The 72,089-nt window shown below is 42.1% G+C and overlaps 1 protein-coding gene and 1 long non-coding RNA gene across 6 annotated transcripts; both read left to right on the top strand.

Annotated features, from left to right (window-relative positions):
* Window positions 1–15,714: 15,714 nt before the first annotated feature.
* LOC309540720 lies at window positions 15,715–27,042 on the top strand. The gene is made up of 3 exons (XR_014223427.1): window positions 15,715–15,936; window positions 25,832–26,044; window positions 26,949–27,042. It is a non-coding gene; the product is annotated as an uncharacterized lncRNA (long non-coding RNA).
* Window positions 27,043–28,620: 1,578 nt separating this feature from the next.
* MAP9 (microtubule associated protein 9) lies at window positions 28,621–49,993 on the top strand. 5 transcript variants are annotated; one of them, XM_082237638.1, is made up of 16 exons: window positions 28,621–28,779; window positions 31,337–31,468; window positions 32,342–32,426; window positions 33,650–33,865; window positions 33,968–34,207; window positions 37,411–37,640; window positions 38,508–38,619; window positions 39,301–39,581; window positions 40,240–40,295; window positions 41,375–41,540; window positions 42,257–42,346; window positions 43,115–43,279; window positions 45,466–45,611; window positions 46,179–46,311; window positions 46,929–47,006; window positions 49,769–49,993. In XM_082237638.1, the coding sequence occupies exons 2-16, from the start codon at window positions 31,397–31,399 to the stop codon at window positions 49,889–49,891; spliced, it is 2,193 nt and encodes a 730-aa protein (XP_082093764.1). In that variant the 5' UTR covers window positions 28,621–28,779; window positions 31,337–31,396; the 3' UTR covers window positions 49,892–49,993. The 5 variants fall into 5 exon arrangements, with proteins under 5 accessions (XP_082093764.1, XP_082093763.1, XP_082093761.1 ...); XM_082237637.1 differs by having other exon boundaries at window positions 33,965–34,207; XM_082237635.1 differs by having other exon boundaries at window positions 33,650–34,207; window positions 43,115–43,276.
* Window positions 49,994–72,089: the final 22,096 nt, after the last annotated feature.

Below are 72,089 nucleotides of genomic sequence, written 5' to 3'. Positions count from 1 at the left end.
AAGAAATCAGACTCAAGTATCCTTCTAGCATGTTTCCTATACATTCTGATTCTCCTTTCAAGTTGAGAACATATATATTTTAATAATTTGCATAGAGCTCTGATGCTGTGCATTATGGAATCAAAACATTTCCTGATAGCATTGTAGGTTGAAGTCAAAGATTTTTAGCATGACAATATGCACAACTACATGAAAAGGAATTGTTTTTGTTATTTAAATTTCTCCTACCTTTGGCTTTCGCTGCAGAGTGCTGCTATGTTAAAAGGCATTGTGCATGCTTTAATTACGTGTGTGGTTTGAAAGGAATAGAAATAATGATCTTTGAGTGCAGGCTTTGTAAGACCTACCTTACCTACCAACTGGTTTTGCTTTGTACAAAGATGTCTTTTTGCATCAGCTCCAGAGGGGGGGGGAGGGACAGAAAGGAAGATAGCATTAAGCTCCACGAAGTATAAAGCCAATAGATAGGACCAGTGCACACTGCTATAGCTGATTCTGTCCTAGATTAAGACATTACCACGTCTGCAGAAGTAAACTCGGTCATTGCTTGACAAATAAATCAAGACTTTAGAGAGCAAAATCTGAGACTATGTCAATGTTGAGATTTGGACAGTGGTAGACCTATGGGTCTCAAATTTCAGTGGCACACTGTGAGATGCCAAAATTCGGCATCCTCCCGCCTCTCGCTCCATTTCTTCCACAGATAATTGGTGCAGTCTGAATCAGGACCCAAGCAAGTGGGTACAGTCATACCTCATGTTGCGTTTGCTTCATGATACGTTTTTTTCAGGTTGCGTTCCATGGCAACCCAGAAGTACCAGAAAGGGTTACTTCCAGGTTTCACCACTCACACATGCACAGACACGCAAAATGATGTCATGCGCATGCGCAGATGCAGGGAATAGCAACACGCGCATGCGCAGATGCACAGACGCGGGTTGCGTTCTTTTCAGGTTGCAAACGGACCTCCGGAACGGATCCCGTTCGCAACCAGAGGTATCGCTATATATGGGCTTTCAGTCTTTGCTGCCACCCCCATGCCTGCATTCCCAAACTGGACTGTAATCCTGCTGTTTACGTTGGAGGGGGGGGCTCCCACTGAAATTATTGATGAGAGCTTCCCCCCTCCCATACAAATAACAAGACTGAAGTGAGAGGCAAAGTGAGAGGCTCACCTACTGCCCATGGCAGGGTGCAGATACGAGGTCCTGCACCAGCTGCCTGTGAAAGAGAAAATATTCCATGACACAATTGTTCACCCCTCGCGTTGACAAATCGGCAGTATTTTTAAATCACCTGCACATTAACAGGATAGCAACAGACCAAAGAAACAAACAGGTCAATAAATGCCCAAACCTTAGTATTTGGGACCATGAAAAGGAACATACCTAAAAATATCCAAAGTAAATCAAAATTCCTTAGATTTCATAGCTCATGTCCTTCATTCACACTGACAGGGAAAGTCTTTCTATATAAATATACTCTATATATGGTATTGTAACATTTCACCTAAAAAGCTAATGATGCCCTCTGTATCTACTAATCTCATTGCAAAAAAGAAAAGAGAAATACGCCTGGCAATTTCCATTGGAGCCTTTTTCATTTTAGTTAAATTATGATGACACTCTCTTTACTAGTAGTAAATCAAATAAAGAGAAGTTCCCTGGCTGTGAATAATATAATTCATAATATTTTCTGCCACCACAGCCTCACCGGACACTTCTCATAATAATTCAGCCCCTGTAGTACACTTTCGGAAGCTCAAATAATTTGCGTTATAAAACATTCTCTGCTCGCTTCTTTGTTGACATTTCCAATGACTTCTGTAGGCAAGGGATTAAGAACACAGAAAGCGTAGTTATTTATGCAGTTTGATAGGATTATTTCTGTCAAATTACAGTTTTCCCATTCTGTTTCAGGACGGTGAATGCTGACTCCCTGCAGAGCTATTCCACAGAGCTAATGCTACTGGCCTCAATGAAATGTTCCTTACCTCCACCTGATTATGTGATCGCAGTAGGTATAAAGCCTATTATATAAAAAAGACAACTATAGCTATGGAGTCCAGATATGTTTTACCTGTTATATCAAGCACTTGTCCTGATTTGTTTCCACAAAGTTTGCAGGTAGGTAATAATACAATATTCACTGTCCATTAGAATTCATTCTTGTTTGTTTACAGGGAGGTTATACAATGTTGAATCAAACATTGTTTCCTAACTTTCCAATGCGTTTCTCCATCATTTCTCCTTGCCAGAAAAAGTAAATTTGAGGGAGAAAGTGCTGCACAAGCGGGGAAAATCCACTTTAATTGCACAACCTGAATTTGCTGCTATGTGCTTGAATCCCACCGCCCAAAATAATGACAGTCTGGAAGCGGCTTCTTGCCTAGACCTACACAGGCATGATTTATTATTTTAATTGTTCCTTTTGGGTTGAACGTTTAAATATGTCAATACTGAAAATGAATTCTGTTTTATTGAAGAAGAAGAAGAAGAAGAAGAAGAAGAAGAAGAAGAAGAAGAAGAAGAAGCTCCTTAAATCATTTCAAAGAAATAATAACCTTCCACCAACCAAACAATGAGGCATTTTAATAAGCAAGAAAATGCATTTAATTCTTTCCGAGCTCATTGTCAAACCATCAAGTCAGGCAAAAGATGGGGGAGAGTTATTTGCATTCACATCAAGCTAAAGGCCTGTCTGAGAAAAGTCAGTCTATATTTTTCTCAAATGTGCAGCTATCAAAGCTTTTCTCTTTTCTTTCTTTCTTTAAAAAAAAATAAGGTCATAATCAGCAAATCATTTTTAATGTATTATTTGGGAAGAAGAAAATTAGATCTATTCTAGAATAACCGTATTTTAAAAATTCAAATGAAAGTAAATGGGAATTGTGCTACAGTTAGCCTGAAGCAGTACTTCAATGTTCTAATCAGGTACGGTGATAAAAGAAATTTTATTTTCGAAATGGCATAGATAGGTCTTCCTCATCACATTATTTTGAAGGGTTTTTCTAATTGTATCATTACAATGAAATAGCCTTGCTAAAAAGTCAGCCGCTTCAGAGATAGTGCTGTGTGCAACATGTGTCTAGAAATGCATGGAGGTGGAAGAGCTGTCATGTTAGCCCCAGTTGATACATGAAGATATGCATTTGTATTCATATCAAGAGAAGGAGGTGGACATCTGCTGTCAGGATCACACTCAGCAGAGAGGAATTGGCTGCAGCTGAGTCACCAAGAAGTAGGAGGCGGAGCAAGCGATTAGAGCAGAGGCGGGGGAGGACGTGGCGTATATCTGGCCTTGGGAGGGGTCAGAAGCCAGTCGAGTCAACTGACTCCGATGGCGAAGGATGGGTTGTGGAAGCTTGGACTGCTGTAAGCCTGTTATTGAGAAATAAACCTCAGCTACTTCAACTGCCAACATTCCATGTCTTGTGTGGGAGAAGCACTAAACCTGACATCTGCAATCACACACTGCCAAAGGGGTGGGAACCATAGCTGGATTTCATGTGCATGCCTAGAACACCACAGATGTGTGCATTGACATTGGCATGTACCAGTCAGTTTACTTATGCACAGGTAAAAGACCCCTGGACGGTTAAGTCCAGTCAAAGGAGACTATGGGGTTGTGGCGCTCATCTTTCTTTCAGGCCGAGGGAGCCAGCGTTTGTCCACAGACAGTTTTCTGGGTTATGTGGCCAACATGACTAAACTGCTTCTGGCACAACAGAACACTGTGACTTAAGCCAGAGAGCATGGAAATGGCGTTTACCTTCCCACCACAGCAGTACCTATTTATCTACTTGCACTGGTATGCTTTCAAACTGCTAGGTTGGCAGAAGCTGGAACAGAGCAACGGGAGCTCACCCCATCTCAGGGATTTGAACTGCTGACCTTCTGATCGGCAAGCACAAGAGACTCAATGCCACCTGCTCCTTCACCTTCACCTTTTTTTCTTTTCTTTTTTTACTTATGCACAGTAGTAGCTAGTGCACTTGGGGATGATGGATGTCTGGCCTACCATAATACCTAGGAATGGAACAGGCTCCTTTCTGAGATGTCAAAGAGAAAAATAACTATCAAACTTTTAGAAGAATCTGAAGGCAGCCCTGTTTAGGGAAGCTTTTAATGTTCAGTAGGTTATTGTATTTTAGTGTTTTGTTGGAAGCCGCCCAGAATGGCTGGGGAAACCCAGCCAGATGGGCAGGGTATAAATAAATCATCATCATCATCATCATGAAAGGTAAGAAAAGCACTGCGCTTTTACCACTTTTCCTTTTGGCCCATGTTGATCTCTGTAGGTTTTCTTGTAAATAAGCCATAGAGACAGAGGTTTGACTAGCACTATGGAAGACTCCAGTGCTAGGGTATTTGTAATTCTTCTAATTATGCTAGAAACCTGATGAGGAAGCAGGATCTGCGGGATTCTTAATGCCATGGGTCCTTCTGTCTTATGTTTATATGTGTGTGCAAATCAGATGTGGGGAACCTTTGCCCCTCCAGATGTTGCTGAACTACAACTCCCAGCACCTCTCACCTCCGGCCATGTTTGCTGAGGCTGATGGGAGCTGAAGTTCAGCAAAACCTGGAAGGCCAAAGGTTTCTTGCAACCTGGTATAAAATAGACCTTATATAAAAGAGAATAACAAAAGTCTTCTGTGAACTTTATTCCAAACACATCAAACCCAAGGTATAAGCTGGGACCCCTTCATCATTCAGAGTTTGGGGCTCAACCATGCTAATTTATCTTTACTCTAGGTTACCCATGTACTTAGCTCCAACCATGCAGCTGGAGAGGTGTGGGATATGAGAAATGGAACACATCAGAGTGAAGGGAGAAAGTTCCACATTTTTGTAAGATCCTCTGAAAGTGGCAGCGGTGGCAGGCAAAAGGGTGAAGGGGAGAGAGTGAGCAGGTAGTCAGGTAAACAGCGGGAGGGGGGCTGTGATCAGGCAAACAGCAACAGCATGGTGGCAGGAGTGGGGGGCTTGGTGCATCCCAACACCTTTTTTCCTAGAAATAAATTGCTGCGTATACCTAAATAAAAGCAATGGGGTTTTTTATTTTTAAAAATCCATCTTAATAATATAAATGATGGAAGTGCCACACAAAGATCTATGCTGCCACAGTGAAACCTGCAGACATACCCATCAGGTATAGGCAGTAGAGGATACAAAGGAGAGATGGGAAGATTAGAGGTTATAGTGACAGCATAATTAGAGTAATGCAGAATAATTGCAAATGCCCACAAAACTGTATAAATTTACAGCTCTAGCCTGATTAAAAGAAGCTCTTCAGAGAAAGATTGTGTCTAAATACAATGCTCTTGTATGAATTATTTGATACAGCTAACATTGTGGAATGTTTGCTTTGATGAAAAGTTTAGCACTGCCCCAAACTTTTTCTATGATACTATAATCAGAGGTCAGAAATTTCTCATCCTCTATTTTAGCAATATTTTGCTAGAACTATACAGATGCCAATGGCTGGAGTTTTTTTAAAGGAAGACTCGTGTTATATTAAATTACAGGCACATCAAGGCTCATAAGAATCCACATATTTTTCTTGGCATGATTATTCTACAATGTATTAAAAAGCACTCTCTTCCTTCATTGCATTTCTTCGATTTAAATAATTACCTGAATAAAGAATCTGAATCATAGCTCTCAGGTCTCCCAGTTTAATCATGCTAATTTATCTTCTAGCAAAGGATTTCAAACTCAATTATTGGTTTGTTTTTCCCCCATGTGCAGCATTAATGGAGCCCATTGGGTTGGATCCAGGCTTCAATATCAGCAGTGGAAGGGAGGAGACAACTTTTTCTGATTTTCCCTTTCCCCTCAGCCCCCAGCATCAGCTTCCATGCTGTTCCAGATGGTTGGGGAATCCTCTAGAACAGTGTAGGTGGTGGCATGGATGAGGTTTTTTGGGGTGGAGAATTGGAATAAAGCATTCCCTTCCACTAGCAGGATTCTTCCACCATGGACCGAAAGATCCTTTTCTGTTTGCACAAGACAAATGCCCCATTCATTTAAAGCACTATGATACCATTGTAAACTGCCATGGCTTTCCCCAAAGAATTATGGGAGCTGTAGGTTTTTTAAAGAGTGCTGAGAGGTCTTATTCTGTGTGGCAGGCCTGGCTCAGCCATGAGGTGGCATGAAGCAGCCACCCACCCTAGCAGGTGCCTCCACCACTGGCAGAGAATTGGTGCTCCAGCGAAATCTTGTGAGATATTGTGGAGCATGGAAGATCTCATGAGATTTGGGCAAGATCTTGTGAGATTGGCACCACTGCTGCGGCTTCTCCATCTGTAACAGAGGAAGGGCAGCAGGTAGCACGGAGGTGTCAGGGCAGGATGGCATTTTCCATTTTGCCATAAGGGACAAAATGGAATGCGATGCCCCTGCTGTGTGCTGTTGATGGGTCACTTAGAACTTCTGTTACAGTAGGAGGCACCTGTGGCCACTTTGAGTTGTCTTCAATCCCATGATTATTAACTATGATGTTCTGGGCTAGTCTTCAGTTTCATGAGTTTGCTGAATGAATCTGCCTGTCCACTATCCCCTCCCCTCCTGACCCAGTTTGTCAGAGCAGCCTGGAGAGGAACAGTGTGCAGCCAGATTCTGAGGGAGAAGCAAGGACTGTGAATGAGGGACTGGCAGCGTTTCACTTGGCAGCAGGCCTCCCAAGTCTTCCTTCCCCCAAGAACTGCACAGAGAAATGAGACCATAATCACCTGCTTCAGGGGGCCATCAGTGTCTTTGTGACATCAGCAGGCGGTATCCACTCCCCACCCTCAACTCAGGTTTACTTGCAGATCTAGTAACAATAGCAAACTGCTCTCACTCTTATCTAGACCACTTTTTGTATTTAGCCCCACCATCTGGTAGGCTTCTCACTACAGATGGAGAGGGGAAGAAGGGAAGGAGGCAGGCATTTGAGATAAAAATTCAGATGAGGCAGTAGAGTCCCTGTTATGTACTGAAGTTCTCACCCTGGGCCAGCAGGGGGATACTGTAGATAGTTTTCACTCAGGTCCGCATATGCAAATAAGGAATTGAAAGTAACGTTCAGTGATTGGATAGTTACAGAAAGTTGTTACTGTTGCTTTGTAGTTGAACGCTGTATAAGCAGGTTGGCTGAACCCTTCAGCCCAGTTCTGTTCTGGCCTGTGAATAAACAACAGCTGTTTGAAGAATCGCTGTGTTGTCTGATATGTTCACCCACAACTTAACAGTCCCCTCCTTCTTACCACTGTCAGCACAATTCATTCATTCATTCATTCATTCATTCATTCATTCAAACAAACAAACAAACAAACAAACAAACCCCATCTCCTTCCAGGCCCCATCTGTTGGTCCGGAGGAGAGGTCAAGGCATCTGGAGCCTTCTGCTCCTCTCCCATGCTTTGACAAGCTTCACATATTTGGAGGGAGCAGGTGAACATGCCAAGGCATCAGACCAAAGGGCTGGCAGTGGGCGTCCTGCTGATGTGTGGACCTTGGCAGGTGCCCATCAAAGCCAAATCCTGATGATGGTCCTGCTGTGGCATAGCTTTAGTGAGCTTCATGTCGCAGAGGGGATTTGAACCTGGGTCTCTCCAGTTCTAGTATAATACTTGAACTGCTACACTATGCTGACTTTCACTTGTTTAGCTTTGCTAACATCCCATAGCTCAGTGGGAGAGCATCTGCTCTGCATGCAGATCCAATCCCCAGCTTCTCTAGGTTGGGCTCTGAAATCCTAGAGAGCCACTTTTATAGTGTAAACAATACTAAGTTAAATGGACAGTATGGACCCAGTGTGGTGTAGTGGTTAAGAGCGGTAGACTCATAATCTGGTGAACCGGGTTCGCGTCTCGGCTCCTCCACATGCAGCTGCTGGGTGACCTTGGGCTAGTCACACTTCTTTGAAGTCTCTCAGCCTCACTCGCCTCACAGAGTGTTTGTTGTGGGGGAGGAAGGGAAAGGAGAATGTGAGCCGCTTTGAGACTCCTTCGGGTAGTGATAAAGCGGGATATCAAATCCAAACACTTCTTCTTCTTCTTCTGTTCATTCATTTCTTTTGTCAAGTCAAGGCATCACATAAGAACATTCAAAATACATTCAGAATAGATAGGCCAGTGCGATCTCGTCACCACCCCAATGGCACAGCATTTCTTTTGTGCTCTTCATCCATGCCCACCACTGCCCCCAACCCTTCCAGAATCAAAATGTGCACCCCTATCTTACACGTGTTTGCTCAGAAGTAAACTGAATTCAATGGAACTTGCTTCCTAATAAGAATGCTTAGAGTATTCAGCCTTGGCTATGCCTCAATCTCCTTCCTGCCAACCGCCCGCAAATGTATCAAGTTCAGATGAATTAAGTGAGCATGAGTATTTGTTGACATCACAGAATGTATTCCAAGCACAAAATCCATCTTCCTTTTGGCAAGATTCTGACTTGCTGGTGCAGACCACTCATATATCCCTAGATAGAGCCTTTTAATAAAAAAACCCGAGACCTATTTATCTTCTGAGTCAATACGTTCCTTTCAGTGGGAAAGTGGACAGCCCTCCTTTTCCACGAAACTTCCAAAAATAGTTTGGCCTGAGATATTTTTTCCTAACGATTTTTGACATAGCCAACGGACATTTCTGTCGACGTGCCAAGTGAGATGGGTTGCTGATTAAAGCAGCTTGATTCCACTCTTCACAGGCAGGAGCCCTCCCAGGGTGCTGTCTCTTTCCCCCCAAACAGATCTGCCTTTGTTTTTGCCTTGCCAGCACCCTCCATTAATAAAAATGAAGCAATGTGTCTGGTATGCGCTTTTATCATTAAGATAACTGCTGCGTTCTTTTACAAAAGTTTGCTTTAAAATATGCTCCTTGCATTATATGATATAAGCTCTTGAAGCCAGGAAGATAATACAATGTATTTAAAATGCAGGATTTTTGTTTGTTTACATCTGCACAGTTGGGCCTGAGTCAAATGTACTTCATTAAACCATTTCCTTCCTTTTGGCACAGTGGTAAAAAAATGTGATTCAGTCACTAAAGTTAAGGTCATGTCTTTGCTCCGTGCAAAACAATGGATGGTTAGTTCTCATTTCCGACCCACACCTGGAATATTCATTGCAACAGCCGTTTGATCTGCACCATCCTGTTCAATCTGAGTTTTAGCATGACACAAAAGCAAACACTGTACTAAAGCAGCAGTGAATTTAGGCTACAGTACAGAACATTGACATCATGCTGTAGTATTCGAAGACAGTTCAGGAACTGTCCCCAATGCAAAATGTGGCTTCCAGATAGTGATTTGGAACCTGCAGATAATGATTGCCAGTTGGTTTTTCAACCCAGTTTGAAGAACTACTTTTGACCATTGCAGCAGTAAATAGCCTGAGGCCAAGATATCTTGAGCCCCAGCTTCTCCCACACTAAGATCAACAGCAGGTGCCCTTTTCCATGTCCCAGTACCACCAGCAGCAAGTTCAGCAGATGTGTGCATGAGACAGAACCTCTTCAGTTGTAATGTCAGCATTGTGGAGTGCCTTCTTGGAAGCGGTCTGCTAGATCTTAAACCAGGGGTAGTCAATGTGGTACCATGTTGTTGGACTCCAGTCCCCATCAGTCCCAGCCAGCACGGCCGATGGGCAAGGGTGCTAGGAGTTGTAGTCCAACATCTGGAGGCCATCCCTGCCTTAAACAATGGCTATTCTGAACATTTGGGGTTTATGTCTCCTAATTTGAAAATGCTATTTTGACGTGTGTTTTGAACTATGCCTTTGATGTTCTTGTATGTTTTTATTCCTGCTGTAGTTTCTGTCATGTTTCATGGTTGGCATCTCCTGGTATGCCCCGCAGAGGACCTTAAGGTCCATGAATAACCATAGTTTAAAGGTCCCAGGCCCTAAGGAAGTCAGACTATCCTCCACCAGGGCCTTTCAGTGATGGCTCTGACCTGGTGGAATGCTCTGTCCCATGAGACTACGGCCCTTCAGGATTGAACCTCCTTCTGTCAGGCCTGTAAGACAGAGCTATTCCGCCTGGCCTTTCATTTGAATTCAGCCTGATCTTTTATTTCCCTTCTCTTCTCTTCCCTCCCCCTGCCCTTTTATGAAGATCACCTGCTCTGAGACCCCAAAGCTAATTCTCGCCTGGCCTCCTCGCTGGCCCAAGTAGGACCAATTCAGCCAGCTAGCCCTGGGGTTATCTAATTAATTTTTGATTTTTGAATTTTATTGTTGTTCATGTTCTTATACCGTATTTTATGCTGCTTTTATAATGAAGTGTTTTAAAGTGTTTTAAATTTGTTTTTAGCCACCCTGAGCCTGGTTTTTGAACTGGGAAGGGCGGCGTATAAATAAAATATTGTTATTGTTATTGTTATTGTTATTGTTATTGTTATTGTTATTGTTATTGTTATTGTTATTGTTATTATCTGTCTGTCTGTCTGGAGAGATAATGGAAGAACTGGAGTTACAACACCTGCTGTGGCTTCAGAGACTGATATGGGAAATACAAGGGGGTTTTTGTAGATGGGGCAGATGAAGGCATCCCGTTTCACTGTTACAGTTACACCATGGCGTTTCTTCTCTCTGTGCTTCATTTCTCCTCTGGTCACTGCAGTGGATATACAACCTGAATGTCTCCAGGCACTGTAGTCATCTGCAAGGGATTCCCACACAATGGAGTTAATGTTGACAGCCTTCATGTCCTGTTTGCAGACATCTTTGTAACACAGAGTTGGTCTGCCAACAGGCTGGTGCCTGAAGCTGGCTTCCCATAGAGCACGTCCTTGGGGATCCTGCCATCTTCCATTCTTTGTACATGACCAAGCCAGCATCGACATCGCTGAGACAGGAGTGTGAACATGCTAGGAATGTAGGCTTGGGAGAGCACATCTTTTTTTTAGACTCTATCCTGCCATGCAATGTCCAAAACCTTCCTGAGGCAGCACATGTGGAAAGCATTGAGTTGTCGCTTCTGACAGGTATATGTTGCCTACATCTCACTATCATAAAGCAGCGTGCTCAATATGCAAGCCTGATATACCTCCATCTTGGTATTGGTTGTTAGCATCACATTCTTCCATACCGTTTTGGAGAGGAGAGTCATTGCTGTAGCTGCCTTGCCAATACACTTGTCCAGCTCAGTATTTATGCAGAGGTTTTCATACTGTGGTTGTAGTGCTGCTGTTTCTCACCCCCCCCACCCCACCCCCCACAATTTAACCACTTTCAATATCCATGTATAGAAAAGTGGATTATACATTCTTGGAAGTAGATTAATAATCTGTCCTGGTTCCTTGTGAAAGGGATCAAATGCCTTCAGTATCATGCCCCTTGAATAGACAGCGTGACTGCTGGGCGAAGCTTCTCACTTAAGAGGCAAGGATGGGATTCTGAATCCACGCTGGCCACATTGGAGAATAAAAGGGAACAAAACTGTGGCATGGGGATATGACATTGGATGCTTTGCTGTGAATTGGAATAAATAAATAAATAAATAAATAAATGTGGACTCATAACCTGAGCAGCAGAAAGCTCAACTTCAAAAAGGGAAGATACTTAAAATAAAACCAATTGACGCATTTCTTCCTCTGCCAGCATGTTTTAGTCTCCGCTGGCTGCCAGTTTATTTGTTGATAAACTGTGTTTGGCTTTCTCCTGAGTTTTCTCTTTATGGTCCTGATCAAAATGTACAGCTATAGGTCAGCCTCGCAACTCGTTCCATAAAAAAAATAATGTGTGGGTAAGTAAACTGTTGCATGCCAGCTCACCCACATATCATCTGTGCTAGTCACATTGATAGATATTTTATATATTACATTTATCAATATTTTATTAACTAGAGGATTTTATATAATAGCTGTACAGTGCAGTATACATTTAATTTATAAATGTTATGTGCCACCTTGTTGCAAAAAAACCTTCTTTTTAAGAAGATGGGATTTGAATTTATTAAATAAAAATAAAAACCCGCTAATGTAAACAACAAGGATATTGTGCAGTTCACCCACCCATCCACCCACCACAATAGACTATGATCTGTCACTAGGAAGTGCTTTGTTTCGTGTGAAAACATTTGTCACATGTAAACTTGCACTTTATTAAGGGGGTAAAGATGATTCTGAGATTGGTCCAGGTGGCTATCTCATGCGCTCTCTCTTTCTAGCCAGTGTCCAGCTACAGCAAATTCCTCACCAAAGTAAGTTTGTGTGTGTGTGTGTGTGTGTGTGTGTGTTTTAAGCGCTGAATTTTTCACCTGAGTTCTCATTCATCATGAACACAATTCTAATTTATTGTAACAGAACCTTATCCAGCTCTCTTTGTTAGCCCAGAGAACCATTAAAATTCCACTTTAGTGGAATGTCACATCTCTTTGGTGGTTAGGTGCAGAACATCAGTTTTATCAGGGTGTGCAGGGGTTTAGGCATAGAAAGGTGAAAATTCAGCACTCGTCAAGGGGAAATGTTGTTTTTTATTTAAAAACAAACAAACTGAGCCTATAACTTCAGAAGAAAAAGAATGAATGCATGGCTACTATGCTAAACTTAGCTCCCGGATGGTAATGTAAGAATGCTGATCTGGATGAACCTCAGTGTTCTGATTCACTTCAGGAGCTTGGTGTGGACAGCTCCTCAGTGATGGAGCAATGGGGTTTGTGTGTGTGCCTGTGATTTGCTTACATGCTCAGGTCATGAATCAGAAGCTGAAATGAGCTGAAAGAATCTGCAGTTTCTGCCTACTTGGCAAGACTGTGGGGCCAGCGGATGAATTACACTGCTAAGGGGTTACCTATCAGGTTTCTGAGAACACATCAATCAACAAAAATTTCCCTGACACAATACCTGGCCAGCCTGTTGAGAAAACCCTGTTGATAGCCTGTGATATTCAGGTGATGTGTCTCTATAGGAACTAAGATGGGCTATGAAGACTAAGTAATGGTCAGAGGAGATGGAATATGCTTATTCCACCCCTCCAGCTAGACGGAGGAAATGAGGTGTAGAAAGGAAAATAGTCTGTAGTTTAGGCAGAGACTGGAGAAGATACAGTGAATCGATTTCAGAGGTTTTGAATGCATCTTTGGATCTCCCTGGAGAAAGCTGTGACAGCCATGGATTTCAAATCTCTGTTGGAGTGCTTAAGCTGTGTCTCCATTTATGATCAATCCATGTCTTTGTACATAAACGCAAATATTGCAAAATTACGATCAACCTTTCAATGACCTCCCAATGGCACTAGGCCTAAGTGACCTCTGCATAACTGGAACATTTCACTGCTCAAAGAAGTAGAGTGAACCTAACAATATATTGTGGATGACAAAGGAATTCTGCCCCAAAATAATACCCACATCAAGTTCTCTCCCTCTCCTTTAAATATATTAAGGAACACTTAACTGCGTTGTGATGTCATCATGTTGTTCCCTTGCGCCAAATCATTGGCTGTTGTTGGTAGGGTCTAGGAAACATCACCACTGTGACATTCACCGCAACACAGGGTAAGCATTCCTATTTACTGATGGAAGAGGAGAGGGAAATCAGTGCAGTGATGTGGCTTTGGGCCCCTGTAATGTGTAGCTCTGCATTTATATATCCTAAAATTCCTTGCCTGAGTAGAGTCTGGACTGCAGACAGTAGTCAACAACCCTTGTATAAACAGACCCACTGTTGCAGCTTTCCTTTATTTGAATCGAGCAAAGTACGTTTTGCAAATATAGAACTGTCGCCGATTCGGAAGAACACTCCTTAAATAGTAAGCACAAACAAAAGCAAGCACATGGGGGGGGGCACTCCTCTAAATCTGAACATAACATCTGCCTGAAAGAAAAAGGGCTTATAGGAGTATATGTCAGAATAATTCACAATCGGTGTCACTTGACATTACAATCAAGAGCAAAAACGGTGGCTACTGGCAAGAGTCATGACACACAATAGTCAGCTAGTGGCAAAGACACGCCACTCTCTGCAAATGAACTGCAGAGCAGCAGGGTGGCACGGGATCCCTCTGCTGATCCCAAAGTGCTTTCCTGGTCTAAATGTAGGACTCATGATGATTAAGCCGTCTGTTTTGTTTTAATCTCTTCTAATCACATAGAATGAGTTTGCAGCCCCTGCAAGGGGAATTATCTGTGACTCATGGGAAACAGCTCTCACAATGAATGGCAGCTTGCAGTCAGTCTTTGCACAGTAATGATCATAACGACGATAGTGATTTAATATGTGAGTTTAAAGCTGATTTTCATTATTGAGGAAAAATGGAGAAGGGAAAGAATGTCAGCTTCTCCTGCCATATTATTTTTATGCATTATAATAATAAAATTATTATTATTATTGGGATCATCATCAACAACAACAGCTACACTTTCCTTCCAAGAGTTCAGGCGGATGCACATACTTCCCCTCGCCAACCCTGTGATGTAAGTTAGGCTGTGAGTAGAACAGCCAGTGAGCTTCATGGCTATGTAAGGATTTCAGCATGACTCTTCCCTTGTCCAGCACTAACCACTATACCACACTGCTTCTCTTTGAATGCAGCTCTTATGCTTGTGACAGAACCTTTTCAGGGAAATAGTTGGTAAGTGGTGCTTCTTCTGTCACTGCAGCATTGGGATAGAACAGATGTCACACATGTCTCTCACTGTGTGTGTGTGTGTGTGTGTGTGTGTGTGTGTTTTTCATATATAACACTTAAACAAGCTTCTGAGAGAAAGAGAAATATCTTATGTGGATCGATGGCCCACCACCCTGAGAACATATCTGAATCCAGGAAATTATACCCACACCAAAAGCTTAGGATGACTGCTAAAACATCGATTTGCTGCATCTTGATGGGGATAAGCATTCATTTACACATTATACATTAATGTAGCAGCATATAAACCCAAGCCCATGTGCGCATTCTTCCTAATATCCTACTACATTCACAAACCAAAAAAGAATAAATTCCAAGAAGAGAGAAGGAGAGGGAGAAATGTTATTCTAAAGAAAAATGGGAGCTTGTCAATTTGGTGTGAAACTCCAGAAAACAGAATTGATATTAAAGACGTACCTCTCCAGTGCACCAAGGTTAAATGATAGTAGTTTAACAACCAATAACTTCATGAGGAACACTGGGAATTATAGTTCTGTGAGGGAATAGAGTCCCATAATGGCTCTCAGCACCCGTAACAAACTCCAGAGATCCGGCTACATTAGTAAAACAAAAAACAAAACAAAAAAAACCCATCACTTTGAATGTGTTATAAACATGCAATGCCAGATGGCACTGGAGAACAAAGAAAATTACTTATGATTTTACATAGTGTTTTTTTCTTTTGTTATAACGATTTAATTTCTGAATTTTTTATAGCGGTCCCCCCCCCCCGTGTGTAGCTCCACCCAGAATCCTTTAGGGGAAGCTATAACTGATTCCAGTAGTATGAAACAGCTTTAAATGTATTATTTGAATGTGGCCTAAGAGTTGGGTTTGCTTAAGGTTACAGTCATGCCTTAGGCAAAGTGTTTTCCCCCCTTTAATTCTAGTTCCTGCTTGATTGGAAAGTTTGGCATAAATAGGTTTGCCCCGGTATGTCACAATCCAAATGTTTGATTTAACATTATAACTGAGTTCTGTCTTTGGCAAGAGAGAAAAACTATTTCCTGATGTGAAAAGATTACCTGATTAGAGGTTTTGAACCAGTCATCCTTTATTTTGCCAATTCTTACCAATTTCTGCATTGTTGTAACATGTCAGAGTAAGGAGCCAGGCAATGTGGCCTCAAAAGGCATGTAGAGGTCATGGTAAGGATAAAGGGGGTGATTCCCAGCATGCCTCACTGGTCTCTCTCGTTTCCCAGTCCATTATCTAGAATCTAAGAACGGGCTTCAGTTCCCATCATTCCTGGCTGTTGATCAAGCCAGCTGAAGCTGATGGAATGCAGACTGCCTTTCCCTAATATTAACAAAGGTATTGTTTGTTCCCCATTTCTCCGGGAGGTGAAAAATTCCAGGCATGTCACTACTTGGATTTAGATTCCTTTAAATGAGAGAACATTTGAAGATTTATCGGTTTTCTTTTCTTTATTGTAATATTTCCTTCTATTTACAAATGTAATAGCAGAGCATGGGTAGAGGCAAGCAGAAGACACTCCCATGACTACTGTTACAGGCTATTAAGTGTTATTTTTATGCTGCATTCTATTTTTACTGCTGGGTTGAAGGGTGACTGGGAAATGTTTTATATAAAGACGCAAATAGAATCCAAATGTATGCATGCCAAAAGCTCCAATCCTATTATTGGGGGAGGGATGCCTATTTGTCTGGCATTACTTTTGCAATAGTTATTGTAAAATAATAACGATGATGGTGGTAATAATAACACCCAGCAAATGCATTTAAAATACACTGTTCTTTTGCAGTTTTGCTTGGGATGGCCTGAGGTCTCGCTAAATCTGTCTCTACCCAATACACACATATCTGCCCACCTCTGGATTTTGAAAGGGTGTGCCTGTTTCTTCATCTATAGATTGTTCTCTCAGGAGCAAAACAACATCTGCAGGTATCTGCTCCCCCGCCCATGAAGAGATTAAGCCCCTTCAGCTTATTTTGTGCTCAGCTTGATCCCCTTTTATCTTCTCAGCCATGTTCCCTATAATGGAAGTGACATTCGAGGGTGGCTGCCTGCCTGCTTTCTTTATTTCTTTCCATTTAATTAATATCCACACCGTAGTAAGAGCTGGGGGTGGAACAGTTCTAATCTACATCTTGCAGTGAGCGTACATCCTGCTTTCTAGCAACAAGCTCAGGTGATACAACTTGGTGTGGGCTACACTTTCATTGCATTTCATCGATGGCAACTCTGTAAAGAGAATATGTAGCTGATAAGTGGTGGTGATGTTTGAAATAAATGGGCAAAATGTTGGTTAACATGTTGTTCCTTCACAGTTAAAAAAAACACAAAGTTTTATATTAATGAATAGAGTGGGGGGTAAACTGCTCTTATTCAAAGTGTATGCTTAGTCTGAATCTTCTTTCTTGTAACTTGAATCCATTGGTTTGGGTCCTACCCTCCAGAGCCGGAGAAAACAAGCTTGCTCCATCTGCCATGTGACAGCCCTTGAGATATTTGAAGATGGCTATCATATCTCCTCTCAGTCTTCTCTACGAATCATAATGTCTGTCATGGTTGCACTTTCCAGAACTGCTATGGCTCTGGTCCTCTATAACCCTGACTGAGCCAGAATGTTACCGTGAAATAGCTTAGAAACCTGGTGTGTGCAAATGGAGGTGTTTCAGCTCATCGTGTGGCCAGAAGGCAGAGAACAGACTCTTCATGTGGTTAGAGTTACCAGTCGGCATAGCTGTCAACGTTTCCCCTTTTTAAAGGGAAATTCACTTATTCCGAATAGGATTCCTCACAAGAAAAGGGAAAAGTTGACAGCTATGCCAGTCAGTGAGTTTTAAAGTTGCTTCCATGCACTAAATCAGGGGTGTCAAGAAATTAGAGCCTTATGAAGTTCCTTGGGATCCCTCCTTATTGTGGCTGTGACAGGCAGGGTGCGGATGTGGGTGACTATGATGGCCTCCAGAACAAGGTTCCATCAGAGCAAGAGCAAATTAAAAATGTAGCTATGCCATGTACTTTTTCTGGACTGCCAGCAGCTGAGCCTGGCTTGATGCACACAATCTCAAGAATTTGCTCCTTTTTGCCTCCACGGTGACCTTAATCTCCAAAAACAATATAGGGAGTGCTTTAAAGCAATCAATCTCTTAAGAACTGAAATACCGTACTAAATCAAGAGTTTGTGGAGCGGAGATGAGCTTATGCAACTAAATAGTACAATCCTACCCTCAAAACACATCAGCTGAACGAGACCAGGGTTGCTACTAAATCCCCTGTAATGATGAAGCTCCAGGTTGAGGCCTTGCCCTCCTCCAAGGCTTGGACCCCCATCCCTCACTGCTCAAAATATACACCAGCAAATGGGGGGATGGCACTTACCTGATCTCTCGGCAGCTGAGTCGCTGCTGCTTGCTGCAAGGGAGCGTGGGAGAGGTAAGGAAGCAGAGAGGTTGGCAGTGGGCCTACGTTGGCAGGAGTGCCATAGCGACTCTGCCAGGGTGTTTGTACACCGCCAACCTCCCCACTGCCTTGCCCCTCCCACTCTCCTCAGTAAGCATCAGTGAGACACTTGTTGGAAGACCAGGTAAGTGCTACCACTCCACCCTGCCATTCGCTCCTGGTCAAAATGAAATGCACACCATTTGGAGTCAATGGAGGGCACAGGATAGTTCTCACCACCACCCTCTGCATTTTTCAGTCAGTGTGGTGTAGTGGTTAAGAGTGGTAGACTCGTAATCCGGTGAACCGGGTTCGCGTCTCCGCTCCTCCACACGCAGCTGCTGGGTGACCTTGGGCCAGTCACACTTCTTGAAGTCTCTCAGCCTCACTCACCTCACAGAGTGTTTGTTGGGGGAGGAAGGGAAAGGAGATTGTTAGCCACTTTGAGACTCCTTGGGGTAGTGATAAAGCGGGATATCAAATCCAAACTCTTCTTCTTCTTCTTCTTCTTCTTCTTCTTCTTCTTCTTCTTCAGCCACATTGGAGGCTATGATCCCAGTTTAGACCCCTTTCAAAGGTGCCTTCCACATGATCACTGGAGGATGTTGGGCCACGCCCAGTGATTCTGCCCCCAACGTTGACAGTCCTGTTGGCTCCAATCCTTTTCCCCACCCCCTGAATGGGGAGCCTATATATATGCAGTTGTGTACACCATGCTACGGTAAACCATGGCTTAGCGTGGATGTGTGAGAACTGAAAGGAGAACCCAAGAGTAAACCTTGGTTACAGCTCTTGCTTTTTGTGGGGTGGGACAATCCACAAGCTTGGGTCTGAACATCACACTAAGCCACATTGTGGCTTAGCTCAGAACAACATAAAAGCAGGAAGACTACAAAGGGACAACACAGCCTCAATCTCCTCTCTAAGAATCCATGTGCTTCGCACTCACACTATGCCATAGTTCGGCTTTGCATTATGTGCAAACTAGCTCATAGATTTCTACTTGTGGTCAGGTATCATGCACATGTAGGCTCCTGATTCAAACCTTTTTCAGTGGATGCATGAAAGTCAGGGGGCAGACCTGTTAGGCATGTTGATGTTGTTAGGTGGGTCCAGCAGACATACTCTGGCTCCCCATGCCGCAGGTTGAGTGGGTGTGGGAAAGTCAAATGTGAAATGCAACGCCACATCACCTAGATACGTTATCTCAGTCTCCCCAGATGTCTATAGAAGTATGGATACAGAAGTGGTGGGTGAAGAAGTGGGGATAGTCAGGGCTTGTGCCAGCCTGGTGTTGGGGCAAGAGTTTTTCCTAGCACCTCAGTTGTGCATCATGTGTGGGGTGGCTTCTATGATGTCATATCAGTGTCCCTGCCATAGCTGTGCCTCCCATTCATAACTCTTGCAGGGTTATCATGAGGAGAGTCACCAGACTGTGACTGGTTGTGGCAATGGGATCACCGTGAGATGAGCTGTGTCATTATACTGCCTCTTCCTGTTCCTACTGTTGTCATTATTGCAGGGTGCATGGGGGTGTTAAGGGAGGGCTAGTACTTCCAGTAAGGGAATATACCATGCTGTTTCTGGGGTAGTTTGTCCACCTTTGGCTTCACCATGCACTAAGCTCTCATTTGTGGCTCCTCAAAGCTGCCAGCATGCGACAGCGACCACACCCTTGAAATGGCTTTCACTGGCTAAGCCAGGTGAGGGTAGCCGATGGGCCTCAAACACTTGGTGAGTTAGGGACTTGCCCTGCATGCAAAGACAGGCTTCAGCTGATGGAGGGGATGAGAGCTCCAGCAGTCAAGAAGGTGGTTTCTGCATGTGCTGCAGAGGGAAGTGAGGGCCAGATGGGGCTCATCAACCTGGGAAGTAGCCCATCTCAGAGAAGGAAAACTCTGATCCTAAACCTCTACTGTTTTGCGAGATCTCTTTGGGAGAAGAAAAGGCTAAGGAGTAAACCCTACACAAATCCAGAGGGGAGTCCTTAAGATGGCTGGATGCCTTGTATGTCTTCTTCTGACAACTCCTGCAGCCAAGCTGGTGCCAAACATATTGCTCTGCTTTCCTTTGGACACATCAGTGAGGCTGAGAGGAGGGTCTTGTGGTATGGACAACCCAGGACCTCCATACACCCTGCCCAGGCTTGCACCCCGGGGAAGTCACTTCAGTGCTGCCAACGCAGCTGTTTAACTTCACGCCTGCAGACGCACTTCATTGTCTTACGAGACAGACTGGTGCCAACAACTCTTGATGCTGCTGTATGGGGAAATCATACGATCACAGCTAGCTATGCTGATGTAAGCTCTGACACAGAAGCGGTCATTTCAACTGACCCCCTAGGACCGCTCTGACTACCTTCTGTATAATAATAGCTGAAAAGCCACATGATAATACCAAGTTCCTGGCATATCAGATAGAAAACTGGATAACAGAAAAACAGTTTTGTTCTCAAAGGGACAAAATCATTTAAATGTTGAGCCCCTAAAGATTCTTTCCAGACCAGATGAAAGATACATTTGATCTGTCAATATTTAATTAAAAGCTGACACATTTGTTTCATTCTAGACACAGTGTGTGTTCCTTGAAAGGACATTCTAGGGGGAAACAAAGGTTATTGGTAGATGTCATGGTGACAACAAGGCAGAGAGACAAGTGGGCATGAGCAAAATGATGAGTGTACAGTTCTGTCGCACTTCCTTGTTTGACCATGCAAACAGAATCTCAGTTTCTCAACACATTTTCCGTAAGATTTTTTTCCCCCAAGCACTCCCTTTCAATTCACTGAATGTACAAACCAAAAGAGGCAAGAAAACTAGGATAAAAGCTGTTAATGTGATTTCTGAAATGCAATTAATGCTATAATCTACAGTGTGTCACTTTGTAATTATGTGAAACTTTTGTTCCCAATAAATATACTGGACCCCCTTTTGTATGTTTCTCTAATTACAGTACAATGCTATGCATACCTATTCATGTCATTTTCGTGGGTTGTGACATCCCTGCAAGAACATCAGAATCCATAGGAACAACACCTCCTATGAATCCTTGCACTTACTGCACATCTATGTCTCAAGGCAGAAGCTAAAAATGGTACAGCATTAGATGAGGGGGCCAGACTGAATGAGACCTTCAGAAAGAACCAGGGGTGGATGCCTGCATTTGGCAATGTTTGAATTTGCATTTTGGAAAGCAAAGATGCCTTTAACGTCATATCTAGTTTGCCTTTTACAAGTCTTGACAGTGCTCTTACCTGTTTATCTCTTGGTGAGAATCAATTTAAAAAATGGAAGAATTTGATTTAAAACCAATCCTAAGATAAGAAAGCCTTCACTGCTGCCAAAAAGATTGGCAATAAAGTTTCCATGATAGACCATATAAAATTTCCAGCTTGATTTAGTGACATTGAAGTATATTAGCTACAGAACTATATTTAGCACACCTTGAAATCTTTCACACCCCATAAAATTGGGGGGATTTTGAAACTTTTACAGCCATGCTTTGACATCCAACGATGTGTCCTTCAGAAATATATATATACACACACACACATTTCTAACCATTTTAAGCATGTAATACTCATAAAGTAATGAAAAGAAGAGCACCGAGAAAAGGAATTTAAATACTTCTGAATCAGACACACTTGCAGAACTCCCAGTTCCAATAGATGATGTTTAAAAAGCTAAATACAACACACAGTGCAATGTTGTTATACATTCTCTTCTACTTTTCTAATAAACAGGACTATTAACACAGAACATTTACCTACAAATTCTTCTATACTGATGCCCTTGAGATCTATAACAGCGGTAAAGTTAAAGGAAACTATTTGTAGAACTGGTTTGTTATAAGTGCAGAGCAATGAACCGATAGATGATGGAGCTTTGTTTTGTTGTCGCTGCTGCTGTTATAATTATCCGTGTACTGATTTGCTCAAAACTTCTGGGCTGCAAATAATCTGGAGATCAACTGGACTATGGCAATGGTTCACAGACTATGGGTGTGGAATATCAGGGTTGTTTCTGAAATTCTCTTCAGTCAAATTTCTCTAAGGTTTGGGAGTTCCAAATTACTTCTGGAAGTAAAGTTGATTCATTAGGAACCCTTGTGGCTCTATTTATTTTTTGGCAAGGATAATTAGCAGACCAACTTCCCCTTTATGCCCTCAGCCCATAGATAAGATCCACAGAGGAGGCTTTTTGAATATGCCATGATTATTAAAATGTCATCTTATGACATCTCCAAAGCAGGACTTATTGGTGGTGGCACCCACCCTCTGGAACACTCTCCCACGTGCAGTTCATGAGACCAATAGAGTTTTTAGTTTTAATCACCTTCTGAAGATGCATTGTATTATACAGGTTTTTCCTGGCTCAAACTGTAAGGTTTATCACACTGCTCTCTTCTTGCTGATATATTCTATTGAGATATTTTTGACTGCAAACACTATACATATAAAGCACTCCCCCCAAAAATTACAATTCCCAGCACCCTTTACAAAGTTCACACCCCAGGATTCTTTGAGTCAGGAAATGTGCTTTTGTGTTTAGTGATATTTAAAGTTTTGGCTTCTATTATTTTAGGTAAACGGCTTAAGGATTCTGTATATTAAATATTATAAAGACAGATTTCTGATTTTTTTTACACAGCACTATGCATACTCAGTTTATCACACTTTCAGGTCCTTCTGTTAAATAACATTCCTATTGCTCATGTGCATTTTTGTGTTCGTCTCTCTCTCTCACACACACACACACACACACCAATCTAGATGTGACTGGCTGTATGATTATATCCAGATTATTTCTGGGTGGTGTTTTACTGATACACACAAGTGCTTGTGTGCACCAGGAAACACAGCACAGAAAGCATTAGTGAGCAAACTGTGGACACGTCTATAGATTGTAAGAAAACTGTCCAAATTTGCTGAATTTGCTGAGGCACTGATTCTGCGTAGTAATAAGTTGGTGCAGTCCACTGTACACAAAGCAGGGACTAGTCACCTATGGAACTTGAGCCCAAGCTCTACCTCCATGCGCCACTGTTATGGCTTTGGACAAATCACTGCTTTTTGTCTCAGCTCCCTGTCTGTAAAATGGGGAAAGGTCCATGAAGTCAAAACAGATTTCCCAAGCTAGATTATCAACAGACTGTAAACTTGCAGACTTTGTTTAGCCTTCCTTTAATTTCAATGAAATTTGTATTCATTTGCATCTCATTACCATTGCTTCTGAAAGGAAACACAGTACTTTACCGCCTCCCGCCAATTCTACTTGATGTGCTCAATTTTTGTTCAAACTGGTTTGTGGACTTTCTTGCATGAAGCAGTAGCAAAGAAATGGTGGGGTAAGGAAGATCTTAATTAAATCAAAGGGTAGCATATAATCAATTTAGCCATTTTAATGAAACATGCAAAATAGTCCCTCAACCAATTAGCTGCAAGACTTTTAAGGAAATATTTAAACTCTGCAATGCTGTGTGGAGAGATTCGCTCGCAAGCTATTCTGAGTCAATCCCATATTGATCTGCTTTCCACTCGCATGCATTTGTCCCAGCTGAGTTTTGTCATGAAATTCCTTTGAGAGAACATCGCTTTCCTAATGGAAATAAACTCAAAATGGCTGGATAGAAGTATTGTGCTTTGCTCATGCTTTGCAGCAAATTTAATCTTTAAGCCCTGCCTACTTTTTGGAAATGGAAAGTATCAGTCAATATAATCTTTATTCAAAATATTGCATGAAGGGCACTAAGTGTGTTGGAGAAGGGGAGGCTGACTAGGTTCACACAGTGTGCTAAGCCAACCCAGGGCTTTGCATGAATGTATAAGTGGCAGGCTCCATGAGAGGAGATCATAGCAGCTTTGCTCTTTCCTCATCATTCCACTGCTGGGCTTGATTTAGCATGCCATCCAGGCTCATGGTTCAACACTCTCCAGACTTAACCATGAGCTGAAACCAACGTTAGTTGGCTCCATCCAAGTAGGAGCAAAGTTGGTTGCAGTCTCTGGGAACCTCTACATTCACGCTAAGTGATAGTTTAGGCTTAGCAAGGCATGTCAAGGAGGCTTCTATCTGAACAACTGTTCATGCACACAGATTCTTCTTAAAACAACCATGCTCAACACATGGTCATTGTTGGGTTGTACAGCTAGCTTGATGTTGGAGTTTGGTGAGCAAAACAGCCCCACTCCTTTACCACTGAGTGCCCACACATGAGTTTTGGGTGCAAAGAGCTGCAGATCTGTACAAATCTGGGTTGGCAAACTGCAAGCCAGCTCGTAAGTCATTTCAGACAGCCCCCAAGACCCACCGAAGCACCAGGAAATGTTCTGAATGGCCAGAATTTCATTGAGCTTCTCACCATCAGTAGCTACTGACAGTTGGGGTAGATTGGAGTGCTCCAGCAACAGGAAAGAGCTATTTTGTTTCCTGAGCAACTGTGTACACAGAGACATGGGGGAAGACAGCAAAAGTTCATCACATTTTGAAGACATCACAGTTCAGGTAACTAAACTTGCAAAACGGATATGTCATTGTAGGTTGTTCTGCAGTATTTCCTACAGCATCTTTCTCCCCAAGATCTTTAAATAGTTTGGTGGTGGGAACTTTTTTTTTTTTTAAGCAAATCTTAAAGCAACAAAATCCATCATCGTTTAGTTTGCGGCTTTTAAAAAAGTCCATTGGTACAACTTCTGGGAGGAACAGACAACAAAATATTGCTTGATTAATGAACTTGGGAGAGAAACTGAACAACAGCACATTAGAAGACTACACATTATTCTGGTTCAGTGTCAGAAATCCGAGGCCTTTGGCTGCTGCTCGTCTTGTCACTTTAATTATTCATGGTTTAGCACCAAAGGAACAAATGTGAATATTTACATGACTCTAAAATATCATGCTGCTCTGCTGTAATTTTCCATTAGGCTCACAAAATTTAAGAAAACAAGCAAGCACTATTTAGCATAAACATTTACACTTTTTAAGAAGTTGCTAATTTGTTTGCTGTTACCGGTGCCCTTTTTAAGGCAAAAAATGTTATTTGCTTAACACCATGGAAGACTTAAAGAGGACACATCAGTCAGGAACTTGGACAAGCTCTCTATGGTCTGACAAGGGAAACGCCTGACTCTGTTCAGATGCAACTAAGTCCATTGCCACCTCATGGCTAAACCTTGTTACGACCCCAACCGCACACTCAAAAAAGAAGAAGAAGAGTTTGGATTTGATATCCCGTTTTATCACTACCCGAAGGATATCTCAAAGCGGCTAACATTCTCCTTTCCCTTCCTTGCCCACAACAAACACTCTGTGAGGTGAGTGGGGCTGAGAGACTTCAAAGAAGTGTGACTAGCCCAAGGTCACCCAGCAGCTGCATGTGGAGGAGCGGAGACGCGAACCCGGTTCACCAGATTACGAGTCTACTGCTCTTAACCACTACACCACACTGGCTCACCACACAAGAACAGTACAAAATCATGTGACATAGGAGATTCCCGACTGGAGGTCTCATTGTGTTCATTTTTACTTTGGAATTCTGATGGAGAGGGTTAAAACATTCTACCCCCAGCACTAAAACTCCAGTCAGATTCAGAGCTTGAAAGTTGCCATTTCCCCAGAAAGGGAATTTCAAAGCAAGATTAATGCATAAAAATGCTGGATTAGAATTTATCAAGAAGTTTGCTTCCATCCCTTTAGGTTGGAATAGCGATGATGGTTTTCTGTCCCACTATACATGGGCTGGGCAATGCTAGTATAATTGTGTATTTACCACTGTTTTGAACAATCGCTTTGCTTATCTTAAGCTTTGTGTAGAATCGTCATGAACTTCATGAGGAAGTCATCATAGGGCTGTCCTGAAGACCTCTCTCCTGGACCCTTGCTTAGACACCCATGCAGCAGTGAGGATGTCTGCACTAAAGAAGCAGACACATAAGCAGCTGCTTGCACAGTGCACTGGCTCCTGCCTCCCCAGATGTAAGCGGAGGCTCTTGTCAGGAAGAAAGATAAATATTCAGGCAAGTAATGGTATGGGCTCAATGGCAGACACAGGACTCAGGAGTCATGGTCCAGGAGTTCAGGAGCAGGGCAAGAAGTTCAGAATTAGATGGAAGTGGCAAAGATGTCCCAACATATTTCCTGCCAAGGTTTTAAATATGAGGCATAGTGCGCTCACTCACGAGACTCTCTCTCCTTGTGGGAATGTTGGAATTGCAAGCATGCACCCCATTGGGGAAGGTGAGTCTGCTCCTATTTGCAAAGGTGGCACATGGTTCTAGGCGACGACACAGCTCCTGACTCCTGTTCTGCCTTCTTGCTTGGCTGATCAAAGCCCCCACACCCAAACCTCCACTGAGGCTCTCCACTCCATAGGAAAGTTGTTGTAAGCCGGCATCCTTGCTCTGCCTCCTAAAGCAGCAGAAGTTGTAGCAGAAGGGGGAGATCCCCTCTTCTGGTTGCTCCTCCTCCAGTAGAGTCTGCCAATCCAATCCCAACACTGTTCTGGGGCTCATGGTATGCATAGACTTCCACACAATTGGGACTGCCAATTTCACAAGCAAAGCACACAAAGCCTGCTTATTCGTGAGTTTCTTGAATGCGGATATCTGAATATCCACCCCTATATCTTGCTGGCCCCAGATGTGCGTCATCAAGTGATGCCCACTTCACACAATCCACATTTGTCATTTCCAGGGCCGGCCCAAGACATTTTGCCACCTGAGTTGAACCGCAAAATGGTGCTCCCCTCCCTGCCAGGGAAGAAGGTGTGCTTGAAGATCTACATTAGGAATGATGTGTGGGATTTGCTGCCCCTGTGGATCCTGACGCTTGAGGCAATCGCCCCACCTTTCCCTGGTCCTTTTTGTATTTCACTGTCATTTGATTCCACTGTTCACATTTCTCCTCTCTATACCCATATAGATTCCTGAGAACTGAGGATACAGCTTCCTGCATCTGATGTAGTGGGCTCCGATCTACAAGATTTAAATGCCACAGAAACTCTGTAAGATGTCACAAGCCTCTTTGTTGTTTTCCCCAGGGAAATGTGCATTAGAACTGCAGCCTTTAATCATAACTTGTTTCCAGACAATCATTTGATTTCAGTCCCTGCTCCAAATTCATTTTTACTGTGAATGCTTTGTTCTAATTTGTGGTAAAGTCATTAAAAATGCCTCTTTTCCTGATCTTGACTATAAATGGTGACATACTAAATTAAACAGCAAAAATGTCTCTCTCCATTTGCAGCAAAATCTTTTGCTGCCATCCTCTGGAGATGACAAGAATTTCTCTCTCTCTCTCTCTCTCTCTCTAAATGGAACTACCAGTACTTTGAAATGCATTGCATTGTCAGTGTAATAGGGTTTGCATGGTTGGAAAATAAAATGATTGTCAGATATTTGGATGGTCACATGTTCTGACATTTTATAGGTCATTCATATTTTAGAAGCTATGACCATAGCAATTAGAAAACTTACTATGAGCATACGTTGTTTGTCTGAAAGGAGGGTAAAGAGGGATGTGGGCATGTGTGTTGAAACTAGCTTACTGTTCAAAAGTGAAATGTGCATTCATTGCTCCGTCCCTGCCCAGCACTAACATGTGGCCCTTCCAGGGTTGCCCAGACGCGATTGTGACCCTCAGGCTGAGAATGGCTACCCACCCATGGGTGAAAATCACAGCTGCTTCACTGCTCTCCTGCTGGGAGGCAAGTCATGGTTTGACCTAGCATTCTGTCTCTCTTCAAATAAACTATAGTTTATAGCACCTGGTTTGTCTGTATGTTGTGGGGGAACCACAAATAAAATGAAATCATGTAATGCTAAGCCGGATCATGGGTAAGCTTAGCTGTCAACAGTGCCACAACAGCAGAGCAGAGTGAAGTTGCCACCATTTAAACCCTTTGCACGGTATGTATTTAGCTTTAAACTATAGTTAAGCTTAACCATAGTTCAACTGAAAAATGATGTGTGAACCATAGCTGTCAACCTTCCCTTTTTTTGCGGGAAATTCCCTTATTCCAGCGCCGTTTCCCGCTGCTTCCTGCTACTATCCCGGTTTGTTAGATATCCCGTAGACTGTCCCCGGGACAGGTGAGGCTGCTGATCCCTTATTTTCAAATCTGAAAGTTGACAGCTATGGTGTGAACCTATCCAGTGTGGGTGATGCTTTTCCTCAAACTCCCAATTTTCATTGCTGCTGAACATCAAAGAAGAAAATACATATTGGCTCTATGGTTTGTACTGCAAAGAAGCACACACAGAAAACAAAATTAATATCATGGAATGGTAGAGTTGGAAGGGACCACGAGGACCATCTATAGCCCAACTCTACTGCAACTAACTCACGATCGGTACAACCTGCACTCTTAGTAAGCTCAAGAACTATACCCCCATTTCCTTCCTTGCCCCTTTGCAGAGCTGGCTAGTGAAAGGGGGCGGGGCGAGAAGAAAGAGTCTTTATTTCGTCACACCTCGGCCCCACCTCCAGCCCCTCCCCCGTCAGCCGCAGATGAAACCAGGCCGGCGGAGGAGGCGGGGCTCGTTTCCCGTGGCAACCCTCCTCGGGGGGTCTGTGCTGTCAGCGCCCGCGTGGCGGGCGTTGCTAGGTAACGCGCGCGGCTGAAAGGCCTACGTTGCCCTGAGGCCGCGCTTGGCGTTCACTAGACCTGTAGCCGGGGCAGGGGCAAGATCGGAGTGGGCGCTGCTCAGCCCTCTCGCCCGAGTGCAAAGAAAGAACCTTCCCGCGACGCGAGGTACCGGGCGGGGAGGGAGGCAGGCGGAGCCCGAGGCCAGCTGGGAGGCGGGAGGGCGGGGCGCGGCGGGGTCTCCTTCCCCAGGGACCTCGGAAGGAGCTGGCCGTTAGGGGCTCGTTTTCAATGCTCAAGGTGTCTGTTTTCTGGGGGATAAAACCCCGCGGGTCTCCGTGGGGCCTCTGAGCAAAGTGAGCGGAGCTGCATTTGCTGCGCGCCTAGGCTGGATGATGATATTATTATTATTATTATTATTATTATTATTATTATTATTATTTTATTTTATTTTATTATTATTATTATATCGGGATCTTAGGGCGGCTCACAGAATAAAATCAAGATATAAAACCACCACATACATAACAAAAATAAAAACGACAACCCAATAACCCCATTACCACCAAAGGGGCATAGGAAAATCCCCGCAAGATCACCCATGTATGCGGGTCTAAACTATAGGTGCGGCTTGAAGTTCCCTGCGGGGGGAAAAAAACGTGGTTCCACCTGTTCGGAAATGTTCTAAAGACGCCAGTATCTCAGTTTGTTGACAAATGGAGAGCGTGCTAATTTTTTTCTTCCCCATTTTTTCATTCCCCCAACCTCTACCCTCCTCCTTGATAAAACTGGGGAGTGTGCTTGGATATGCTTTTATTTGTTTATTTTTTTAAAAAAAATGAGTTTCTAGAGCTTTGAGGGAGGTGGGAAGCATCTATAGTTTGAAACGAGTGCTATTTTTGCAGAAGGGAGTAGCTTTTTAATATTTTGGTTCTCCGCAGTCTACACGGAATATTCCTGGTCACACTTAACTATGAAACTTTTTTACGCTTGAGTTCCGATCCCTGGTCCATATATTGTCTGCACTGACTGGCAGCAGCTGTCCAAAATTTCAAACAGGGGTCTTTTCAGTTATTACCTGGCGGTGCCAGAGACTTGACCTGAAACCTTCATGCAAAGCATGTTATCTGCCAGGGATTGTGATCCCATCCCCACTGCCACCAACACAATTGGCAATTTTTAACTAGGCATGGGAATATGGACTGAATGAGGAGGTGCAGGACCAAAAAATAACCCATATTAGATACCTCTATAAAGTCCCTGTTCCTCATTTGTTAACTGGAACAATTGTGTCATTTCAGACACAGGTGAACAAATTTATTCTCTGATGTAATCTCCATTTTTCCTTTTATGCAACTCCTCTGAATGATGACTGCAACTCAGTTACTCTTTGGTTGCTACTCACCTGGTAATTTTGATGGAAACAAATTAGGTGCAGAGGCTATAGATTAGGAAGCTGTAGAACACCAAAGTTCAAATTATTGCACAGGTATAAATATTGAGCATTGAGCAAGTCACCTCAGCCTAATGTATCTTTCAAGTTGTTTGTGTAGAAAACTGAAGTATGTCTTGTAACTCATCTCAAGGATAAGATGGGAAAGAAATAGAAATGAACCGTAACATTTTCATGCTACGCAACTAGATTAAAATTTTACTGTTCATTTCTATTTCTTTCCCATCTTATCCCTGAGATGAGTTATAGGGCGTACTTCAGTTTTCTACACAAACATCTTGCAAGATGCATTATGTGAAGCCCTAGAGCAGCCTTCACCAACCTTGTGCCCTCTAGATATTTTGGACTCCGACTCCCATCAGCTGGCTGGGCTGATGGGAATTGCAGTCCAAAATATCCGATTGGCACCAGGTAGCTTTCTAGGGCTTATTTTAAAGGGCATGCTTTACACTTGCACTGTTCACTCACATAGTTCATGCACAGGAGTATTATTATTATTATTATTCTCACTTGCATCTTGTTTAGTGAAGTTTAGTGAAGTAATGTGAAGGTGTTTCAGACCTTTCCTCTGTCCTGCTTTCCAGTTTTTCCTGTTTTTTTTTTCCTGTGGTGGACAGAGGCACTCCTGGGAAAGGTGACCTTAACATGAACAAACTCTGCAGGAATAGGACCTGTTTTTCTTTACTTTAACTCATCTCCCATCAGGAGTGCCAACTTGGCCCCGCGACCGTGGATGCCCAGGGTCGTGGGTGCCATGCAGCGTGCAGGGCCCTGGCCCTGAAATTTGTGAGTGCCTAGCACCTTCACGGGGGCTTTTGTGGGGGCTTGGGCACCCAGGGCCCCAGGGAGTTGGCACCTAGGTCTCCCATCAAGAATTGAATTGGAATTGCTAAGCACTGAGGATTTGTTAAAATAAAATAACTGTGTTTGAATTATCTGCTAGTGATTCTGCAAGTGTTAAGTACCAATTAAGAGGTTTTGATGGGTAATAAAATGTTGGCTTCCCATAGACACTTGGTTGGCCACTGTGAAAACAGGATTCTGGACTAGATGGGCCTTTGCTTTGATCCAACAAGGCTATGCTTACGTTTCTGATGCATTTTCTATATAGCTGCAAGGAATATAAATACATTTATATTTGGTTCATTCTATATTCAAGATTCAAAGTCTAAGGGGAGAGGGGAACTTTCCTTCAAAAGAATGTCAGTGTTGCCAAAAATAAGGGTCACTTTTTTTCTCTCTCTCTCTCTCTCATTTAAATCCACGATGAAGATTTGCCTTCACTGGATCACAAATTGAGCATATAAGATTAATTTCCTCAGATCAAGAAACATGTCTGATGAAGATATCAATACTTTAGCCTATACCAAAAGCCCAAAGTTCTCCAAAAGAACCACTTTTCAGGTAAAAGGTTTTGATCTGTAAATTATAACATTTTATTGCTGTACATCCTGTTACTTGCAAACTTAAAGTTGATGTGTCTTGGTGCTACATTATGTTTATTAGTGATAATTGCCCAGAGCTTGTGCATATTTCATGTTCCGGAACCGTAAACAGTGAACATATAAATGAAAAAACTAGATATACCACATACATGCATATGGATATATGGGTCTTTCAGAAATATAGGAGCTTTTCATTGTTGGTGGGCTGATCACAGAAGGGGAAATCAGATTTATAATTAATGAAAAAGATACCCCACACATTTGTATATCTTCAGTGTTGATGGTTTTATTTATGTAAACATTTGATACACTGCTTTTTTCTCTTAGGTTCAAAGCAGCTTACTTAAGCAATTTATAAAACAACTCACAAAATCCCTAATAAAACCAGTTACTTATTTTTAAAAAACCACAACCCTACAACAAGCAAGTTAAATGTTTCAGCAGCCATGCAAAACCTATTTTCAAGCCAATTGTTTCAGCATCTTGAGAGAGCTCTTTCATATCCTCATATCCTGTTGAAAAGATCTTAGAGATTCCAAACAAATCAAAAACATATATTTTTTAACCACTTCAAGGCAGAACTCCTAAGGAACCCATGGAAAAATACATGAAACTGTACCTTAGACAAAACAAACAAATTCAGGTTTTATCACTTTATGGTGAAAAGATTAGGGATCATTAAATTGGCACATTTTTAGTTTGTTCTAGGTATATATATTTTTTGAAGCAAAACAATTTACAGTAAAATTGGAACTACTCTCTGTTTCCTTTGAAATAGTAATGCATTATCTTCCCACTCTCCTCCTGAGCAAGTATGTTTACAATTTTTTAGGAAGAACTACAAGAAGCACTTCTTGCTCGCGCAGCAAAACAGCAATCTTCTGAATATTCGGAAGATTTTGAAAGTGATGAAGAAGGTAAGTTAAATAACATGACACCTTGAAATATTTACGTGTGCCCTTTCAGTGCTTTTTGTCGTATAAATAATTGATCAGTAACTACATGCAGAATGATCCTAGGCATGTTTAATTAGAAGTAAAGCAGCCATCCTAACCTTGATTTCTGTGCTGCTGGATTGGTTTAAGACTGGACGTCCCAGTCTTCTGGCTTCTGTTGTAATAACTTCTCATATGCACCTTCTGCCCTGACCAACTGGAGGCAGCAAGGCTAAAGATGCAGCAAAGAATTAATCACTTCACACCTCAGCCCCTTAGGATTGTTCTGTATGTTTCAATGAGTTTCATGGGATATGTTCCTTAGAGTTCTTTTAGTAGCCAAAACACAGTGGTCCTGAAACTTGTTGCAGAGCTTTCTTTGAATCTAGGCTGATGTGGATCAAATGTTTTGCTTTACACTAGCTCAGAGGCTATTATAATTTCATCCTTTTTTCCCTCCTACACAGAGACATAATGGCCTATCTCTTTCTCTATAGGGATTTGACTTTTATGGAAAACAAATCAGACTGTAACAAAATATTGTCATTGATATTTTCTTATTTATGTTTCTAGTCACACCACCACCCCCCTTCCCAGGTTTTTAATTTGAGTCAACAGAGCACATTCACTCTTAAATGGGCTGGTTTTGGTGTTTCTCCTTCCACCTGACCCTAAAAAGGTACAATCATGCAAGACTTGGGGTTCTCTGAAGCTTGCATGGTTACTGCTGTGTTGGCTACACAACCCATACTCAGAGAATTAAACTCGCTATATGTGTATATATATAGTTTGACGCTTGTTCTTAATGTACATTACAGTACACTGCGAATCTCTTTGGGAGGTTTTTCTCTGTTTTCATTTTTCTCATCTTTTATGCTGTTTGGATTTGGATGGCTAAAAACATCTGTTTTACTGTGTTATTAATGTTCTTCATGTTCTGAATACTGAAGTGGGACAAGGTCTATAAAGGACATTCATTCATTCGCACTGATCAAACTACTTCAAATTCCATATTTGAAACCTGTTTCACTCTAACATGACATATGACTTTAGGAATTGGAAGGAGAAACGTACAGTTTTGGGTTGGCACCATAAACCGATATAAATATGTCAGGATCAAAATGCATGGCAGAATTATGCTTTTAACCAAATCCAGCTTGATTCCCTTTCTTTATCCACGAAATGCCAATCGACTCTGTTTTCAGGTTCAGAGGAGGAGTTTCCTGAAACTGTGGAAAACACCCCAAAGAAATCAATTTCCTTTGCAACATCCAAGTATAATCTTCGCAGTATGAGCACTTTGAAAAGAGAAAGTGCAGATGACTTGTCTTCGTCAGATGAAGATGAGAGACCTCAATATGTGTCCAGGTTTGAGAGAGAGATTTTGAGTGACGAGAGGCAAGCTGAACATTCTGGGTCAGGTGAAGGGAGTGCATCAAAAACATCCATTTCATTTGAAGTATCTCTGCCAGATCACTACTCTTTTGAAAAAAAACATGCTGATGACTTGATTTTGACAGAAGCTGAAGAGAAGAGACTTCAAGAAACAGCCATGTTGGAGAGTAAACATCGGATTGAAGAGAGGCAAGAAGATGACTCAGTTTCTGAAGAAGGGTCGGGTTTTGAAGAAGAAGGTGATCAGCAGGAAGAGGAACCAGTGTTTGATTTGCAGATAGAGAGGGATGATACAGTTCAGTGCAAAACTGAAATCAAGCCAGTGCCAAGGCCAAGGGAATTTAAGACCAAGGCAGCATCAGCATCAGGTAAAGCAAGCATAATAAAATTCTGCTGCATGGATTATAATGCACTTTTCAGATTTTAAACAATATTATTAAGAAAAGTCCTTGTATAGATTATCCTTCTAGTGGAAGATTTTTTCCTTTTAATGTGTGTATTTTAAAGGGAAGAAATCAGCAGTATCAAGTTAATTTTTTCCTTTTGGCATATTGTTGTATTTCTTTATATTCCAAGAAAAGTTTAAGCTATATTTTATAATGTTTTATACATAATAAAAAAGCTGTCATTTTGCAGTCTGTTACAACAAAGCTTATAATAACTTAGAACAATACCCTGGTGACCCATCAGTTTCAGGCCATTACACCTGTTGAATAAGAGAGTTACTGCCAGTTCCTATATGACATATCATAACTAGTTCTGGATTTGTCGAAAGAGTGATCAGGATCTACAGAGCTAGTTTAGATGTGTCCAAAACCTTAGATATGCACTAGGGACAAAAAAAGAAAGATGACTTAGGTCACTTTTAAGGCAAACTGACCTAATTTGTACTTACTGGAACACAGTCATCCTTTGAATTTTACAATGCAGTTCTCAATGCAAGTAATGTGTACAGAAATGCATATACCAAGGTAAAGTGTGCATTAAACTGTATATTGTGGAAAGTAGCATACAAAAATATATTAGGGGGGATTGCTTTGAAAAATTGCATGTAGATGTGTGGATTAAGAGAAATTCACATTAAAATGCTGTTGGATTTTCATGAGAACTTTTTTTTAATTAAAAAATGCAAACTGATGTTGAAATGTGGAGAACTAAAAATATGAGAAACTGAAATTGAGATTCACCCATTCCTAGATGTGCCTAGTGCAAGGTTAAATTTTAAACTCATGACATATCAGAAGCTATTTCTGCAAGTTTCTAGGTAGGTTTGGCTGCTGACATGAAAAACTGCTCTTTGAGAGGCACAGCCCCAAGGCTACCTTAGGTGCTCAGAAGTCTGGCAGTTCTTTGGATCGCAGGCAATGGCACAAAGGGAGCCCCAAGAGGCTATTGGTGTATGAGGATCTTGCTTTTAGCTCTGTTGTATCCTATGAGTTCTTAAAAGAGTTCCTGTTTATGATCAAGTGTGTCTGGCAGTCAGGGAGTTGTGCTATTTGTATTTCTATCATTGATGATGTGGTGAAGTACAAAGGTTGCCACATTGTTCAATTTTTAAACCAAGATGATTTAGCACCAGTGCTAAAGTCTGAAGTCACACACTGTGTCCAAAAGCCTTGCCCCCTTAATTCAGATATGTGGGGCAGGTTATACTTACTTGGTGAGTAGGAAAGGTGCATGTTCATGTGCACTTTCATGATTACTATATTATTGTAAGTGGATACACACACTTTCAAGAGCTGACAGCAGCTGTGGCATAATCATGGTAATGTTAGGTTTGTGCTTGGCAGTAGTTATAACTATGGTTGTGCTTGGTGATGTGGACATCCCAATTTGGATTGTGGCTGCTGTCTTAAATGGCCGTGGGTATGAGACCAGATTCTTAGGATTGAGCCACATGTGACCCTTTAAGGACAGTCAGCACTTCCTGGCAATTTACGATACTGAGAGAGTCATGCCTTAAGCCACCAGTGTTTTACTCTGAGAATTCTATAATCCATTTTTCATTTGGGAAATAATTGCACATTAAACATTGCAGGTTGCAATCTGACTAAATAGTTGGGGGGATTATTGTTTTGTTTGTTACTGTGTTATGTATTGTTGTGTTTTTATATTGTAAACCGCCCTATGATCCTTTGATGAAGGGCGACATAGAAATTTAATAAATGAATGGGGTTTTTTTTCCTCCACTTGGTGGCAGCATAGTCCATGTTTGGCTATCTCCAAATTCAAGTCTGGTTTGCATGTCACATTTAATCAGGGGTAGTGAATGAAGTGCCACAGAATCATAGAATTGGAAAGGACCACGAGGATCATCTAGTCCAGTGCAGGAATACTTTGCCCCTCCAGGTGTTTTGAACTACAACTCCCATCATCCCTGGATGTTGGCAATACTGGCTGAAGCTGATGGGAGTCATGGTCCACAGCATCTCGAGGGCCCTTATTTGCTCACTCTGCATTAAACCATAGCCAGTGCTTTATTTGTTGAATGCAAGTGAGCACTGCTCTGGTCCACAACGTTCAAAAGTTCCATTTTGCACCATGCCAGCAGCAACAAACCACAAGCTTTGGCTTGTGGTGTGAACCAAAACCGTGCTTTTGGTTCATTTGGGGGCAAGCAAACTATGAGCCTGGGTTCAAATGGCTTGTTGCTCACAGCAAAGCCAGGAATGTGGGACAGGCATAGTGGGCACTTTGGGACAGTGCATACTCACACACTGCTCATTCACACCTTAACTAGGGCTTAATGTGGTGCCAAAATGAATAGTGGGACAGGGCAGCACCATGGAGCCAGACTTTGGGCAGTGGTATCACTGCTACCCGGGGGGGGGGGGAGGGGCACTGCAGGCACACAAGTGGGAGCACCAGATAGCTTTCACTGTTGCACCCATTCTGCCCCAACCTTGATGTCACTCTGTCCCAGTAAGCACCAGAGATGCCACTTCATGGTCATGCCCTGCCCCATTGATCACTCCTACATGTGATTCTGCTTCAAATATTATTATTTTTTAATGCTTGGATATTAAAAACCAACTTCCTTTTTTGTGTGTCAGAACGTTTTCAGCAGCTAAGCAAGTTGCATTCGAACGGAAAGTGTTTTGCTGTTTTTATGGAAGTCATAATCATACAGTAGTTCTATCAAGGCTTTACAAGAATTCGTGTAGGTTGGTTTTTAATGGCACATTGCATTCCTTGTGTAAGTACGGGGGCACAGCTCAGGAAAGCTCTTGAGCTTTTGGAGCAAGGCAGCTGTTTAATCCCTGTGCTCACTTGTCTGATCAAATTAGGGGAACCTCTCTGACCTGACTAAAATGAAGCTTAGATAGAGTCCCTTTATAGATATACCTGTAAGCTCATTTTGCCAGGGCGTGTCACTGGTAAAAGCCCTACCCCTTGCTCTGTCTGTACCCGCATGAGCTATAGGAACGACTTAAGAGAATGAGGGATTCTGTGGATAACCTTAGTTGACTCAGTGGAAACTACAGTTCAGGGACTTCCATAGTTTGAATTTATCCCCCCCACCCCCCGTTAAAATGCCAATTTACAATTTCTTTCTTTGTATTTTTCTCAGCTGAGAATATTAGCATTCCCGCGCGATATGATTATGCAAAGCCATCTTCTCAACCTAGGAGTGTTTTGAGAAAAAGCAGCCATGTGGAGGATTACGAAGGAACTAAGGCAGAGGATAGGACATCTCACAGCCACAGATTTTCACTGTCTGCACCATCTTCTGAAACAAGGCTAAATGATCAAGTGAAGAAATCTGAAAATAGAGCACTTTCTGAAAGTCCTGGTCCTGAGGTCAGAAAATAATTCTGATCTATTGTATATGAATAAAGGGTGGAAGGCAGTCTGAGTGAAGCTCTCACAAGTCCCATTGCTATCCATGGAGAGCTAAACACATATTTAACTCTCTTCTTCTGAAATCACTGAGATAGGTGGTTGGATCATGCCTAAAGTTACCAAGTTTATATTTTGTTCCAACATATACGGATGATTTTACCCTTTGTGTTCTACAATCATTCCATAGCTTTTCACCAGTGAGAAAATGTTAACTTTGACAAGAATAAGCTAGGAATGGTTACATACATATTTTCAGGGTGGAAATGTGCTCCAGTGTGCAACAAAATGATGTTCTAATGTATATGATTCTTCAGCAGTCAGGAGGTTGGAATTCAGGATCTGAACACAGTGAAATATTGTTAAAACGAGCTCTGAGAAAAGGCTCAGTTTACACATAGAGGCTGCATACACACCATACACTTAAAGCATATCCCCTGGCCCCAAATAATCGTAACTGTAGATGGTTAGGGGTGCTAGGCACTGTAGCTCTATGGGGGTAAATTACAGTTTGAAGAAGTGTGGGAGTGCTTTAAATGTGTGGTTGTGGTGTGTGCAGGCAGTAACTCCACTTTCCCAAGAGTAACTTCCATTGAATTCAATAGGAGAACAGCCTGAGAGATGGGGGGGGGGGATAAAGAAGCTTGTTTTTCAATTCTAGCAACTGAATTTCTGTAGACCTGAGGTAGGCTAAATCTTACATTGTTTTTAGTCTTTATTCTGGGAGATACATTTTGGGGATTTTCTTTTTTAGAAATCTTTTTTAATCTGATATGGATTAATCACAAGTAATGATAGGATGGCCTCTACTTTCATTTTGTATTTTAGGGCCCCTGGATTGCAAGCTCCTCATCCCCATTCCCTATTCATTTTTCATCAGCGGATGAGAGAACTGGAGATTCCAATTTGGCAATATCTGCAGAAGAATCTTCTTCAAAAGGTAAATAATATGACTACACAATGTTTTTTTTCATATTTTTAAAATTGATTTTCCAAGTTTAAAATAAACGTATCAACAGACATAAAAGAAACAACATCAAAAAAGAAAAAAACCAACAAACATATAACCTAACTGTAAAAATTCCATTTTTGTTAACATTGTTAAGTGACTTCCTTGAGTCCCCCTGGCTGAGTTTCCATATAAATCATTGTAGCAGTTTTCCAAAACTAATTTCACATAAAATTTACATAGTCCTATTAACATCTTATGACTACACAATATTTTAAAAAAACAATTACAATTCAGAGAGTGTTACTTTGTACTGCTAAGCGCCTTATAACTTAAGTCACCTTCAAGAACTTAAATACAAGTTGCCCTGAAGTAATATCTGATTGTTAATGGGGAAAGTTTGAAATACACAGTTAATAATGATCTACTTTAGTTGTCCCTTGAACTTCCATCACTATAAAGGGAATTGGGGGGGCGGGTATTGCTAACATGCTGAAATAGAGAAAGAACACTTTATTTCAAGTTATTCTTAAAACACATTTGTCTCATATAAAATTAATTTTGAGAAAATCTTGCAAAACTCCAGATACATTCTCTTATCTCTTTCCTTCCCTGGCCCTGCCCAGTGTCTGATCATTAACCCCTGTGAGGCTTCTTTTCTTTCCATGTCAGAAGATGAACAGAAAGAAACTGATAACTGCAATGATCTGAAATTGCTGGAAAGTGGCAGAGAATCCCCTTCTGTGATAGAACTAATGATGACAACAGTTTATGAGAAAAATAAGAAACTTCACAAGTCAACTGAGGATTATTTGGAAGAAAAGCTGCAGGCATTAGAACACAGTGCCGTTGAGGATGGATCAAATGAGACCACAAAGGAGGATAAACTTGAACAAAAGGTAGCACTAAGTACTTCAAAGGCTGTGCTGGGTACTTCAAAAGATTCATTAAAGGTGTGTTTCATGGACTATTGTCATATAGCCTTAAATTGATACGTATATGCACACATATTCACATTTTAAAAACTCGTTTGGCTGCTACCCGCTTATGACTAAGGAACGATGTTCTTCTACCAGTGGTCAACTAAACTGTGCTCTAGTATTAGACATTTCGTGTCTATTTCAGTTGTGGTTGACTTATGTTTCCTTTTGCTCCATTCAAAAAAGACATTTGATAAAACAAAATCAATGCTCGTGGATAAAGACCCCATGGTAATATTGCCAGCAGACATAGGCTTGGATTCAAAGATCCCACTGCACAAGTAGAAGACATTTCTGCTTGTTCAGAGTAAGGTCACTGATTGGCTCACACCCAGACGTGGTTAGTAGTCCCTGAATTCTCTTCCTTCAAGTGCAAAAGATGCTCTGGGATGTTCTCCAAATTTCTAGAGCCATTTGGAAGCTATAAATAGAAGGAAAATGTGGATCTTGCAGAAATTCTTAGTCCTTGCTATTTGGTTTATATTTCATGAAGGCAGGATTCTGCAATTTTATATTGTGACCCTTCTCAGTGTTCAGAGGCTTTTGATTTGGCACACCCAATAGGTGCTGCATAAGTAGTACTATTACTTTCCAGGCTGTACAACCACTTTTCTTTTTCTGGTTTTATTAGGAGGAAGGTGAAGAAAAAGAGACATTTCCACCAAAAGCAAAATCTCCAATAAGCAGGTAGGAAATTTGGTACATCCTTCAGAAGCCTGGTTGTTTTCTTCATTACATGTTGGACACGATCACACTGGAAGGTGACATAAATGTTTCCAATTTTCTAAGTCACAAATGGCAAATTTCACCGGCTTAATTCTCTGTATGAGGTAGCATCGGTTCTCTGAGCCCACATTCTGAAATATTATTATTACTATTATTATTTTCCCACCCTTCACCCTAAGGTTCCAGGACAGGTTACAACAATTAAGACCCAATGGTAAAAACAGTTAAAAACAATGTACCATCACAGAAATAAGGTGTTAAGTAGTGCTTTCGCCCCAAACCACATTGTTCTTGTTACTTTATCTATATATATATATTAAAAGGTCATGTGAATGGCTACAGTTTTTTATAAGTTTCTCTGGCATGAATGTTTAAGTGCTGATTATTTTCCATTTAAATTCCTCCAGAATGATTTTTTTTTTTGACCCTGAAGCATCATTCCAAATATCAGTTTTTTCAAACTTCTGATTCTTTGTATAGCAAGCATAGTTTTCCTTAAAAGGATTTAAAGCATCTAATGATATTTTATATTTCACCTTTTCTGAAATTCTTGACTCATAAACAAACACACTCAAATTGTTTGTTGAAGCGAAAGGTACAAACATCAAGAGTGGGTTTAAAGAACACCTACACTAATCCTCATAAAAGACAAGGAGGAAACTTTGAGACTCCTGTAGATCAGCCCCAGACCCAAACCTTATTTGCTAAAGGACAACAAATACCCTCATCTGTGTAGGCCAAGGGATTCTAATGTCAATCTCCAGCTCACAGAGTTAGCTCACAGTTCTTTGTACCTACAAATTTGGGGGCCATTTCTATTATTCCAAATAATTTCATGAGCTAGTTTCTCTCTACAAGGTACAATTGGCTCTGCACATAATGCTCTGGATATCTGAGTCTTGCGCTCAGACTTGACCCAGTCAAGTGCTTTTTAAGTCTATTATACACCTGAGAATGTGTATAGCTTCTCGGTAAATGGGGACACCTATCTGCTTTTACATGTCGTATACAAAATTCCGTATGTCATTTTCATTTTACAGATCTTTCAGCTCTACCTACTTGAAGAAAACTGGGAAGCACTCCCCCATCCCGATAAGTACATCATCTCAGTATTTGGGAACACTAAAGGTCTTGGACAATAAGCATTTGCAAAAATTCAGTGCCGAACTTGACAAAGCAGATAGTTTACGGGCAGCTGTCTACCAGGTAACCATTTAGAGCCATTTTAATGCTCTGTCATTAAGAATATTTCCCAATTTGCTTTAAGGGAGACATGAACCTTTTAAATTTATGTGTCATTTATTCAGAAAAGATGTGAATATAATAGTCTGCATTTCACCTTGCTGAAAATCAGTTATAGACATTTAAAGGGGCAAAACCTTTTTAAAAACTACAAAAGTTGTTTGAAAAATAATTTCATACTGTATTTCAGATGGTTTAAGTTACAGAGGAGGGCTGCCTGCTACGTTTTCTTGAAGCAGCCAGTTCAGAAGTTATATTATCCCTGGGATTCTACTAGGATTGGGAGTGGCTCAGGAGCTTGTTCTCCTTTCCCCACCTCTCATTATAGATAACAAGAGGCAAGATTAACATTTATTTATATGTAAATCTCACACACCCCACTTCCTGCCTTAAGGAGTCGTTCCTAAAAGTTGGTGAAGCTTAAAGGAGCAGCCTTTAACACTGTATGAGGAGTTATGATTTGGAAAGGGGATTGCCTGATAAGAAAGACTTGTACATACCTAGGACATTCTTTTTAATCTCAGCACAAAAGTCCTGCTCTTCCATATATCAAATTATGAGAGCAGCTGGGATATCCTGTGTAAGAAAAACAGATTATCCCTCTGTGAAAAGGTAATTTCATCCTGTTAGGTCTGAAAATTGCCTGTTACAGCTTTCTCCTTTTTTCATCCCTTCCATAGGACTGGTTGGAAAAGAAAAGAATCTTTCTGTTGGAACTACAAAGAATAAAAAGAAACAAAGCTGAGAACTTGAGGGAAAAGAATGAAAAGGTATGTTCTGAAAATAGTTCGTCTTAAAGGGACTTGTTATAGCATATAGTTTTCCACATGCTAAATGCTAACATTGAGATTCAACGTTGTGTGACCCACGCATCCACTGATGCAGTAGAGCTAACTGCTTTCTCTGTTCCTATCCACAGCCCCTCACACACCCCTGTTGTTTCTAGCAGCAGCACTAATGTCTTTGTAGGATATGTTTAGTGAGCACCTTGCTTACAGGGCTTTGAGGAGACTCCCTCATCGGCTTAGTGCCCAGTGCGTGTTTCCTGCTCGCACAGCCCAAAATCCGCCCCTCTTGTAATCCAAAACATCTGGAGGGCATAGGCTGATCTGAAAGGACAATGAGATTGAACAAAGGTAGCATAACAGTGGTTGCTGCTCGCGAGAAACTAGAAGAATGTTCCCTGGAAATTTTTCTTCAAGGTGGACAGAAGCAAATTAAGAGGGACGCAGACACTTCTCACAATAGCGACACATCTATGTAAACGCGGGACATTTGAGGCAAATAGTTTTGAAATAACTTTAATTAACCTCAAGGTAGTTTTCTGTTTAAACAAAACCAAGGCCTAGCCAGTAGACAGGATGCTAAGTAGTAAATTTCCTGCATTACGAGGCAGATAGTCTTACTAGAACAGTAACTAGCAGGGCACACAAATTACTGTGGTACACATGTTTGCTTGACCTTTTCCCAATTAAGTCCAGACATAATAATACTAAGCGCTCTCTTTTTCAACAATGCCAATGTTGCTTCCCACATAGGAAGCAGCTGCTAAGAAAGAAGAAGCACTTGCGTCCTTTGAAGCCTGGAAGGCCATGAAAGAAAAAGAAGCAAAGAAACTGGCTGAGAAGAAAAGGCTAGAAGAGGCCAAGAAAAAGATGGAAGCAGAACTGAATGAGAAGAAGAAGGAAGAGGCCCAAAAGGCAGTGAGACAATTTCATATTGCAAACATTAAATTGGGGAGAGAGGGCTAATGCAGACAAATGGACTCTGCCGCTAATGTTCACGATACTTCCGCACATTTACAATTCATCTTAATAAGTGTCGAATTCTGTAAATGAATTGCATACATAAACCAATTACCCGCAGTAGGATACCTTCCTTTTCTTTACTCTTGACAGCAACATATGCATGAACAAAACAATTTTGCAAGTGGATCTTGTTATCTGTGAGGCCTAGTAATGGGACAAAATCTATAAAACCCGGCTGCAAGCTTTAATCAGTACACTAATCAATAAAACTTCAGTGAGTTAATTGGCAAGGGCCAGTTCTCATTGGTGATGCTGAGAGTTAAGGACTTGCTCGTTTCTAACCTGGTTTGATTCTGGTGTGTTACCATAATACAGAATAAAAGAAAACATTGAGGACATGGGATATAGCCTGAAGACTGTATGGGAGCAAGTTAGTGCAGAATACAGCAGCCTGGTCAGTGGACAAATAGAGTATATTGTACCATTTTGGAACTACTACACTGGCTGTCAATACATTTCCAGGCATAATTAAATTGCTTTTTTTAAACTATAAAACTCTAAATAAGGACGATGTGCCCCATGCACCCTTTTCTCAGATTCAGACTCTCTTCAACAACTGTCCAGCAGCGGGTCATTTTTTTCTTTTCCCCAATGCATTATTCCAAAAACACCCCCACCCAGAAATAGTCGGTAATAAAATTCATTCTCCTTTGGTTGGGGTGGGGGGAGCATAGCAAAACCTAATCAAATTCCTTGTAAAGCATAAATCAAAAGCCTCCCTTTTTCGAAGTATCAGAGTAGCAACTACACACATTTTTTCATTAGGAGGAAAAAAGACTATTTGAAAATAATAATTATAATTATTTATTACTTATACCCTGCCCATCTGGCCAGGCCTCCCCAGCCACACTGGGTGGCTCCCAGCAAAATATTAAAAACACAATAAAACATTAAAAACTTCCCTAAACAGGGCTGCCTTCAGATATCTTTTAAAAGTCAGATAGTTCTTTATCTCCTTGGCATCTAATGGGAGGGCGTTCCACAGGGCAGGTGCCACTACTGAGAAGGCCCTGTCCTCCCCCTTTCCTTTCACAGCTGTTGTAGGGATTCTTAAGCTTCAGAAAACCGTTTAAATAGTTTCTAAAACCCAGTCCCGGTTCTTTCGGCAGCTGATTGATTGCAGCCCATTTGCATATGATGCTTTGGGAGCACCTCTTGATTAATGCCAATTATCCAGATTGAGGAGGAACCTTCCAGGGGCGCCGACTTATAAAAAACATTGGGGGAGCCCGCGAAAGCTCATGAATAATAAATAAGCTCATGAATATGCAGATAAAGTGGCGCCGCCTCCTCGTGATCGAATAGGGGAGAGCGTGCTGCGCCTATTAATCAGCTCCGAAGGAAATTGGGTGGAGCTTTTGCTCGGGAGGGAGGGCAGGAGGCATGCAGCCCGACCCTGTGCATTTTGGGCTGGGGGAGGGGCGGCGGTGGTGCTCTGCTGGAGGGGCGCCCGAGATTATTGGGGGGGCGGAGCCCCCCAAATGAATTTTTGAGGGGGCTCGGGCCCCCTCAGGCCCCATGGAGTCGGCGCCTATGGAACCTTCCACAAATCATGCCAGTAACAGAGGCTCGTGCAAGGCGGGGGCACATTCCCAGGTCACTCCCCTTCTGCCTTCCAAATTGGCAGACCCGGGATTGTGCGACACTGCGGGATTCAGTGAACTTCCCAGACCCCACTGGAAAGCAGTGGGAGGCTTTATGCCCCATTCTCTCCCTTTCCCCTTGCCTGAACTTCGCAGCCTCCAGAGGGCTATGAAGAACAACAGCCATTGACTTGTAGGCATGGCCAGAAACCGGATTTGTTTAATCGTATTTTAATAATTTTATCTGTCAAACTGCTCTGGGAGCCATGCTGAAAAGCAGCTAATAAACTGCTCAGATTAAATACATAAAGCGCAGGTGCTTTTTCCTTCTTTTAATGTTAGGTTTGCTTGTTAACTAATTTTGCACTGTGCACATTTAAGCAATCAATTGACTGGTTTAGAGCAGATTATTAATTAACTAGAACTTATTAAATTGCTTGACAACCCTGATAAGATCTCCTGGGTTCACATCCCTGATGGACTTGTTGCTTTCTTTAGGCTTTTGAGAAATGGAAAGAAAAGAAAGCTGAATATTTAAAACAACAAATAGAAAGGAAGAAAAGAGTTGAAAGATTAAAGAAGAAGAAAGAAGAGGAGGTTGTTGCAGAGAAGAAGAAAGACAGCACCTCCGCTGTTGAAAAATGGTACAGTTGTTATAATCATTGTTGGTAGCAGCAGCAGCAGCAGCAGTAGTATAAAAGACTTTAAAAGTACCTGACATTTTCTAAATACTGCGTATATTAAAAGATAAAGCAGTCCTTTCCTACAGGCTCTCACAGTCTAATAGACATGATACAAAAGGGAAAAGGAATGTGGAGGGCAGTAGAAAACAAGCATTGGGGTCATTTCTCCTTCTCTGACCAGTGGATGTATGGGGCCAGGTCACAGAATTGCAGAGTTGGAAAGGGACCCTGAGGGTCATCTAGTCCAACCCCCTGCAATGCAGGAATCTCAGCTAAAGCATCCATGGTCTCCCTGGAAGGCAGGAGGTGCAGCTTCCCGACGGCCCTTGATACCCTGGCTGGTGGCAGAGGCCTGCATATGCCTCCATTTGGTTTTTATACAACATTATAATGATGCAGGCAAGCACCTGAATCTCACAGTGCTGAGTATATGTCTCTGTGTTACAGTGTTGATTTGTGTTATTTGAGTAGGATGCATACATTTCCCATTTCCTTTATGTATTAAAACATTTTCTCCTTATCCTTTAGGAACGAGAAAAAAGAGGAATTCCTGAAGCAAAAGAAAAAAGAAAAAACCCAAGAAAGAAGAAAACAAATAGAACAAGAAGTTGAGAAGGAAGAAAAGGATAAAAGAGCGATAGAAGAATATGAAAAATGGCTGGTAAGTGTTTGCACTTGTGATAATATCTAAGATTTGACATACTGTATAGAAATTTTGGGGAATGAACTTTCATTGTTTTAAAATCACCAGATGATGGCAGTATAATGTCTCTTCCTATGATTGTTGGATCTAGACCTTAGAAAATAACCCTCAGATGTATGTGCAATACCTAGCATTCTGCAGACATGTATTAGATTTCTGCCTTTAAAGTAAGATGATGCCTAGATGATGTAGAGGAAAAGGGTTATTTTGCACGCTCTGCGGGATTTCCTGGAAGCATGTTTGAATTTCCCAGTAGACATGCTTTTGTCTTGAGAGATTTGGAGAGTGGAGTGCAGAGGGCAGCTACTAAATTTAAGAGGGCACCTGCTCAGCATTGTAGGGTCTGGTGACCCTTGACATTAAGAATATGTAACAAGGTTTATTTTAGAGATCATAATCACCTAAGGATGGCTGGGATGGCTAATTTGTGGCCCTCCAGATGTTTCTGTTTCTGTAGAACATGACGGCTGCCTCACAAAGATTTTGGTATGTATACCACTGCCTTACTAGCAGTTTCTTGTCCCAGTGCTATAGTCGGTGACAGTAGAGTCTTCTCTTCTCCTGTTCACTGTCAGGAAGAGCCGCTGCTTCTGCAAAGCCATGTCAGCCCAGCAAAGAACCAGCAAAGTCTAGCAGCAGCAGCAGCTGCCCAAGTGAGTGAATGTAGATGCAAGGAAATGGTTTCATAGATGAGGATTTCCGTTATTCAGAGTTGATAGAATAGTTATGACTTAAGCTTTATACTTATAAATAGACGTTGTGGCATAAATGTGTGTGGAAATGGGGGGGGGGTTAGCTATTAGCTATTAGAAGTCGCTTCACTCTGAGCCAGCCTTCACCAACTTGGTGCCTCCAGATGTTGGCTGGGCCTGAACATCTGGAGGGCAGCAGATGCACAAAAACTGCTCTAAGAAGTTTCACGGTGGACAGGAGCCAACATGTCCAATACTGGCATGCAAAGAGAAGCAGTGGCATATATAATGTGAGCCACGTTCTTGGAACAAGAAAAGAAAATAGTTTGTGTTACACAGTGTGGTCACACCAAGCGTGCATTAACTTGTGTGAATTCAGTTACATGTGCTTGGCTCTGGCAGTGGTCTTTCTAATGCCTGTTGCAGCAGAGAAAGGGGAGAGACTAAGGGAAGAGGGAGTCAGGCAGGCAGGCAGAGGAAGAAGACATCCGAGCTCCCTTGACTTCAGAAGGAAGGAAAGAGGCAGACAAAGAGAAATGCAGGCAGAAAAAGTCTGGAATGGAGCTGCAGCATCTGCCTAAATCTAAACAAGCCTAGTCCTTCCTCTGCCAGATACAAGTTAGTCGAGTGGCTAGCATGAGTAATCTGGATCGTGCAGTGAAGGGGAGCTAGCATGGTTTAGCAGCTACAATGTTAGGGTACAACTGCAGAGACTGTCGGGTTCAACTCCCCATTCGGCCATGGTGCTCTCTGTGTAGCCTTGTGCCAGTCTCTCTCTCTGTGTGTATCTAAACTTAAGAGTCTGCCTGGGCTCTGAGGTCTGCAGGGACAGCCCTTCGTGTTCTCCCAGTTGATGTAGCCTGCAGGACAGGGCCTCCTCTGTTGTGGCACCTTGTTTGTGGAATTCCGAAGCAATTTCACTATCAGGCTTCCAACACCACTTAACAAAACATCTTCCCACCCAGGCCTTTGGAAAAAAAACTGGTGTCAATGCCAGCTCTCAGTGATGTAGTCTCTTTGCTGTACTGTTATTGCTTGGGATTTCAATATGGGACACCGTATTTTATTGTTTTAATGTAATTGTAGTAAACCACTCTGGGATTATAATTGATGAAGGGTGGTTTGTAAATTGACAAATAAAACAAGATAAAATAAAATTTATTGGGTTGGCTGTGAGAATAAGAAGGAGGAGGAAACCACATACGCTGCCCTGATCTCATTTTAGGAGGGGTAGGATGATGGTGATGATACATATGAAGATCTCCTTTTCCCTCTTATGGCCTGTTTTGCCTATTCATAGAAACCGAAAGAGAGAGATTAAAGAAACATAAAAGGACTTCCGGTTCTCCATCCTGCAGCTAAATATATTATTCACGCATTAAAATCCAACCATTCTGTAAACCAGAATTTTTCAATCTTCAAATCTCAATTTTACAAGTTCATTTTCTCTTTCATGCAAAAGGTCCGTAAGAAGTTTCCAGTCCTGAATAAATGTCGATAATGTTTTTTTTCCTAATTAAGCACATTAACTTTGCCATCTCAGCCAAGTCAATAGTTTTATCGGCAATTCCTCTATAGTGGGTAGGGCTATATCCTTCCATCTTTGTGCAAATAGCAGTCTCACCACTGCAATAATATATTGGCGTAATCTTCCTTAATCCCTTTCCAGTTGTATGTCCATAATATTTTTTAGTCTTTTTACATGTCCACCAAGCATCATAAAATGTCCCTTCGTGTTCTTGGCATTTGAAACTCCTTTATACGTTCTCAGGAGATAAGTACCAATGATACATCATTTTTTAAAAATTCTCTTTAGTTTGTTCCTGGCTATTTAAAGCTTGGTTTGTTAGTGCTGACCTTATCGTACAAACAAACATCAGCTTAGTGATCTGAAAATACATGTATTAAGATTAACATCTCTAGGGTCAATAGGTCAACGGCACATATGCTAAGTGTTATTTCAGCATTGTGCATGTTTTAAATCTGTACATCATAGCTTTATATATAACTTTAAAGTTTAAAAAGGGCCCCTTGAGTCCTCTCAAGAGTACTGATCATGCTCCTATTGTATAAGAAAGTTATGTTTATGTACAACTAGCATAAAGCCAAAGAGTGAAATCGAGGAATAAGCTAAAATTGCCCTCCAAATTGTATGCTTTGTGAGCATCTGTTATGCCACATTGAATAGATTGTTGTGCTGGTTTTAAATGGATGTATTTGAAAGATTTGTGATTGTGGTGTAAAGGCAGCTATCTTTATAGAGAGCGTCATAGCAACTGCTGGTGTTCATTAAGTTACAGGAATTTATAAATGTACTCCACCAAAAATTGAAAATATTTATAACCAGAACAGACTGGATAATTTGTTTAAATGAGTGAACTATTGAAAAAAAGGTTGTTTTAGCTGCCTGGTGCTATATTGGAAGCTATAACAAAGCCATTAAGACTGCATGGAACTGTTAGCATGAAATGGGGATGACTGATTTATTTTAACTTAATTATTGAAGTCCACTTTCATAACAATGTATGGCACTGTAAATAAACATGCAGCTCTGCCAAGCTAAATAATAATTAAGAGACAAGTACATAGAAATAGGCATCTGGTGCATCTGTAATTTTGTAAAGGAAGCTAACGTTGTCTTGTGGAGAACAAATTGCAAACTAATCTAGCATTTATCCAGGCAGTGTGCTGCTAACTATCTCAATGCGCTTGATTGTAAACAGGAGAAGAAAGAAATGAACCAGATGATGCAGACAAAGCAAAAGAAACTCCAGGTCATCCTTGAAGATGAAACTCCACCTCCATGGAGCCCGCCTGGCAAAGTTGTTTCTTCAAGAAGCTACTGAGATGCCCAGGGCCACGAGGGAAAGTTCCAACCTTCTGCCATTGTCTAATCACCGTTATTGCACAACATCTGATTTTAACATGAATTGAAATTGGCTCTTTCATTCTTTCGGTGTAGGTGGTGATTTGGCTTTTTGGTATGGGAACGCCATCTGTCCTAAAGATGTGGTGCTCAGTGTGTAGCACACCATTTCCCAGAATGCAAGCTGCACGGTTTATAGCACTACGCTAAGTAGGTCAGGGTGTTTTTTTCATCAAAGCGATCAGCAGATTAAAAAATACTGAGTGCAGTAGTAAACAGAAGCTGCTGTAACACACCGTTGTTGATGGAAAAGATATTTGGAATACCGAGAGGGCAATAATTTTCAATTAGAGGGGAGCAGTTTAAGGAGCTGTGATTTGTCCCGAAAGTGCTTCTTAAAGCCTTAGAAGATCTTTTTAAATTACAGCGAGCTCCTCTAATACTTTGTGATGTAAGATTTTATTTTATTATATACCACCATAAGGGCTCTTGAGGTGGTTCCCAACAAAAAATATATATAATCCTGATAGAATAAATATTAGAGAACAGCAGAACCACTATAAAAATATGCAAAAGAAAAGCAGTAGCCAGAAAAGTTAACATACGGCTAAAACTCATAAAACCTAACAAAAGAAAGACATCTTGACTGCCTGCCTAGAATTTGGGTTCATCCAAATGAATGAAGAGAAGGACTGGCAGTGACAGGGGCCCAATGTGTGGCTGCAGTTAGAAAGATGAGCTACGTGTCACAGATCAGAAAAGGAGTTGAAAACGAAGCAGCCAGTATCATAATGTTTTAATACAAACCTGTATGCAACCACACTTGGAATACTGTGTACAATTGTTGTCAGCACACCTCAAAATTCATAGTGCAGACCTGGATGAGGGTGTAGAAAGGGCGACCCAAATGATCAGTGGGCTGGAGCAACTCCCTCAATAGGAAAGGTGACAAGATTCAGGGCTTTTGAGTTTAGAAGAAAGGCAAGAAGGGGAAAGGACATGATAGAGGTGTGCAAGATTGCACAGTGTGGAGAAGATGGATCGACTGGGACTAGGACCCCAGGTCATCCAATGAAACTGAATGATGGGAGAGACAGGGAACTCCTCTTGCAGACAGCCCATAGGTATACGGTGGAATTTGGTACCACAAGATACCATGACCACCAACTTGGTTTTAAAAGGGAGTTGGACAGATGCATGGAGGAGAAGGCTGTCAGGGGCTGCTAGTCATGATTCCTATTTTACTTCCAGTATTAGAGGCAGTATCACTTCTGAATACTAGCTGCTGGGGAAATACTGTTGCACAAAAGGATTTGTCACACTGCTCACTGTATTTCCCTATACACAATGCTATAAAATTAAAAATAGATGCTTGCATGTGTGAACAGACCTTCAGCTGCAATCTGTAGCAAATGACTTCCAGGGTTTATCCACCGTAAGCGGCTAGATGAACCAGGCATGTGCATTTACTGTGATACATTTTTAAAATGTCTTTTTTTACCTGAAATCCATAATTTAATATGTTCTTTTCAGGCCTGTGTGGATCTAAAAGCTTGATCTAAAAAAGACAGACAGAGAGAGAGAGAGATTTCATTTTAGGCACAGGCAGTTTCTAACAGACCTAAATCCTGCTTTCAGATGCTTTCACACAAACAGTCCCTTTACCAACATTATTTTCTGACAGAATGAACATTCATACTTAACGTAGATTTCATGAAATTGCTGAATCACGACTGAAGCAGTTCAAGAGCCATAGCCTTGTCTTTTGGTTTTAATCACAAAACCTATTTAATTGGCAGTTTGGCATAGAGTTGTGGCACCTGCGCCATTAGCCATGCCGTTCTGTCTGCAGTTATTTCAGAATCTGTGTCAGGGTACTCTTAATCACACGGAAGCAACTACAGCTTCTGCTGACCTCAAGAGGGAATGGTGAAATATTTGTGAGCCCTGACTCACAGATGGGAATTGTAGAAATAAGCCCACTGCACAAGGGTAGTGCTTCCATTCATTGCCCCACTCACTTTTGGATCTGGCCCCAGACCGATCCAGGCATTGGGAGCGGATTAGGCCACATGCACCCTTCACAGTGCAACCCAAGATCTCTGTGCGCGCCCCTCATTGTAGAGGCAAAGCACAGAAAACAGTTGTTGCCTTGCTCTTTAGTCTTTCAGCCTAAAGAGATCTGAAATCAACTGGATTGGCAAGCAACTGCTTCTCTGGGTACTTTTTGTCAGGTGAGAGGAAAGCAAGTGGAAAGAACAGTTTCCTTCCTTATCCCTAATTTTTTTTCAAAGGTCTCCACTTGTTCTCCTACATGTGAGTCAGTTACAAAGACCAGCAATGCTTTTATTTCGTTGATCTTGGCACACAGGATAATGACTGTCTATAAAAATGAAAAGAAACCAGTAAAAATAGATAGGGCAAATCATTTCTACTAAACTGTTTGTGGGTTGTTTTCTGTCTTTTAGCAGAGGCAGGCACCTCAGAAGTTTGCTTTGTTACACCAGACTTTGCAATAAGTAACAATCTTGTTTCAAGACCCTGGCAGACAATGGCATGTGGTTTTAACATTCTGTAAAGAGCTAATTTCTCTTTGGATTTCAGAAGCTATTTGAGGGGCGTTACAAAAAAAAAATGTTTTTTAGGTTGTTTTGCCAGAATCAAAATAGAAATTGTGTGAAACTCATTTCATCATAACACTTCTGACAGTTACAATAGTAAGCTATTAAAACCACTCCTGCTTTTATTTTGGCTTACTTTCCTCAGCTTTTAAAACAATTCTGAGGTAAAACAGCAGTGTTTTGAAGGGACTACCATGGCTCCTGCCTTCTACTTTTTAGATACCTTCTGCTGGTAAAAAAAATGATGGCAAACCTCTTTGCAGAGATAATATACTTTAAACACCCTACTTAACACAATTAGGTGTGCTACCCTTTTTTTTTTTTAGATCTTTAAGAAACTTTTCCATCACATTAATGCTACAATCATTTATATGCATCCTGTTAGGCTGTCAGCCTGTGCTGCCGAGCATGAGATAAATAGATTAGCTATGCAAAATGTTATTTAGCTCAAATGAAAGGCTCCTTCAAATGAGACAAATTCTCTACCTGGAAAGCACATAGTGATGGGGTAGTCTGTCCCATAACCCCACATAATTCTTTCAAATTTGGACACAGTGAAATTAAACACAAGTTTCCATCGCCGTCTGCATGCAATCTGCATTTTCTTCCATACACCAATGTTACTTCCGTGTGTGACATACTGCATTTAAAAGTGGTTCTAGATGGGACTGGTTTTGCCCAGAAAGAGGCTGTAATGCAATACTTAGGAAAAGTTACAACTGCTGCTGTTACTTTGCTTTCCATCTGGAGGAAATAAGTGCTACTGTTTATGCTAAGCGATGAATGTGCCGCCATTATAGTTAGAAACAATCTGTCAGTGTTCAACTTGTAATATGCTGTGTAGAACAGAAAAAAATGATGTGCTTTTTTGCCCAGAGGGTTTTCTGTTTAAGAAAAGTTGGTCAAAACTGAGGGGAAAGAAGCATCTGTCAACTTTAATGTCAATTTTGATACACAGCAATGGGTAAACGGATTAAGTGGTACAAGGAAGACAAAAAGGTAGGTCTGTGTTAGTTCAGAAAAAAATGTCTTTCTGTTGTTTTTTCAAGTTTACTTATCCTTTATATTTTGTGTTAAAATGTTCCAGTGTGCAAAAAGATATTTGTTCTCTGGGTAGCTTCTATTTCTCCAGCACTCTGAAATCATAAAATTAATTGCTTGGCCTCAACCAGAGGTTTTCAACCTTTTGAGCCCACAGCTCCCTTGACCAGCTACATTCTTTCTGTGGCACCCATTTGGGACTCAGGAGCCCAGTTATGTCACCCCTTGCCTGCAGAGCTGGCAGCCTCCCACCCTTTTTCAAACACCCTCCTTTGTGGAGTGTTCCCTCAAGCTCCTCTCTCCTTTCCCCTCTCCTTGGGAGCTTGTAGCCAGGGCTGCTACAACAAACAGCTGTGCAAGCCTTTGGGAGGCAGAGATGCAAGAGGGCATCAGGAGAGAGAAGGAAAGAGGGACAGAGGCCAATGTTGCCATTGGCACCCCTGACCATCATTCAAGGCATCCCAGGGTGCCGCAGCACACTGGTTGTAAACCACTGGCCTAGGCAATGAAACTGATAGGGAGCCTGCCTGGTCATGGTCACTCTTTAGTGCTCTGCACATCCACCAGTCACTGGTAAGTGTGTCCTGCCACTGCCTCCACTCCTTGATAGGTGCAAGCCACTGAGCTAGACAGTCAGCTCAGCTGGGGAAGCAACGCTTCCTCATGACTTGCGACCACCTGCCAACACCAGACCATGGTTGCAGCGATCATCCTTGAGAATGTTTCCTCCTATAAAAAGAGTAGGAAGTTTCTACATTCTAAATCCCTTTATTTCCTTCTGTTTCCTCCACTTCTTTCATGGTTATTCTCTCAGCAACTGTCTGCAGTTTTGCATGGAGGCTTCACTCACATTTTGGGGAACTATAGTTATGATACTTTGCTGCACACAAGGCAAGTCCTTTTTCTGAAGTACCATTTGCCTCCTTTGGCTACCTCGTAGCTATTTCATCTAAAGTTGTATTTCTCAGCTTCCTGTTTTGATTAGGATCTAGATAATTAGAAAGGTACTTTTAAAGGCTGTATTTATTCAGGAAATTATTGTAGCTGGTGACTCAGAAGAGATAACAACATACGCCTGAATGTAGCATATTAAACAACAGCAAATTCCAGTCTTCAGCAGCTAGAAGATAATGGTTTGAGAAAAAAGGATGGTGGAGATGACACACTGCCTCTGTGGCATGTTTCCTTATTTTTTAAGATGGGAAGCAAAATTATAGGCAAGTTAAAATATATGTTATTTTGTGAAACTGGCTGTGTATGATTACTGTGCACTGATTTATTTGTTTTTTAAAGAAACTTGTGTGGTATATTTTATTTATTTCTACAAAACATGTCCCCCCCCCCCGTAAGCAGATGCTGTCGCTATATTGCACATTTTGAATATTTTTATATGTACAATAAACTCTATTCTCCTATTTGGATTATGGTTTTATTTAGCCCTTAGAAGAATGAAGCACACTGAAGATCTTTCTATTTAACCAGAAGCCCTGCAGATACCACCCAATTCCCATAATCCCTAACCATTCCTAATTCCTCCAACAGTCTTTGTCCACTGACACTGCAAACCCTTAGGGTGATAATTCAGCTCAGTATTACTGTGGACCAACTGAAATTAACTTAGTCATGTTAATTGATTTCAGTAGGTCTCCTCTCAATAAAACTTAGTTGAATACCACTTCATATTTTTGCATTACAACCCTATTCCAGATGGCACCAACCCTCAGATTCCTTTTAAGCAGAGTTCACATTAAGCAAAACCCAAAATGCATGTCTACACTACCGATCTAAACCGGTTTACTTGTCATTGCGTGGACAGGCGGAGTCCCCAGATCCTGCACGGTCCCCCCGTCATGTGAATAACGACTCAAGACAACGTGCTATGGGATTAAATTGGCCACAACTTTATTAAATTTCAAATGTGGGTAGACCTTGGCTCAGGCATTGGGCGTTCTCCCTCCCCAGTCCCCAGCCAGGGACTTAGGGAGCATCTGGGTTATCCAGTGTTTGTGTGGGGGATGGGCTGGCTCTGGAGAACATATGTTCAAGCAGAGATAGCCGCCCCCATTACGCCTCCGCCGCAGGGGAGAGCAATGACGACCTTTCGGTGTATGGCCAAAGCCTCCCTTCAGAAAACCCCTTTAACGGGGAACCCTGGTATCGCCGCCGCAAGAGGAAGATGGACAAAAGGATTCCGCCCAAGGCCTGATACCGCCAAAGTTGTGACGTTTTGCTACGGGAAAGGCGAAACCTGCCAATGCAGGGAAATTCCTTTCCGGCCCTTTGACAGCGACCTTAACGTAGCAGCGCCCGCATACCTGTGAAGAAAAGTTAACCTGTAAAACCTGTGAAGAAAAGTTAACCTGCAAAATAAGACCTTAACTGAGGGTGGGGAGGGTGGGAGAAGCTCTGGAGCCAAGTGAGGATTCCTAGGTAAGATCCTCCCTCTATTGTGTGGGCAGGTAATCCCTCCCCTACCTGGCCTGGTCTCCTTGGCAACGCTTCCCCCAGGTGGGATTGGACAACTGACTGAGGTAGGTGGAGACCTCCAGGTATCCCACCTGAGGGAAGGCAAAGCCAAGCCTATGCTGTTGGAGCCGCTCCAGATCTAGGGGCTGCACGCGTCCACGCAAAGGGCGCCCCCCATTTTAAGCGGGGAGCGGTCATTCCTTCTCCCACTGGGAAAATGTCATTCTCGGAGGCTGAAGGTGAGGGTAGAACTCCCAGCTCATCAAACACCAATGGACAGGATTCTTTGGCGAGAACCTCAACTAGTGAAACTAGCAAAAGTCCAACAAATGCTTATATCCTGGATATGACATGAGACTCCCTTTAAACTTCATAACCATTTCTGGCCACATGGATCATATGCAAAAATGAATTATTTCACGATTGATTTCAGCATTAATACCAATTGGTGTTGTAGTGGTTCAGGGTGTGGATTTGACCAGTTAATAACACTCGGTCAAATCCTTAACCAGGCACCATCGCTGCAGGTTTGTTTTGGATTGTAATAAGAGGTGTAGAATAATTCCCTGGGCATCCTCTGCCACACTTTTATCAATAACCCCTCGACTGGAAGATGGGTTTTTTTTAGCAGAAGCAGAGCAGGAGGTCTAGAGGCCCAAACAGCTCCCTTACTCCCTGCTGCGTGGGACATTGTGAGTTCCAGCAGTCCTGGGGAATACGTCTTCCCTATCGTGCTCAAGGAGCCTGTGTTGTGAATGTTTCCAGCACACAGTATTCTTGGTCCCAAACAAGGTGTTCTTATGCAGGTTCCTCCAGCGAGACTTCGCAGCCTACCATGAACAGCTAGCTATTTTGTGCCCAGGTAAGTAAGCCTAAGACTGCAGCCTTACAGGCTATTGGAAAAGAAAAGGAAAGGTAACCTTCCCTGTGACTAATGCTTTGCATCTCCCATGAACCAAACTGATCAAAGCTCTTATGCAAAGAGGTGTTCTCTGCAAATGGCTGGGTATTAGACATATAACCTGCTTGGCAGAGCAGCAGAACGTGATGCCTCATGTTCAGTATCTGCCTCCAGTGATGAAAATGTGGATAATGGAAATCAAACAAGTCTTAAGTCAGATACCAGGCTTGGAAGGATCACTATGCTAAAAATATTTCCATCTGGATGCAGGTATTGAAAATCACCTGCGTGGCACCTAGCATTTCAAAGAATGAAGCTATGTGCAAATAATACCAAGCAAACAGCAGCTGGTAACTTTGCGACGGATAGGAGCCAAGCCCCGTGCCACACGGTGTTGGAAAATCGAAAAGGGACAGTCTTGTGTTTTAAATCTGTAATGTCAAAACCAAATAGCTTTTGAGGCATCAGTTCAACTTTTATTTCTCTTCAGATGCCAGCGCCAATTACTGCATGTGCTGGTTCCTGTTCTCACATTCTTGGAGCATTTTAAAGGTTTCTGGATGGGAGGGGGGCAGGGAACAGACACACACTCCTGCCCACCAACAGCAATATCTTAGGGAATTTTCTGTCTGGATCAGCTTCTGTGATCTTTTATAATGTCATTAAGCTATAAAGTATGTCGTAAAAGTCTGCAGAGAAAAGATACCCCTTGGCGAATGAGAATTCCGAGGGGCTGGAAATCAACAGTAAACCCCTCTTCCTGGTAGAAAGAATGGACCTGTAGCTCTTACTACTTCCAACAAGGTCAGAGCAATTCTGAGGACCGTGGCTACTTTTCTTACCCCTCATACTCCATGAATTACACACCAGTCCTGCTAGCCAAACACAATGCGTTCTCAGGAAATAATTTGTTAGGTGAGTGTTCACATAACAAGTTGATGATTTCTGTTACCTTTGAAGGTGACCCAGAAACTACTATTAATCCAGAATGTGGCAGCTAGACTGGTGATTGGGAGTGGCCGCCAAGACCATATAACACTGGTCCTGAAAGACATTCATTGGCTCCCAGTACGTTTCCGAGCACAATTCAAAGTGTCGGTGCTGACCTTTAAGGCCCTAAATGGCCTCAGCCCAGCATACCTGAAGGAGGTGTCTCCACCCCCATCATTCTGCCTGGACACTGAGGTCCAGTGCTGAGGGCCTTCTGTCAGTTCCCTCATTGCAAGAAGTGAGGTTACAGGGAACCAGGCAGAGGGCTTTCTCGGTAGTGGCGCCCGCCTTGTAGAACGCCTTCCCATCAGATGTCAAGGAAATAAATAAATGTCTGACTTTTAGATGACATCTGAAGTCAGCCCTGTTTAGGGAAGTTTTTAATGTCTGATGTTTTATCATGTTTTTAATATTCTGTTGGGAGCTGCCCAGAGTGGCTGGGGAAACCCAGTCAGATGGGCGGGGTCTAAGTAATAAATTATTATTATTATTATTATTAGTCCATTGTTTCCTATGGGGAAATTTCTAAAGCATTCCCAACCATGGAATTTTGGCCCCCAAATTATGGCGGAACTGGGAGAAACCCTCTGAACCTTGCAAAAGGCAAGCAAGGGAGGGAAAAAATGCTCTCTTCTCTGTCCAATCTCTCCTCGCTTTTTTCCCCAGCTGGAACTCACTGGAACTCAGTTCCGGCACCTCTCAGGTGGGTGCCATTGCCATTCTAAGAGAACCATAGAGGAGTTTGTAGTCAGTTCCAGCACATCATTTTCTAGAAAAATAGCACTGTTTTTTAATGTGTTTTATTGTTTTATCACTTTGTAGTTTGCCACCCTGGGCTCCTCTGGGAGAAAGGGCAGGATTTAAATCACATAAATGAATAAAACTGCAAAGTCAATCCTATTTCATTTTTCAAAAAGTAGGGCCTAGTTTCACTGTTGGGTCTCCATTTCAGTTCTTTTGTGTAATGGCAGCCTTGCCCCCAAAATATGCAGTGCAATCCCTTAGGAATGCAAAGGAGAATGAATGTGTTGTGTTCAGGATACCCCATTATCATTTGCCTAATTCAGGGATAATTCAGGTTCTCACCAGTTGCTGTTGGACTTTCAACATCCCCAACCACTGAGCAGGCCAATGGGGGGGGGTTATTTCATGTCCCAGAGCCAATCATTTACATGCTTAAAAAAAATGTTTTAAAGAAAAATAATAATATATAGATCACTAGATTTCCTCATGATTTCCTTTCAACATTAAGCTTGCAATCCTATACACACTTACCTGGGAGCAACCCCCTTTGGACTCAGTGAGACTTGCCTTTGAGTAGACATACACAGGTTTGCTTTGAATCTTAAAAATGACGGGACTCATACCTGCTTATTTTCTTCCTAGTCTAGAGGGAGCTGTTCTGAGAAGTTTTTTAAAAAGAAAAAAGCAGCGCTGTCAAGTAAAATCACATTTTTGGAGAGCCATTAAATGTGCTTGAGCTTGGTGATGCATACTTTATACTTGGCGGAGGAGACTACATGCTAAAAATACACAGTATTCCCTCATAATTAACAATATCTCTCCATATGCTTTCCCAGCCACTGTTCAATGTGCCATTTTCTTGACAGTGAGATCTTCAGAAAGAATCCAGTGGAGTCTTGTGGAGCAGTGTTGATGGATAGGTAGCATTTCTGAACTGAGGAAGGTCTGGAGATAATTTCTTTGAACTTTGAGAAAGTCATGCATATAGCGACTGGTTAACATGCATTACATTCCCATCAGATATACTTTCCTTCCATGCTGTTGATCTGGCACAGCTGCCAAGAGGGTTTGCGTTTTTTAGTCAAGATGAGAAGAAGAAGGAAGAGATGGTTAAGAACCCGTAAAAGGGATGGTGAGGAAAGAGCCAATGTAGAAAACCAGGGCAGAGATTAGGTGGGTGGGTGGGTGGGTACACACACACACACACACACACACACACACATAAACATGCCACTATTTAAACCATGTCTCTTGGTCCTCCATACACCTTGAGATAGCATTTCGGGCCTTAGCCTCAAAACACCCTCACAAATGCCCCTGGTCACAAGCTCCCCAAAGCAGCAATCATCTAAATTGAACTCCTTCTAGCTGTGAACTCCTCCTCTGCTCAGTTCCTCGTTCAGCCTCCAATGGAGGTTTCACACAAAGCAGCTGCTGTACTTGTTCATCTGAAGGGCACTGCCAAGTTCATAAAAGCAATTAGGCAACTCATCTTTGGAAGTTGTGACCATCAGATGGTATATCTGCCATTATATACATTGGGAAGCCCATTCCATTTGGGGAAGAAAGAAAGAGGAAAATAATTTTTGTTCATACCAGCTTGCACTCAGAGAAAAAAAAGAAAGTCCAAGTTAGTTAAAATCACATTTAGTGGTGGTTTTTTTTAATGAACCAATTTTGTTATACGCTATAGTGAGAGAACTTGATAACGGTATTTTTCTAATCACTGTTTTAATTTTAATACAATGTTCAGTGTCTCTCTTCATATTGAACATCTGTTGTAGACTGAAAATTGAATCCTAACTTTCCAAGCTTCAGCACACAGAGTCGCTTGTATTCTTTTAAAAGTTGCTCTTTCCCGGTGGTATTGCATCACTCAGCTGTGTGACCACAAATGAGTAAAACTAAATAGAATTTATTCTATGGGGAAACAACTCCTCTGAGAAAGCTCTTGCAGTGCAGAGAGCAGAGAATAATATTTCCATCTGTCCTGAAAACAATTGCAAATCTGACTGTATGCTGGCAATTGCTTCCCCCACCCTCTTTTAAAAATCACATCGAACTCTTAGAGTGCTTGAAACATCAAATCAAAATTTAAATTACACAGAGCCTTGCAATGCACAGTTTGGATAAAGATAGTTTCCTGTTGGCCGCATGAGATGATGAATCAAATGATACCCAAAGTCCCTACAATCCACAACAGATTCTTTCAGTGGGATGAGCAAAAATAAGATTTTTATCTAGGGCAGCTGTTGAAAACCATAAGAAGTGAGAAAATATCCCTGCTTTACTCAAACCACTGCTGTTGTTTCAAACCACCATTTTCCTCTATGTCTATTCATTCCTGCTTTATTCAAACTTCTGTGGTTTTAGACCACCTCTTTCCACATGCCATTGTCCTGTCCTCCTTGCTCTCATGCCACGACCACCTGTGTTGTGCAACCTGCCTTCTCTTTTGCTCCCCTGACCCCACCATGATTTCATGCAAATCCAGGATTGTAATGAGACACTACAAATCCTCCAATGGGGGCTGTGAAATGACAGTCTTGCATTTTTATGTATATAGGAAGGCATTGTTATATTTGCTGGATGTGGTGACTATAACTGACTGCCTTTGTACTACACCTATAGCCCACAGTTGCCACTAGGATTATTGGTAGGTGAAGAATGCAAAGGGTATAAATTATATCAAATGGTGGCAGTAGTTGTTGTTGGCATCCGTCTGTGTTGAGAGACCATGGAGTGTATCTCTGGCGGTAAAGGCAGACTGCTGGAGAATCACAGCGCCTGCTGTGGCTGCAGAGACCAGTAACTTGTAACTACTGCCTCCTGCATTGTTTTGCTACGTTGGCAGCACTGAAGTGACCTCCCTGGGGTACAAGCCTGGGCAGTGTGCATGGAGGCCCTGGGCTGCCCACATAAAAAGCACACACACCCCTCAGCCTCACTGATGTGGTCCAAAGGAAAGCCAAGTAATATGTTTGACACCAACTTGGCTGCAGGAGTTGCCAAAAGAAGATGTACAAGACCCCATCCAACCGTCTTAGAGACTCCACTCCTGAGAGTGGTGTAGGGTTTACTCCTCCCAAAGATGTCCGGAAGTTTAGGTTCAAAGTTTTCCTTTTCCTAGATGGGCTACCTTCCCAGGTTGATGAGCCCCATTTGCAGCATTACAGGTCTGAAAACCATTTGAGTGGAAGTTGGGCTTTGTTAATAAAGTAAATCAATAAACACCCCCCTTCCCTCCAGATACTCCAACTCCCATTAGCCCCGGCCAGTGTAGGCAATTGTCAGGGATGATGGGAGCTGTAGTCCGGCAGCTGACCATAGGTTCCCCATCCTTGGTCTAAAATACCATGTCCAAAGAACCATCCCACTTCTTAAGGTTATCATTGAAGGCCCTGCACAAAGTGCAGCCATTAGAATCCAAAGTGTTTTCAGCAGCGACACTCCAATTTTAGAATAACCTTCCTAGGGATGCTCACCAGGCACCACCATCAATGAGGTAGTTATAACTATTATTACAATTATTTAAGAGAGTTATACTCTCTCTACCTTTCAGTTAAGCTTTCAGAGTGACTTACAGAAACCAGTTGGCATGTAGGTACCGGGTTCAGAGTTGTTGTTTTTTTTTAAAAAAAATGCCCAGGCTTTTAATGAATCGAGTTTTTAGTTCCTTTGTGTTTTAGAACGTTGGGCTTTGTCATGCTTCTGCTTTATTGATTCATAAAACAATAAAATGCAATCTTTTCCTTTAAGCTCCCATGGAAATTTTTTATTGAAAGGCAGGACGTGAGGGCTTACAACAAATGCTGAAATGTTTTGCTTGGTTATTTTATATGTAGCTACAGCTGCAAAAATAGCCAATATTCATTTGGAGAAGAAGAGGGTTTATCTAGCTGTTTGTTCTTGTACACATAATTCACGTCATTGTATATTTATTCTCTGCTGAATCCAAAGCAATCGAAGAGGGGATGTGAAATTTACACCCACAAGGATGCACACGTATCTTTTGATTAGTAAAAAATATGTTTACCAAGGCTCTTCAGCTGTTTTCAATATCTTATTATGCCCAAGGCAGAGGGTTAGCTGGAAACATAAATTGGATGTTGCAGATTGTATCATGACTTTTACTTTAGCCTTTAGCAGAGCAGCATAAAAGAAGAAAAAGCTGGAATCAGTGAACTGGAAAAAAGACAAGAAATTTGAGCCACCATAAAGTCAAAACATGGTATATTTAATTAACAGGAGTTCTCAGTCGTTAACCAAGCTGGATGGAGCTTCTGTTGCTCTTTCATACAATCTCACATCTGTACCTAGGAAGAAGCTATTATAAATATCTTCCCAGCAGAGCTGAAAACAAAGATAAGGCGATAGCAGAAAAACTATTTGAAGCAAAAAAAAAACACTACAGTGATTTACATTATCTGATGGCCTGGAGCTGGTATGTTACTATTCCAAAAACTCCCTGGAATTCTAATTTCACTGATATAACAATGCCTTGAAAATATTGGAGATTTTGCAGATTATGCTGGTGATATCCTAATGCATTCAAGTGTGTTGTGTCATGCCATTTAGGATCAACACAGCTCTAGAGTCCTAAAGAAATTAAACTCACTAGTTGATGGTATTTCCAGCTTTTTAGATCATGATTATCTACTACATATTTTGGAGAGTGGTTTGTCTGCCTACTTGCCTGTTCTCTATGTTTTTGGATGCCTTTTGAGCTATCATCTTCCAATCTGGCATGATGCTTCCCAAGGTGGAGTTAGTTTTGGTCTATATTTGGATGCCTTTGGATACCATTTTTAATTCAAGATGGTGGGATAAAATGCATCTAACTGCCTATTAGGACGCCTCTGGAGATATTGTCATCCAAATTGGGGCGACAGTTCCTGAGATCAATGAGCAAGTTCTGGCTTATGTTTCGACACTATTGGATGATGTTTTGCATCCCAGTGGCAGGCTGTACTGTGCCAATTTGAATGCCTCTGAAGATACTATTGCTATATTTGGCATCATTGTTCCTGAGATCGAGGAGCAGGGTTTGACTTGCACATGGAATCAGATGGACACCATTTTGAAACAAGACTGCTGATCGAACCATACCAAACTGCACCGATTTGGAAGCCTCTGAAGATATGGCTGCCCAATATGGTGTGATGGTTCCCAAAAGCAAGGAGAGCGTTTTGGTTTATGTTTGGATACCACTGGGTGCCATTTTGAATCAAGATGGGGCACCGAACTGTTTAAAACTGGACTGATTTGCACACCTCTGAAGAGAACATTGCCCAATTTTGTACAGTGGTCTCTGAAATGGAGGACTGGGCTTTGCTCTATATTCGGATACTATCAGATGCCATTCTGAATCAAGACTGAATCAAGAACTTTTCAAAACTGCAGCGCTTTTTACCAAATTTGGCATGAGAGTAATAGTGCTGTGCACCAAATCAGCCAAAGGCCAAACCAAATCAAGCCAATCTGAGTCAAGTCAAGACAACCCCAGCTCACTCTGGTTTGGGCCACCTGGAGCATCTCCAGGGCTGTCAGAGGGTGTGCAGGATGAAGGAGAGGCAATCAGCCTCTGCAAAGAGCAGCCCAGGACTGTTTGCAAGAGGGCTTTTAAACAGCACCCACTGCACTTTGTATGTGCCTGTTCCCAGCAAGGAGCTGCAAATGTGCATAGCCAAACTGTGTGAAGCTGAACTCTCTACTCACCAGCTGGAGAGCAGAGGGCATAATCCTACTAGCTGCACACAAGGAATATGTTGGTGAAGCAGATTTAAGCAGTATTGGAAAGGAAGCAGCTGAGATGGCAGTGGTCCCAAGGTAAGTAGAGGAGACCTAACCCCTTGTTTTGTTTTGTTTTGTTTTGATTTCTGGGCAATGCCAGGCAGTTTCAGCTAGTGGGGATATAGCTGAAGACTAATTCTTGGTTTATATCTGGCCATTGATTACTTTCCCACTTAGAGATTTCTAAATGCCTGAAGAAGGAGCAAAAAGGGTTTTCTTGTGTCTGTGTGTTTCTTTGAGGCTGATTAGCTGTTTTCCCTGTGTAAAGGTCAGAGGGGGCAGGGTTTCTGTTGAGGCAGGGGATTAGCTGTGGGAGGAGCTTATCAGAGTTTGTAGGGCATCAGTTGAAGAAGGAGCAAAAAGGGTTTTCTTGTGTCTGTGTGTTTCTTTGAGGCTGATTAGCTGTTTTCCCTGTGTAAAGGTCAGAGGGGGCAGGGTTTCTGTTGAGGCAGGGGATTAGCTGTGGGAGGAGCTTATCAGAGTTTGTAGGGCATCAGTTGAAGAAGGAGCAAAAAGGGTTTTCTTGTGTCTGTGTGTTTCTTTGAGGCTGATTAGCTGTTTTCCCTGTGTAAAGGTCAGAGGGGGCAGGGTTTCTGTTGAGGCAGGGGATTAGCTGTGGGAGGAGCTTATCATAGTTTGTAGGGCAGCGGCGCGCGCCTAGTGGCGCGCGCAGTTATACCCATCTTTTAGATTTAGGGGAGCTAGTCTCAAACGTTTGTTGGGGGAGATCTAGGTGTTTTTTTGTGGGGGGGAAGTTATTTGTCCTGTCTTCAAGCTTTTTATGATGGAGGACCTCTGTAGCCAACCCCAACGACACGATCTCAAGATGGAAGGGGAGGGAACAGCTGCAGTCGCCTGCGATTCCTGCGCAATGTTTGCCATCTTGCCAAAGGTTGCAGGCAGCTTTACCTGCAGCAATTGCATGTTGATTGCCCTCTTAAAAGACAAAGTCCAGCAACTGGAGGAACGTGTAGCTACGCTCCAAAGAATTAGAGAGCTGGAGCTCTTCTTGGAAGCAACAGAGCACACCGTCTCCACCAAGGAGGAGACAGGGGACTCCCCTGAGAAGGAGTCTAGTTCACCAACACAGGAGCCAGATATATGGAGAAACGTGACTCAAAGAAGTAGGAGGCCCAGGGTTCACTCTGATTGCTTAGAAATACACAATCGCTTTGAGGTCCTCTACCCTAGCATGGAAGACGAAGAGCAGACTCCATTTGAGGATCTCTCCCTCATTACAGTCGATCAGGTATATGAAGACGAGCAGCAAAGTCAGTCCTCAGGGAATGTGCAGGCGACCTTGGAACGGACAGCTCACGGAAGAACCCCGACCAAACCCAAGAGGAGGCGTGTAGTGGTGATAGGGGATTCCCTACTGAGGGGAACAGAAGCAGTGATCTGTGGGCCTGACAAGATGTCTCGGGAAGTGTGCTGTCTCCCCGGGGCTAAGATCCAAGATGTAACTGAACGACTGCAAGGAATCATAAAACCCACTGACAAATACCCCTTCCTCTTGGTTCATGTGGGAACCAACGACACTGCAAGCAATAGCCTCCAGAAGATCAAAAGAGACTACGAGGCTCTCGGCAGGAAATTGAAGCAACTAAATGCACAAATTGTCATCTCATCTGTCCTCCCAGTTGAACGACGTGGCCCAGGGAGAGAGGGGAAAATAGTGGAAGTGAACAGCTGGCTTCGCAAATGGTGTAAACAGGAACGGTTTGGATTCTTAGATCACGGACTGCAGTTTCTTGAAGATGGACTTCTGGCAAGTGATGGGCTGCATCTCACAACGGTTGGGAGAAATGTTTTTGCAAAAAATATCAGAAACCTCATCAGGAGGGCTTTAAACTGACTAATGTGGGGGAGGGAGACAGTGCTCCTGAAGGTAGGAGTCTATCAATTAATGAAGATGATCATCCAAATGTCATAGACCAAATGGAGCAAACAGCACGCGGACCTAGTGGTGGGAGGAAAAAATCCTTAAATAAGAGACACGGGGGAATGATTAATGGACTTCAATGTCTGTACACTAATGCGCAAAGCATGGGAAATAAACAAGATGAGCTTGAGCTCTTGGTACAGCAAACTAAATATGACATAATAGGCATCACTGAAACCTGATGGGATAAGTCCCACGATTGGAATGTAATAATGGGGGGATACAATCTATTTCTGAGAAACAGACCAGACAAGAAAGGAGGAGGAGTGGCGTTATATGTCAGGGATGTGTATACCTGTGAAGAGATCCAAGATTTAGATCCTCAAAGCCAAAGTGAGAGCATTTGGGTCAAAATTAAGGGAGAGAAGAATAACAGAGACCTCATTGTGGGAGTTTACTATAGATCCCCAAGCCAAACGGAGGACATAGATGATGCCTTCCTGGAACAGATGGCCAAGCATGCAAAAGGAAGGGAGATAGTAGTAATGGGGGACTTCAATTACCCGGATATTTGTTGGACGTCAAACTCAGCCAAGAGCATAAGGTCAAACAGATTCCTCACTGGCCTTGCAGACAACTTCATTGTCCAGAAAGTGGGAGAAGCAACAAGAGGAACAGCCATTTTAGATCTGGTCCTAACCAATGTTGATGACCTGGTTAGTGGGGTAGAAGTGGAAGGATCATTAGGCGCGAGTGATCATGCTCTTCTGAAGTTTACTATACAGCGGAAAGGAGTAGCCAAGCATACTAGGACTCAATTTCTTGACTTTAAGAAAGCCGACTTCATAAAACTTAGGGAAGTGCTGGGTGAGATCCCATGGACAACAATACTAAAAGGAAAGGGAGTTCATGATGGCTGGGAGTTTGTTAAGAGGGAGATACTAAAAGCACAACGTCAGGCAATACCAATGAGACGGAAACATGGAAGGTGCCTAAAGAAGCCAGGGTGGCTATCTAAAGAACTTTTAACTGAATTAAGATTAAAAAAGGATGTGTACAAAAAATGGAAAAGGGGGGAAACCACCAAAGAGGAATTCAAACAAATAGCCAGCATGTGTAGACACAAAGTCAGAAAAGCTAAAGCACAGAATGAACTCAGGCTTGCTAGAGAGGTTAAAAGCAACAAAAAAGGCTTTTATGGGTATGTTCGTAGCAAAAGGAAGAACAAAGAAACAATGGGGTCACTCAGAGGAGAAGATGGTGAAATGCAAACAGGGGACACAGAAAGGGCTGAACTACTCAATGCCTTCTTTGCCTCAGTCTTCTCCGATAAAGAAAACAATGCCCAACCTGAAGAATTTGGAGCAAATGATTCAGCAAAGGAAACACAGCCCAGAATAACTAAGGAGATAGTACAAGAATATTTGGCTAGTTTAGATGTATTCAAGTCTCCAGGGCCAGATGAACTGCATCCAAGAGTATTAAAAGAACTGGCAGATGTGATCTCAGAACCACTGGCAGTCATCTTTGAGAATTCCTGGAGAACAGGCGAAGTCCCGGCAGACTGGAGGAGGGCAAATGTTGTCCCTATTTTCAAAAAGGGGAAAAGAGAGGTCCCAAATAATTACCGCCCAGTCAGTCTGACATCAATACCAGGGAAGATTCTGGAACAGATCATTAAGCAAACAGTCTGTGAGCACCTAGAAAGGAATGCTGTGATCACCAATAGTCAGCATGGATTTCTGAAAAATAAGTCATGTCAGACTAACCTGATCTCGTTTTTTGACAGAATTACAAGCCTGGTAGATGAAGGGAACGCAGTGGATGTAGCCTACCTTGATTTCAGCAAGGCATTTGACAAGGTGCCCCATGATATTCTTGTAAAGAAGCTGGTAAAATGCGGTCTTGACTATGCTACCACTCAGTGGATTTGTAACTGGCTGGCTGACCGAACCCAAAGGGTGCTCATCAATGGTTCCTCTTCATCCTGGAGAAGAGTGACTAGTGGGGTGCCACAGGGTTCTGTCTTGGGCCCAGTCTTATTCAACATCTTTATCAACGACTTGGATGATGGACTCAAGGGCATCCTGATCAAATTTGCAGATGACACCAAACTGGGAGGGGTGGCTAACACCCCAGAGGACAGGATCACACTTCAAAACGACCTTGACAGATTAGAGAACTGGGCAAAAATAAACAAGATGAATTTTAACAGGGAGAAATGTAAAGTATTGCACTTGGGCAAAACAAATGAGAGGCACAAATACAAGATGGGTGACACCTGGCTTGAGAGCAGTACATGTGAAAAGGATCTAGGAGTCTTGGTTGACCACAAACTTGACATGAGCCAACAGTGTGACGCGGCAGCTAAAAAAGCCAATGCAATTCTGGGCTGCATCAATAGGAGTATAGCATCTAGATCAAGGGAAGTAATAGTGCCACTGTATTCTGCTCTGGTCAGACCACACCTGGAGTACTGTGTCCAGTTCTGGGCACCACAATTCAAGAAGGACACTGACAAACTGGAACATGTCCAGAGGAGGGCAACCAAAATGGTCAAAGGCCTGGAAACGATGCCTTATGAGGAACGGCTAAGGGAGCTGGGCATGTTTAGCCTGGAGAAGAGGAGGTTAAGGGGTGATATGATAGCCATGTTCAAATATATAAAAGGATGTCACATGGAGGAGGGAGAAAGGTTGTTTTCTGCTGCTCCGGAGAAGCGGACACGGAGCAATGGATCCAAACTACAAGAAAGAAGATTCCACCTAAACATTAGGAAGAACTTCCTGACAGTAAGAGCTGTTCGACAGTGGAATTTGCTGCCAAGGAGTGTGGTGGAGTCTCCTACTTTGGAGGTCTTTAAGCAGAGGCTTGACAACCATATGTCAGGAGTGCTCTGATGGTGTTTCCTGCTTGGCAGGGGGTTGGACTCGATGGCCCTTGTGGTCTCTTCCAACTCTATGATTCTATGATTCTATGATTCTATGAAATAAATAAATTACATTGTCTCCTTCAGAACCTTCAGAGAGATTTGTAATGTCATGTGTTAGTAACTTGGTTTTTTTTATATAACTTCCTCTATAGATAGGAAGCTGCTAGCATAGATCTAATTGGAAATGCTTTCTTCTTCAGATCATACATATTCCTTTTAATGACACAAACCCAATCTGAGCCGGCCAAGTAATAAATCCAGTTCTACTGAATCAAGCTTGTTACTGTCTATATCTAATGATAGCCAATGACTAATGGAGCCAGTGTTCAAAATCAAACAGGTCTTCATGCTTCACTTCAAACCTTTGATTTGCAGTTTGTGTTCTCTTAGTCATGTTAGAAATATGACTAAAGGAATCGGGTCATGTAAGAGGCAGCATGACACAGAAAAATAATAGTTAAATAAAAAGATTGTGACATTGTCCTGCATGTTTTCTTAAATATATATATAACATTACCTCTTGGGGGCTTCAGATTTATACAGTGTTTTATACCCAGTGTCTATCTGGCCAAATCAGAGAAATATGTGTGCATCTGCGTTTTATCAAAAACTTTTTACCCTATTCCTTTTGCTAGTTCTTGTGGCCATGGTCACAGATGCCACTACAAAGACAGAGCTCTGCAAGGACACGCCCTTCCCCCTCGCAGCCAAAGCCACCTTAACAAGCTCCCTGAGTCCTGTGGAGGCCTAGGCCTTCATTACCACATTTCTTCCTCACATTACACAGGTTGAAAGAGGCACTGGGGAAACTTCAAGTACAAGAGAGGAGACTGAGAGTAAATGTTATTTAGCCAACTCCGAAATAAAATTCTGATAAATACATGCAGCATTACAAAAGAAAATAAAAAATACCAAGACCTTTGGGAGCATTCTGAGGAATGACTTGCGACTATTTTTTTAATGAGCAATTTTGTTTTTACAGCTATTGGCCTGAAGCTTGGAGCCTCTTGTGTGGTTGTGAATATTCTGAGTTATCATCACTTAGCTGCTGTTGCTTCACATGTTCAGCAGAGTCTTTAAAAAGAAAGTTGAGATGTAGCCTATTGAAGAGTGTAAAAGAGGGCGGCATAACAAAGGCATTGCTGCTACAAAGACATGTGCATGTTTACAAAATGGAAAAGAAGGCAAGAACTCTTCCATTGTTCTGCAGATCCATTATTTATTGAACTATAAATTGTGTGTTCTTTGTTTGGTGTTTCTGCCTGCGGGAATTTTGATTTGATTTGACAATTGTGTAGAACAGTGAGAACAGCTGCCTGAAACTCCATTTGACTGGATTTTGTCTGAGTTTCTGCTCGTATGGCATTCTTTTTATTTTAGAACTGCAGGATTTCTGAGTCTCTAAGAAGTCTCTGTGCTCAGTTAAATACTTTAGGAATGAATTTGGGGAGAGTAAATTAACACTTGCTTACAATGCTGCCAAGTCATGATGGGGGCAGTCTTGCTTGTATTGGGCAAGCCTGCACAACTTACAACCCCACAAGCCAAATGCAGCCAACCACCCATGTACTTTTGCATGCTGAATAGTTGACAACCCTGATGTTTTTGCAGCAATATCAAAACATGTGTTGAAAACCAGTCTGATGAACTGGTTCAGTACACTGGGTGAGTCAGGACATCCATGAAGCAGCTGTGAACTGCCCTGCGATCTTCAGATAAAGGATAGTATAGTAGCTTAATAAATAGTAACAACAACAAACACAACAACAACAACACTGGAATACCCTGGAATGGAACACTACAAAAACCTTTTCATGAAAACATAGTAAAACAATATATAACAGTTTCATAATAACAGCAAAACAATCACATTAGTAACAATTTCATAAGAACACAGTAAAACAATGGCAAATATAACATGCAATTCAGTTTCCATGCTATAAATATAACAAGACTACTTAAACAACATGCAGCAACCAATAGCAAAAATAATGAGGGTGCTTCACAGTTTCACCTAAGTCCTAGAAATGCCCCTGCCATGCTGTTGTTCACATCCCTCTCCTGCGGCAGCTTTCTATTGTTGCTATTTTGTTTGCTAAGATTATATAACACCCTTGCTCTCAAAGGAGCCCAGGGCAGCAAACACACAAAAGGAAAAAACAACTGAAGCATCTAAAAACAATTCCAGTGCAGATGGAGACTCTGCGTAAAAGGCTGACTAGAAGAAGACAGTCTTTGGTAGGTGCCAAAAAGACAACAAAGACAGTGCCTGTCAAATATTTAATGGGGGGGAATTCTATATAGGTTTGGCATCCTCATTACACCCACATATGGCAAGCGTGAAAAATCAGTTGGCTCAGACCGTGAGGAGAAGGAATGGGAGGAGTAGCTGTCTAAAGGTGTTCCTGGCAAATAGATTTCTGTCTCTCCAAACCTCGCAACCTGCTGCCCCAATATGGTTTCTTAGCTGGTTGCAAATGCAAATGAGAACCACAAGCCAAAAGCTTTGCTTTATTTCCTCCTGTGCTCCTTTCTAGAAATGTCAAGTTATTGCTTCAGGATGAGCTGCCCCTCTGCACCTGAAGCACACCGGCCTGCATCACCTCAGCAGGGGGCGGCTATTAATTGACCAGTACCCACTGCTTCTCCAAACCCAGCCTGTTCTGAAATCCAAATGTGTATTTTCCACACAAGGAAATCAAACATAATTCCCATATACAATGGCTGAGTACTTAAAAAGTAAAGAAGAAACCGATGCCAGCATAGAAGAAGTTGCTAAATCCCCAGCAAATTTCAAGTCCATTGTCA

Source organism: Podarcis vaucheri (genome assembly GCF_965113315.1).
Source record: "Podarcis vaucheri genome assembly, chromosome: 9".
Lineage (NCBI taxonomy): Eukaryota > Metazoa > Chordata > Lepidosauria > Squamata > Lacertidae > Podarcis > Podarcis vaucheri.
Note: the sequence above shows the minus strand (reverse complement) of the source record. Positions and strands in the feature narration are given on the sequence as shown.

What these genes read in the sequence shown, in the direction of transcription:
- MAP9 (XM_082237634.1), top strand. Translation starts at nt 31,397, where the DNA reads ATGTCTGATGAAGATATCAATACTTTAGCCTATACCAAAAGCCCAAAG. An exon ending in CAAGGCAGCATCAGCATCAG is followed by an intron (nt 34,208 to 37,410) that starts GTAAAGCAAGCA and finishes TATTTTTCTCAG; the next exon opens with CTGAGAATATTAGCATTCCC. An exon ending in AAGAATATGAAAAATGGCTG is followed by an intron (nt 46,312 to 46,928) that starts GTAAGTGTTTGC and finishes GTTCACTGTCAG; the next exon opens with GAAGAGCCGCTGCTTCTGCA.